Source organism: Pinus tabuliformis, chromosome 2_1 (genome assembly GCF_031772625.1).
Source record: "Pinus tabuliformis cultivar Carrire ecotype Pingquan chromosome 2_1, CPIR1, whole genome shotgun sequence".
In the NCBI taxonomy this organism is placed as follows: Eukaryota; Viridiplantae; Streptophyta; class Pinopsida; order Pinales; family Pinaceae; genus Pinus; species Pinus tabuliformis.
The window spans coordinates 416,235,175-416,307,263 of record NC_142299.1 but is presented as its reverse complement, the minus strand read 5'-3'; the positions used below and the strand labels follow the sequence as shown (position 1 = coordinate 416,307,263).

The following is a 72,089-nucleotide window of genomic DNA, read 5'->3' as shown; positions in this document are numbered from 1 at the left end:
ATTATAGACAACTCCCTCTCAATCTCTCTGGCATGCCCATAGTAACTCAAATACGGTGAAAGCTTATTAATCAAAATACAATGCCATATCACAATCATTTAGTGCACTCAGATTGTGTTCCAAATTCCAATGTAATCTTTCTAAAACATCCCCGCAAAAACAGGGTTCCCCCATCCCCATCTTCAACTACGCCTGGCACCCTTGGGCCTTTCCCATTTCCCACAGGATTCTGGCACCGAATCCATCTCATGCGGGGAATTCCCTTTTGGCTACAAGAATCGTTTCACGAGCCTTTCTATTGTAGTCCTACTATTCATATAGAGGCGAATGTTGTCGAGGACAGCGTGGACGACTTGCCCTCCGCTGCCATAACCTTTCTGATTAAGATGTTTTTGGCATTGTGCAGAAATGGAAGGAGAGGAGGATATGACATAATTATTTAAAATTAAGGTATGCCTCCATGGTAAAACATGATTTATTTTGTTAATGCAAATTGAAAATTAAAGAGCTTGGTTTATTATAAATGGTTCAAATGGTTTTGTGAGTAGATTTTTATCATTTTTGTTTAAATATTTAAATATTGTTAAGTACATTAGGATTAGTTTATTATCATAATCTTATGTTTTCAAATTCAATTTCTGATTTTCTTAGTGCACCATATCTCTTTCTATTGTTTTCTCTTTGAATTTATCATCTTTCAAGTCAATTTTTTTCTTTCAATACAATAGGTGGTCTGACATTTTACCAATTTTTTTTGGAATACTCATAAAAATTTTCGTAAAATATTTTTATTTTTGGAAACCTAATGCAATTGATCTTTTATCTATACCATTCATGTCAATTTGTTGTATAATGCAATGTCCTATAGCACCCATAATTACTTCTAGTTAGAATTTGTGTGTTTATCACTGGATTTGTTAAGGGTTCAAACTTTGTACAATCCTAATAACCAAATTATTATCTCAACTAAAAACTTTGTGGGATAATCTTTTAAGAAGACACCATATGATTATAAGTTTTTAAAATAGTTATTATATAATAATATGTTTGGCTGAATATATCAAATTCCAAATTTGATATGTTATTCATTTGTGTGAACTTTTCATATGCATTTTGAAACTTCACATATTCAAATTTAAATGGATTGAGATAGCATTCATACTAATACTAATAATATTGAATGCACCCAAAACTTTAAATTTATTGACATAAGCGTACTTATGCACTTCACACTTCCTCAAGAGTTGAGAGGCCATCCTGATCTCACTCGCAAGCCCAACCAGGGTTTAAAATGTCTATAGTTTACATCGTTTCTATTACTCCAGTAAAGCACAGAAGTATTTTGAGGTGTTTTTGACTTGCTAAAGAAATGCTAGGACTTACTCCCAATGTGATTGTGGAGGTTGTACGTTTGATTGAGGCTGTTAGTTTTATGAGTTTTATGAATGTACATGGTTTGAGGTTAATAAAAATTTAGTTGTTTCAGCGAGTGGTAGGCACTTGATGTTGGAAGCTTTTCTTATTTAAAAAAAAAATCAAAATGTTATTGTGTATTTTTTAAAATAATTTAATTGTATTTTTGGGTGGATTTTAAAAAATTAATTTAATTGTTTTTTAGGTTTAATGTTGATTTAATTAGTTATATTATATTTTGGATTGTTTTATAAATTAATTGTTTTAATGATTAAATGAAATTGATGTTCAATTTAATATAATTATAACACATAACTCTTAAATAAGAAGTAAGGATTAGTTGTTTTGCTTATATTTTCAAAAGTCTGAAGAATTTATAATGCTTTGTATGAGTAAGAATAAAAATAAATTATGGATATCTCATTATTATAAATCTTTTAGCCAAAAGCATTAAGCATCTTGAAGTGTCCTAATGTCTTAAACGAGAATGTCGTAGGTATTAAATCAATCAGCCGCACCAGGTTGTTGCACCCCAATGATCTCCCTTGCAATGAATGGATTCTTTTTAGCATTTTGAGGTCGTTGGAAATGCTTGAGGGGTGTCTTAATGTCTTAAACTGCAATGTCGTAGGTATTAAATCAATCAGTCGCACGCCCCGATATTGCACCCCAATGATCTCCCTCGAATGAATGGATTTATTTTTGTATTTGATTTTATGGTGCGCAAATTGATCATGGCTCGAGGTCATCTTTAAGTCGATTGCAGATTTTTGGGATACTTGGGAATCCCAACAGACATGGGTGCGGTCATTTTTTTGACCGTGCCTATGTCCGTCGGATTTCTCAATATTTCGGGAATCTGGATAATATTGGATTGTTTAATGTATCCAATAGTTTTGGGTTTTCTCATTGGGTGATAATGTCCGCGTAGTCTATCATTTTTTTGACTGTGTCCATGTCTGTCAGATTTCTCAATATTTCGGGAATCTGGATAATATTGGATTGTTTAATGTATCCAATAGTTTTGGGTTTTCTCATTGGGTGATAATGTCCGCGTAGTCTAACGAGGTGGAGGAGTTGCTCAGAAAGTTATAAAAATTTGGGTCATATTTAGAGAAAATCCAGCAAGGATTTTTGTAAATCCAAGTTATAGTTATTAAACTTCAAAATTTTAGGTGTCTTAAAAGTTTTTGATGGTGCTGAATCCATTTCCACTACCAAAAACACTATTGAAACACTCTTTCTACAAGATTTTTTGAAATTTTTTTGCCTAGATTCCCACCAATTGTGGCCGTCCAAGCAATTCCTCCGCCTCATTAGAGGACTCCAATAATATTTGCCACTCTTACATAAATGTTTGTATATATACTTTTCCCCTATATATTCTTAAATGTATATGTTTGCATAATTTTTTTATTATTTTTTGTTATATCAATAAATGTATTTAAAGATATGTATATGTTTGCATGATTTTTTTATTATTTTTTGTTATATCAATAAATGTATTTAAAGATATTATATTAGCCAAATTTTGTGTAAAATTGTTTTTATATGAATATAAAATGTATTTAAAAATTTATTTTAATGAAATTTTAATATTTTAAAATTTTAATTTTTTTTTATATTTATAATAATACAAAGATTTGTTTAAATAAGATGAGAGTCGTTTAAAGTGGCTGGAATATGGACAAAACAATTTCAAAAAATCTTGTCTAAGACACCTAAAATTTTGAAGTTTAACCATCGTAATTTAGATTTATAAAAATCCTTGCCGGATTTTCTCAAAATATGACCAGAATTTCCATAACTTTCTCGGCAAAAAAGTACTCTCCTTCGGAATAAATTTTTTTAAGTTGGTTTGGTAAGTTTAAGTAGTTAAATGAAAAATTGTTTATCATGTTTTTTATATTTAATATTTATTAGATTTGGTAAAAAAATTCATATATGATTTTTTTACAAATTTATTAAAATAAAAATGTAATTATTATATGATTTGGATTTTTTTCTATAAATTAGAATTAGATAAAATTCGATTATTATATCATTTGGATTTTTTTCAAAAAATTATGATTAGAGTTTTGTTATATAATTGAAATGAAATTGTATTTTTGAAAGTACAAATATATTGAATATTTTAGAAAAAATCACCATTTTAAATTGTACAATTTCAATCAATAATTTTACAATTTCAATAAAGTTTTCAAAACTTAATTGAATTTTAAATAAAAGGAACTAAAAAAATATTCAATCAAGTGTAAATTGAGTTATTTTTATTTTTAAGGAATGTAAATTTATCTAATATACTTAAGTTTATCAAATTATTGTGAGGAATGATTGTCATTTTTCTCACCTAAATCAATTTCTACAAAAAACATTGATAAATATTATTGTAATGGCATCTAACTTTGTATAAAAAATATAAAAAGAAAGAACAAATGAGTTTAAAACTAGAAATATAAAAAGTGTTCAAAATATGAAAAATTAAAATAAAATTTTATTTATTATATATTTCATCTCATATATATATATATATATATATATATATACACGAGAATATTAAAATTTAATCATTTACAAAAGGGGAATTAAAAATTAAGTATTTAATTTAATGAATATTTAAAATTATAGTTTTTCTAACAAATTATTATCAACATCTAATTATATAATTTTTGGTGAAATTTGCAATTGAATGTATCTGGACAATTGATATATGCAATTCCAATAATTCATTTTCTTTTAATATTTTTAATTCTCAATCTTAGAAATTATTAATTTACTTCGTCATCATGAAAAGTAATCATGCCATAATTAAGATTTGAACTTGGATAAAGATCATAATAATTTATCCTTTCAGCTACAAGGTATCTCAATAATTGTTATTTGCAATTCCAATAATTCTTTTTCTTTTGATGTTTTTAATCCTCAATCTATTAAATTTTTAATTTATGAGGTCATCATGAAGATTAATTGACATGTCATAAATAAGATATGCGCTTGGATAGAGATCATAACAATTTATCCTTTCAACCATTTGAGCTAGACACAATGAATTTTCAAGGTTGAATTGATTATATAAATTTTGGTAAAATTAATTTAAACTCTTTCTGTGACACCCCAGGTGTTGTAAATATTTATTAGTTACTTTTACTGTTGTGAACTCAGTAATTTACTAAGTAGAAGAAATGATGGACTCTGGACTAGTTTTTTGAAATGGTAATTAGTTATTATTTAAAAAAAAAAACATTATCCCTATAAGAAGTCCTAGAATTTACCAATGGGGCCTTTAAAAAAAAAAAAATATATAAATAAATATATACATATATATGATACAAGACACTTAAGAGTTAGGAACATTTATATATTTTCTTCATTTCCCCAAAGATGAGGGGAAGGGGAGGAGAGAAAAAAACACTCAGGACCATGTCTGTGAAGTATTTTTCCCTTGAGCTGAGAGAGCCAGTGGGGGACTTCAGTTGATTGATTTCCTCTGTTGAAAGAAAGTAAAATTCTAGGTTGGACTTGGAGGTCCTGAGGCCAGTGAATTCAAAACTGGTGCCTGAGTGAGATTGAGGAACTCGAGGGAGAAATTGGACGTCAAAATAGCAAATAAATGTTTAACTAATTAAGGATTTTTCCTTTTATAAAGCTATTGTGAGTAACTCGCTTGAAAGCCACTGGTTGTTATGTGATTTGCAAATTTGTTATGATAATCTGCTAAAACTAGTATGATGGTAGATGCAGATGTGATTTTGTGAATGGAAAACAATACAAGAACAGATAAGTATTTTTTCTGTTATTTATGAGTAGGTCGAACTACAAAGAAGTTGTCTCTTAAAATAGTTCTGTGTTTTTAAAGGAATTAATGGCAGGCCAAGTATATACATATAAATGAGCAAAAAGTATGTTGCTTTCTTCTCCGATATCCAAACCTGTAAATATTAAACTTTAACACAGTCCAACTTTTATAGTCATCAAGGATTCGAGGGTCCGAAGTCACAAAACGGTGTGGAGACATAGAGATTATAATGAAAACTGGAAAATCTTGTAATATAAACCAAAAGAATCGAATTGCAATTATGTGTTTGATTTAGAATAGCGAAAGACCTTGACCCATTCCAGGGGTAAGGGTTAGACCGGAACCAAGCCAAGATTTCCTCGGCAGTTCCAGGCAGTCCCTTTCCTACAAAGGAAGGGTTGAGCTTTGAACACGGTACAAAGGAAGGGTTGAGCTTTGAACACGGAACAAGGTATGGACTTCAAAAAAAAAAAAAATACAAAGCCATGTCGTGACATAACATTGTCGTGTTTGCATGTGGGTAAACAAGATATGGGTTATGTTTCTAACTAATATTAGCGTTAGTTAACATAAACTGAAAACTCATTGAGACTCTTTGTATTAATCGACATTTACATTAAATTTCAATATGTCTTGCCTCAATATGAGGCCAAATAAGACCTCCAAGTTATGTATTGGTTGAAATAACCATTGTATAATGTTCATAAGTAGATGAAAAAATGCTTCATAAAATATAAATCTAAAACATTGGGTTAAACTGAATGGATTAATTTTGGTTTTTGTGTGGGAATAGTGCAAAAATAGTCTCTGCAGCCCTGAAGGGGCAGGGACTAATAACATGTTTACTAACTTTTATAGGATAAAATGATGACATGACCACACTAACCAATAAGAAAATGTACATGCAAGGGAATTAGGGTTGTTACAACCTCTCCCTTGTGAGGGGAACATTGTCTTCAGTGTTCCATGACTATATCCAATAAGACAAAATATACGTAAGGCAACCTCTCATTAGGTTCCTTTCAACGAGATGATTTTGGTGATGTAAAATTTCGTCTCAAACAAGCTCTGAAATCATGAGATATGGTGTTACACTTATTCATAATGTACTCATGATTAGGCTTGTAAAGAAAGAAATGTTTCTGTTGAATAGGTATATAAAAAAAGAAATTCGAAGATAGATAGTGTGTGAGATCTTCCAAAATAATAAGCATGAGAATGTGAAAAGTCCATGTGCAGAACAACTACTAACAATTCCATACTAAAGGGTAGAAAAATATTTGTATGGACAACATAACTTTAGGGTGTTTCTTTGATTTCAAACATGAGAATATTTTAGCAAGGAGCCTCCCTTCTTTTCTCTCAAAACGGGGAAGATGATCAAGGAGGATCACAACATGAGTGTAGCCCACTCATTCTCATTAAAAGTTAAAGGGCTACACGTAAGAAATATGAACATGATATATAGTGAGACATTGAAATGTATTTAAAGCCTGCATCTTCTTCAATCATGACTCAATATGAAATCAAAGATTTCAGTGGATTACAATCAAGTGGAGTTCGGGTAGAAGTTTCTGAATGAGAATTGATGCCTTCGTTTCTCTTGATGAATAATTGAGGTAGTAATTTGATATTTGATGTACACCTATAGGGGAATTTCAGTGATATTATCTAGGTGAGTAAGTCATAGCATGATAGTGCATCACAAGAAAACTATTCATTGAAACACAATTTTCGTTCTTTCTATCTTCCTCCTTACGGCCATTGTTGTTTTTGTTGTGAGATCAGGGGCTTCCTCTTTTGATGACGATGAGTAGCCCTTTTCATGTCGTATATGTTTATACCTTTGGTTATTTGGGAAGTTTAGTGTTCTATATTTCAGATTCTGGGAGTTCATTCCACACATTCAATGTGTCACTACTGCATCATATTTTTGAGTCACATTGACCTACTTTGTGGTCATTCACTGGACGTTAAATTTATCTTATTCATCTATGGAATTATCCCTGGGAAACTAAAAAAGAAAGCATCAGAAAATAGATAAACAATGTCGTTTGTTCAAATCTTCGATGTACTCACTTTGGTGAAATAATTGTAGTTATTACTCGCTTATCTTAGACAAGATTTGTAAAAATTATCTAGAAGTTTGCCTCATGTCAAGCTTCCGTACAATTTGTACTAAGTTTATTTTTAAATTTCGATTGAAGTTGTAGTTTAGTACAGATGAAAGGGAAAGTCTGGTATAACAAAATATTTCATGTAAGACCCTGCGTGTGAACTCTTGTGTATGCATAAATCATACTATACTTCACATAGTGAGCCCATACCTCCAAGGGTTCTTCCGTGTTCTACCATTCATACCCACAATTAAATTCATGCATCCTATATACCTTGAAATGAAGCGGATATGCTCCTTTAGTATAGAAATTCTGCACCTTTTCTGCCTAGACATCATGGTAAGGAAAAAAATGATCCCTTATGCATTTTTATTTGATGCCAAATAGAGGTTAAACATGAAAATGAATTTAGGTTCAATAAAAATGAAACTACCTAACATATGAAGACATTGTTTCATGTTGTTAAATAACAAATTTTGTTAAAGAGGCAACTCACCTTGCATTTACGTATCAAAAAGGCATCCAATGCAAGAAGAAAAAGCCAAAACAAAATGTAAAGAACAAAATAGGGATTTGACAGAAATTAATCTATTAATAGGTTGGTAAGTTTTTAAAAATATTTTTGTCCACAAGGCCAACTATTCTAGGGGATGAAAAGCACATCTCACTATAGAATTCCTGTGCAAATGGAATAAGGTGACAAATGAATAGCTCTAAAGTGTTGTAAGAAGCACCCACTCAATTCCAATGACAAAGAAGATATCCCAACTTTGCATTGCAGCAGGTAAAAGGTATATAATGCTACATACTACATTATTAATAATCTTGCTCCTATATTCACAAATATAAGTAATGAAGTTTGGTTAATATATGTTACGACATATTATTTGTGATTATTAACTAAAAATTGCACCACATTGATGCAGGAGCATCCGAACACCTCAATGAAAGAAAATTAGAGAAAGAGGACATGTGGACAACCACATGGACAGCCAGGCCAACCTTGAGCAAGATTCGGTTAATGAACTAATTTTAGTTAAAAAATCAGTTAAAAACTGAATGTATGGATAATAAAGAACTGAAGGATTCATGAGAGAATCAAGAAAGGAAAAGAGGGGAAAAACTTGTGCGTACGAGAGAGGGCAAAATGTAGTTGCTCGAGAAATCTAGGTTAAGGATGAGATGCCTTAAAGCTCTAATCTGAGTTTGTAAATAAAGAAAATTCTTCTTTGTGAAATTGTGTCTTTTTGTTTGTTTGGAAAAGATGTCAATTGAGTTCATGTTTCTGTGGCTCTGTAATAGTTTTCTGTTCTCGAAGTTACTTTCTGTTTGCCTTACAAGTGAGGTTTCACCATTGCGGTGATAAGTTTTCTGAAATCGACTTCTAGCAATAAATTCAATGTAACATTTTAATGACTGGAGTTTTTAAGTTTTTCAGTGAGCGAAAAGATTCGATGAGTACGGAAATTGAAGTTACTCGCAGGCGGAGGCAGCAACTCGGCTCAAACAAAGGGCTGAGGAGAGGAAAGATGGACGTGATGCAGCAGATTATGGCGAGGGCAATAGAGAAAGCAGTCGACTACAACAGAGTAGCCAGTGACACAAGGAAACGAGTTATTGGCTTGTTGCTGAGAACTCAGAAAAGCTGGAAGCTTCGTGCAGGATATGGTGTCAGCTTGCCACCTGGACGAGACTATAGCTCTGGCAAAGGCCCTGTTGCTGGTGCGTCTTGGAATGCAGGCTATGGTGGCAGTGTTGGAAGTCGGATAGATCGCCAAAGTATGGGATCTAGTTGTTTTGATGATCATCATGATGAGAGAACGTTGCTTCGACATGAGTATGAACGAAGAGAGGAGGATTTGCGAATAGAACGTGAAAGGGGCGAGGCAAGCAAGGAAGAGGGTTTATCAGCAAAAAAAAATGGAAACGCCCAGGCCAGGAGGCTATTGGAAAAAGACAGAAGCGCCCCGGCCAAAATCAAGTCAAAATCCCTCACGGAAAAGGACTTGGATGATGAAGTGGACGTTTTTCACAAACAACGAGATAAGACTTTACCGGATATAAATGATGATGAAGAAGAATCAGATGAAGAATTGGAGCAGCCAGTTTTTGATCTTAAGGGTGAGAGCAGTGAAGAGAATGAAGAAGAAAGCGATGATGATGAACAGCTTACAGGTCTTGCTGCAATCGGGAAGCAGCTGCCTGGCAAGAGATGTCTTTCCTTGTGGTTGGATCAGTGGGAAGTGCTGCGCAAACCATGTTGAGAAGATTGTGAGAAAGTTCAAACAAGCTTCGTGGGCCCATAACCCACAAGTCCCAAGGTCGGACTTGTAAGAAAAATATGGAAAACGGAGACCCCAGAATTCGTTTTCATCAAGTGGTATCAGAGCAGGAAAGATTTCCTGCAGAAAGGAGTTTATGCATGCGAAGAAAAGAGGTACGAAGAAAGAAGAGGTACATTTTGTTGAAGATTTGTAAGCTTGTGAAGGTGAGAAGATTGCAGCAAACCTGGAGAAGGAGTGCTCAATGGGTTCGAGAGGAGAGAACTGCGGAGATGCCGAGAGGACTAAGCTCAGCAGAGAAGCTTGGTAGGGCATCTGGTAGCAGGGAGGACTTGCTATTGCAGAGGTTTGATTGCAGCTCACAGAAGGCAGTTCCACTGAAGAAGAGAAACAGTGGGTAGAATTGCTCAGGAAAAGCATATGACCAGGAGGTCATAATTTTGTACCTCGGGAGCATATGACCAGGAGGTCATAATTTTTGTACCTTGGGAGTCTGATGCAGGAGCATCCGGACACCTCAATGAAAGAAAATTAGAGAAAGAGGACACGTGGACAACCACATGGACAGCCAGGCCAACCTTGAGCAAGATTCGGTTAATGAACTAATTTTAGTTAAAAAATCAATTAAAAACTGAATGTATGGATAATAAAGAACTGAAGGATTCATGAGAGAATCAAGAAAGGAAAAGAGAGGAAAAACCTGTGCATACGAGAGAGGGAAAAATGTAGTTGCTCGAGAAATCTGGGTTAAGGCTAAGATGCCTTAAAGCTGTAATCTGAGTTTGTAAATAAAGAAAATTCTTCTTTGTGAAATTGTGTCTTTTTGTTTGTTTGGAAAAGATGTCAATTGAGTTCATGTTTCTGTGGCTCTGTAATAGTTTTTTGTTCTCGATATTACTTTCTGTTAGCCTTACAAGTGAGGTTTCACCATTGCGGTGATAAGTTTTCTGAAATCGACTTCTGGCAATAAATTTAATGTAACAGTTTAATGACTGGAGTTTTTAAGTTTTTCAGTGAGCGAAAAGATTCGATGAATACGGAAATTGAAGTTACTCGCAGGCGGAGGCAGCAACTCCACTCAAACAAAGGGCTAAGGAGAGGAAAGATGGACGTGACGCAGCAGATTATGGTGAGGGCAATAGAGAAAGCAATCGACTACAACAGAGTAGCCAGTGACACAAGGAAACGAGTTATTGGCGTGTTGTTGAGAACTCAAAAAAGCCAGAAGGCGTGGAAGCTTCGTGCAGGATATGGTGTCAGCTTGCCACCTGGACGAGACTATAGCTCTGGCAAAGGCCCTGTTGCTGGTGCGTCTTGGAATGCAGGCTATGGTGGCAGTGTTGGAAGTCGGATAGATCCCCAAAGTATGGGATCTAGTTGTTTTGATGATCATCATGATGAGAGAACGTTGCTTCGACATGAGTATGAACGAAGAGAGGAGGATTTGCGAATAGAACGTGAAAGGGGCGAGGCAAGCAAGGAAGAGGGTTTGTCAGCAAAAAAAAATGGAAATGCCCAGGCCAGGAGGCTATTGGAAAAAGACAGAAGCGCCCCGGCCAAAATCAAGTCAAAATCCCTCACGAAAAAGGACTTGGATGATGAAGTGGACGGTTTTCACAAACAACGAGATAAGACTTTACCGGATATAAATGATGATGAAGAAGAATCATATGAAGAATTGGAGCAGCTAGTTTTTGATCTTAAGGGTGAGAGCAGTGAAGAGAATGAAGAAGAAAGCGATGATGATGAACAGCTTACAGGTCTTGCTACAATCGGGAAGCAGCTACCTGGCGAGAGATGTCTTTCCTTGTGGTTGGATTAGTGGGAAGTGCTGCGCAAACCATGTTGAGAAGATTGTGAGAAAGTTCAAACAAGCTTCGTGGGCCCATAACCCACAGGTCCCAAGGTCGGACTTGTAAGAAAAATATGGAAAACGGAGACCCCAGAATTCGTTTTCATCACACATGTTGCAAAGGAAAAGTTGTAACTTGGCAGTGGCGTAGGAAAGAGTAGCATTAAATTGTTACTCTTCCATGATGACAATGAAAGCATCAATTGCAATATTTGGAGCAAAAGTCATTGATGTGGTTGATACTCAAAACCAATTCAACAATTTCAAACATTGTGAAAGCATGCAAAAGAATAAGAACTTTGTTCATGAAATAAGAGCCATTTTCAAACATTCTCTTGTGGTCTTCCAGATATGCAAAGATCAATGTGAAGAAACCCTTGGCCCTCATTCGAAGTTTTGTTGGACCCACCAGCCTCTATTTCTTCTGGATCCATTTTACTATATCTTGCTCCTTCAATTGAATGTACATCAACTTATAAATCAAGGCATGGTCCTTCATAAACTTCCATGATTCCTTTAGTTGATTATTGGGAATGATGTACTTGGGTTTTGATGTTACCTTGGGGAGGCACTGCCCCCACAATCTAGACTACAATTGGGCCCCAAAACATGGTTTCCTTCATCCCAAAATTTTATGTAGAGGAACAGTTTGGTCCATCTGTGGGTTTCTGTGATCCCATAACAACATTGCGATTGGAGGGGATTGCGAGCGTCCCTGAGGTACCACTCATATGGTTCGTCAATGGAAGCAGTTGATAAGAAAATGAGAATTAAAGCACTCAAATATGGAAAAAAATCATAGTCGTGATTCAGTAAAAAAGCCTGTAAGGGCAAAGACCGCATGCAAATAATTTTACTGTCAATGGTCGTTTCTAAAACATAATCAAGAATAACATAATGGAATATTGGCACCACATTAGAAAGTTGGAAGAAAAAAAAAATGAGAATTGAGATATTGTGTAATATTTGATTCCAACGCCAATAGAAGATGTCCAAGTATTCCTTTTGGTCCATCTTGAAATGATAATGAAAATCAACAAACAGAGATGTAGGGCATGGCCCCTCTTTCCCATTGTTCATCATATCCATAATTGGAGTGAAGATCATGAACCAGATATAAGATAAACCAAAAAACACAACGCTCCATCAATCGTGTAAAACAACAACTGTTAAATTTAATTTGTTAATCAGAAAGAGAAGCGTAGAGATTCATAAGTGAAAGAGAATTGGAGAAATTCTAAAGCGTATGTTACGTGATTAAATGTGCATTGCTGATAGAAAGATCGTTGATTGATGGTGAGGAAATTGCTATCGCCACAGCCAAGTTTGCAAAAATTCTCAGGTATTCAATTTTCCACAAATAACGTAATTGCAATTATATGCAGATCGAAGTTATTGTCCAATTAATTTGCATCAAATTTTATCGTGAAACCATTGTTGACATTTTGGAGACCACTCAAATGCGGGGGCCAATCATGACGTTATGCATGTGGGGTTTACGAGTCTCCGATTGCTCGTCATCCAGGATTATGTCACCCGAAAAACATCATTTACTAGGTCATATATCACAATAGTGTGTGATTTTACCTTCAATCTAATTCTCACGTATGTAAACCTTGATTTGTCGACATGAAGTTTCGTATATTCCAAGTTTGGTCCTTGCTTTCAATTTGATGGAAGAATATTGGAATCACTAACTATTTTTGAGTTGTAGCATATTTTTCTCTTATTTTCTTTGTTTCATTTTCTTGATATATGGTCGTTTTCGATACATGTTTTGCTTGCCTCTTTGTTTCGTTCACTCATTTGGTTTTCTAGCTAAAATTAACACTGATAAGCATCGATGGGCTTTGGGAGAGACCTATTGCTATAGAAAATGAACAACCAGTCCTTCCGGCAATCTACAATGATGTAAAATACTACGAATCAGAGAAAACCATTTTCCTATCTTCCATTGAAGACCTATATAAATGGTGAGTGACATGATATAGCTGATTTTATTATATATTTGAAAAGTGTTTATCCTGGAGAAGGAGATGAAGATGAAACAAATTTTAATTCTAACATCGTCAAGCATGAAATGGTCAAGTCTCTTAGCGATGCTTGTGGACCCAGCCCAACCATTTCTCCAGGTTAGAATAAAGGGAGCCGAAAAAATATCCACCGAGTGGATCTTGCCAAAAAAATCGATGAAGTACCCCGCCAATGGGTCCAGTCTGTAGTGACCCCACCATACCTCATTATCTTCAATGGTGAGGTTCAAATAACCCGCCAAAATAATGGATACCATCTTTAACAGGTAGCAGGATTCCAATTTATCCCAAAAGTATCTTTTGGAAGAATATGGCGCATATGTATTAAGAATATTAAATATGTCCTTGAAGCCCCTGATGAAACTAGATAGAAGGATACCTGCAAAGGATTTTTAGGCAAGAAAATTCATGACCTTAGGATCCAAAAAATCTGCAAGACCGCCAGATAAACTCAAAGAATCCACAACACATACCCACCACCTAAGACAAATGTATAGGAGATTGGGCCAAATTTTGTCTCCAATCATCATCGTCTCTTGTAAAAGGATAATAAAGGGGTGATTAACCCCAATCAAGTGCCGGAGTATGATGATTTTTTTGACACTCCCAAAGCCCCTCACATTTAAGGACGTGATTATTATGGTAATCCCTCATAATCTGGCAAATAATCTCTAAGGGCCTGAATAAGAGAGAAAGTAGAAACAAAATATGACGTACCAAGATACAATGTTCTAGAAAGATTGTGAAGATCACTATCAACCCCATTCAAACAATTCGAAGGTTTCAAAAAACATTCCTTCATAATGGTCACATTATGATGAGAATTGGGACTGATAGAGATCTTACGAGAGGAGGGTGAACGAATTAGCAAGGTCTCTAGATGGATAGCAGGATGAAGGCAGAAAAACTCGACATAACTCCCCACCAAATTAGTAGGAGAAACGTCTCTATAAAAAGTCCCTTGGGGGTAACAATCAATGAGTCATGAGTAGTGTAGGTTCCATTCGCATCAAAAGATTGAGTTTGGGTAGATTCAAAATTTTCTTAACATGGAGCAATTTCTGGTACAAATAACAATGAAGGATGTTCAATACCATCAGAATGTGGCAGCGGAATATGCGAAGAAACAATACGTAAAGGATGGAATGTAGAATCACTAAGGGAAACAACACTTGCTACCAAATCATTACGAATATGTTGCTCAGGACATGTCATGGGTGGTGTGATTTTAAGCTTACCCGAGAGAGAGTGCTGACCAATCTCCTGAGCCATCGGAGAGTCTACAAATGTGAATGGACGACCCCCATCACAGGTGGTCTCTGATATTCCATGTCACTGATTTCTAAATCTACGCGGGCGCTCAACAATAATATGCCCAACATTATGATAACCTAGGTGGCAAAAAGGAATTGGCCAATAGTCAATTCGTTGCCTAGTAGAGAAGCCACCACAATTGAGCTTCACCTTTGTGCTAAGGCCAACAACAAATTCCACCTCCACCGAAATCCATTCGATACATTTATCTCTCTGTAACATGATTGATTCCTCCAGGAAAACAATTTACCAATGGAATTGGCGATCATCATGAGTGATTCACGTGACTAGAATACGAGGGGTAAACTAGGGAGTTTATACCAAACCAATTTCTTTCGTGGTAATTCTAGGTATGGATCAAATTCCACATGCCACTGATGTAAAGAGAGGAAACCATGGCCATCAACCCAATACGATCCCAAAAACTTTTCATCTTCGTCATCATTAATAAAGTGGAAGCAGAACCATTGATGGTATAAAATGCCGAAAAGAGGAGAGTACTTAAGAATAGGGTACTAGTGTTCTTTAACACAAGACGTCATCTGAGAGTCATCCATTCATAGATAATACCACTTACCTGCCAAAGCCCGTTGTTGTAATCCTACCACCTGGTCCCAAAAAACATCAGAACCAAAAACGAGTTTCTAATAATCCATATCAACCTTAACTGCGTTCTTTTTCCATGAATGATGGAATTTTTTTCCATGGATTACCACATTCAGGTTCAATAGCCGGTGGGGATACCAAAACATTTGAATCCACATGTATAGCTCCATGTACAAGAGATATCCCAGAGGGTTGGACTCCCGACTTGGGATAGCCACGACTCTCTGCCTCAATGGTCTCATGTACCAACGCATTGAGTAATGGCATGTGATCGCCCCAGTTGCCTTTAGTATCAAGTGACATCTTCCCAATAGATGTAAAGGCCAGTTGTATAGCTGATACCGTTGACACTCTGCAACCCCACCTATATGTGCACCAAAGTAGAGAGCATTACTAAAAATACCTTATGCAGAAGTGTCTGAAAAAACCTCGATAAAATATGTAGACAAGGTAAATTAATGTCAATTATCAATTATAGGCCCCACTTATTGTAGGTCATCACCAACTTAATCCACTAGGACACCCCTTCAAGTACGGCAACCAATAGATCCCATGCTATTGGGCCATTAATGCCCACCCCCATCTTATGTCTATAGCATGGGATTCGTATGCAGCACCATACCCATCCCCCATGGCATCCTCCGGCAGTAAATGCAATGCTGCGAATACGATCGAGATTTCCGGCTTTGCTGCGAATACGACCGAGATTTCCGGCTTTGCTGCGAACACGATTGAGATTTCCGGCTTACTCCAATAGATTTGCGGCTGGCATTTACGACCGGATCGCCGCGTATCTACCACGTTATAATTTTCCCGTCGTCTGATAGCTGAATTCCGCCTTTTAAATAACAGCGAAAGGGCAAAATCGACGTATCCATTTCTGCGTCTGCGTTTTGAAACCAGTCTTTCTCAGAGCTGAAGCTACTTACTCCGACCGCGTACTCAGACCTACTGCTGCGTGCTCAGCCCTGACAGGTAAGTTTATTCTGTTAGCATGGATTCGCAGATCAAATTCCATAGCTCGCCGCCTTTTCAATTTCTTTTTTTCCATGATGAATCTAGGTAAGTGCACTATTGATTGTTTTATAATCTACATGGTTTGTCTCATAGCTTCAGTTTCTTCAAGAAGAAGAAACCGAGTGACCTGTGGGTTTCGTTCTTTGGGGTTGATCCACTGTTGCACTTTAATAAATATGCAAACGACCAAACGAATTATAAAAGTCTACGATGCACGATTTAATAATTTCAGGGTTTATCAACGTTATATATTGACATTTCTGGAAAAGCAAATTAGCACAAATATGTTTGGTTTCAATAGCACAAATACGTTTGGTTTCAAGAACCTTTCCTGCGTAATTTATATATGTTTCGATGTGCTTCGGTTAAAAAATAATAAAATTGACTACTTATTGTTATATATTAATTAATACTTGAGTTTTAAGGGTCACGATAAGTGGAATAAAGTCATATGTGAAGTTTTTTTTATGATGCGAAGTTTTTGATATTGTTGTTTATCGAGTGTTTAGTTTTAGTTTACTAATTTATCATTAACGAAATCTGTTGAAGTATTCCAAGTTTCTGTGCTTTCATTATATATGAAATATATTTATAATAATAATATAAGGAGATAAAGTTATAAGTTAATGACTTACAAATATATGTAGAGTAATAGATTTTTTTTGGTGGACTATCAATAAATTATTTTTTTAGTATCCAAATTTTATCTACCCATAATGATGTATGCTAAATCAATAACCCTGAGTAATATAAGTTTTTACTTATTCAAGATATAATTTTGTTTTTTTAATTGAACACTACATATTTGTGAATGAAAGTTTATAGCTAGCCTCTTAAGAGAAACGAAGTGTGACATCGTTTTTAATTTGTTTTTTTATTTTTCACAAGTCACATAACTTAAGTGGTCCATAATCCACACATATTTTTTTACTAACCAAAGCATTTTTACTTCATTAGGAGTGGGACTTTGAACAAAGGGCATCAAGTTTCAAGAGCTTTTGTTCATAGTTTATTTGAGCTTACTTTTTCACACCATAAGTGAAGGAAGACACCTAAAAGCAATCATAACTTGAACAAACTAAATTTCCCCACAGGGGCTATAAAATAATTTATTTTGTACAAATTGAAATATGTTCCGAAAATACTCTTGTTAATATCTAAATGGAAATTTTGTTATACTAAAATGGAAATAATTCACATATTTGTCATTGAGATTTTGAAATTTGTTACCAAATGATATAGAACCGGTTATGGTTTATTAAGTTTTATGTCTTAGGAGCCAAATCAATGTTCTTAACATTTATTTATAAGTGGAGAAAGAAATACAACTAACACATTTTAATAAAAGCACACACATATTGAATAAATAAATAACCTACCGAGTTCATCAAATGTACCGACAAAAGTAGGATTCTAATTCTTACAACTAGCCGCAAAGTTTATATCAATATATATCAAAGTAAAAAAAAATTACTTCCAAAGCTTGTGTTTTTGAAAAACAATATGTTTGATTAGAAAAGTTCAATGAAACTATCGCAACCATATAAATTAGATGACTAGTAAATAATAGATATCAATTCATAATCAATAACAATAGACACTACTTTAGCATATCTCATTTTATTAAGATTTAAAAAAACATAAAACCCAACTAATCTATAATTGTATTTCCCTTCGACCCCTTCCACCTCAACCACTCATCACAAGTTGTACCATGAGACCAACATGGTGACACCACCTCCACAAAGACATCATATGTCATACATGGTTAGTCTAAATTTGTATGAAATCTATAAGTTGATTAATGACCCAAATATTACATTTACCAAAGTGGTTTACCTGAAAAGTATAAAATAGTTACCTAAAAATGTGATTGCTATTCTTAGTGATATGCATTAATCAAGACCATAATATCTACTCAAACCAAATTATTTTCGATGCAATTTTTATAGGTATTTGAAGAATGAAGAAGTGGGAGAGGATTAATGAGTTGGAAGTTGAAGACCCGGAGGATATGATTGAATTTTCAGCAGAAGATTTAACATGGACAGAGATTAATGGGGACCAAGTTGCAATTATTCCATATTGTCGACTTGATGATTTTATAAGAGGAGAGGAATCGAGTGAACGGGCACCCACTCAATTTCTTCTTGCTTCTCAACGAAGTAAAAAAGCAGAGGATATCGGACAAACATATTTTTCAACATATCTGGAGTACATGATGTGAGTCTTTATATCTTTTTTCAATATATGTATAATTCTTTTCAATATGCACAAATTTTATATCTAATTTGTTGTAAATGTTTTATATATAGTTATTGGTGTGCATATGGTCCGAAGTGCAACAACAGAATTATGAGTGCATCCTCAGATCAAAACAAAAAACACAATCAACGTGAAAGTATTAAAGTTGGTTGCCAATGTCACTTCATTGTGCGGCGACTTCAACTTAGACCAGATGATGCTGTAATAATATATACTGCATGTAGGCATATTGATAAATCCAATGTTGTTTGTCATGGAAAAGATGCAATCGGTAGGCCTATGAGATTCAGTTATGCACCACATTTAACAAGGGATATGCGATCTATTGTCCAACATTTAATCCAAAGAGGTTTTAATGTTACAATGATATGGGATAAGTTCATCTCTGATGTGAAGGATGGATTCGGTGAGTTATACACAGGGACATCTCGAGATACATACATGACAATCCAAGATATATTAAACATTTACAATGATACCATAAGGCTAGAGTATGTTAAAGATCAAAGTGATCCAATCAGTGTAGAATGTTGGTATAAGAAACACGCTGAGAGCTTTTTCTTCTACCAGAAACAAGATCTTGCTGAAAACATCCCTTTTATCATAGGCATACAGACAAAGTGGATGCGTTCAATGATGCTAAAATATTCTCACAACAATATAATCTCAATGGATTCAACATTTGGTACAAATAAGTACGGGGTGAGTACAAAATTATGCTAAATCTAATTCATTTATTCAACACCATTTTAATGCTTGTATCTTATATAAATATAATTATGTACTTTGTTTGTAATGTAGTATCAACTTTACACTTTAATGGTCTTCGACAAACATCACAATGGGGTTCCAGTAGCTTGGGTGATATCATCACGCAATACTATAGTTGATATTTGTAAATGGATGTCAACTCTCTTTGCCATTGGGAAGAAAGAGAAACCAGATTGGCATGTTAAAGCCTTCATTACAGATGATGCTACTGCTGAAATTGAAGCATTAAGGTGATGTGTTTATTCTTTTTATAAGAGACATAAAAATATTCTTAATGTATATTCTCTCTAAAAATTATGTTATTCCAGGTCTTCAATCAACTGTACAATATTATTATGTGTGTGGCATGTTTGTCGTGCATGGTTGAAGAATGTTGGAAACAAAGTCCAAGGAAGGGAAAACCAAATCCGAATTTTCCGTGCTTTAGGAGAAATCATGCACACATGTGCAGATGATGAATCTGTAAAAAAGGCAGTTGAAAATTTATTTGAAGGATTCAGTGACCATACAAAGTTTTTGGAATATTTTAAAGCAACTTGGTTAGCCAACAACAAAATATGTAAGTTTCTTATAAGTGGCTTTAATGACTCTTTTTTGCATGTCATATGTATAGTTATTGATTCATAACCAATAAATTTCTTTCTACAGATATGTGGGCAAAAGCATACAGAAATTTTCCACATTCCAATCAAAATACAAATAATGCAATTGAGTCTTACCATCGGTATATCAAGCAGAGGTACCTAAGTGAGAAAAACAATGCATGCCATAGGCGGGTTGATTGGTTGATTTATGTGTTGTTGACAAAGGTTGTATTATATTACAATCATATGCAACGTTTAAAAGAAGCTGGTTTTGTACGACCCAGAAAAGTTGAGGAATAGTTGAATTCATCCAGGTGTAGAGCTAACCAAATCCCAAATGAAGATTGTGTGCCTGATGAAAAGAGTAACAACGATTATTGGGTTCGTAGCCAAAATAACAATACTCGTGATATTTGGTACAATGTCATATATAAAGATTCCACTCTACACTTTTGTAATTGCAAGTGGGCCTTAAATGGAAACATCTGTAAACATGTATTGAAAGTTGAGATGTTGGCAAGTAACATTAGCTTGGGTGAAAATGTATTCCCTAATGTCACTAATCCTACTACAGAAATTCCTAGAATTTTATTTGATTTGAATGAGTCACCTATATTGGGCCCAGAAATCCAAACAGAGCTTCTACCATGCTTTGATTCTCCTCCCATTCTAAATTATCATAATGAAACAAGCAATGATAATTTAGATAATTTCTCATATAATGTTGAAACGACCAATGTACGACCAGATAGTGCATTATTTGAAGATGATGAGATGAAACGTGTTAACTCATCAACTCATGAGAAATTGAGATCCATAATACCTACAAATTTGGAACAGGCATATGCATTAAACAACTTGGTAGACAAAGTATGTCAAGAATACAACAAAATGTTTTTCAATACTATAACTCCATCCAAGATCACTACCAAGAGAAAACATAGTTTCTTGAGCCCAGTCAATAAGAAAAGGTGTTGTGGTCACAAGTCAAATGCAGGGAAAGATAAACTACAATTTGAAAGGGTTGGACGAGTTCGTGCAAAAAAAAAGAGCATGAATGAACAACTGGAGTTGTCTTCTCAACGACAAAGAACTGTGGACCACATGCCTGAGTTAGTGCAACATTCTATTATACACAAAAATGGTAAATCTGATGTTATGCATTTTTTCATGTGAAATATGATATACTATCATTTCCAATGCATAGGCATAACTATATGAACTTTTTTTGTTGTTACAGTTGACAGGCCAACTTGTCGACTCCAATTATTTGATGAGCATGTCGATGAAAGAAACTATAGCATTGGGAGCACTTCTCCAATCAGTACTATCCCAATTCCCTCCCCGAGGGTGCTTCCCCCTATTGTACAACCAATGGGGATGTATTGTCGGCCACACCCACCACCTTTTTCCTTCATAAATTCTCCCATGCCTATAACCGACTCCCCAAACCCTTCCCAATTCCCACCCCTCCCCTTTAACCAACCGCCCTTCTCATTGTTCCAATCATCCACCCTCAACATTCCAATTTCCCCCCCCTAGGGTGATCGCTCGCCCTAGGGTTATTCCCACTATCGTACAACCAATAGGGATGTATCATCGCCCCAACCCACTACATTTTTCCAATTTTTCTCCCACCATGCCTTTATCCATCACCCCTGAACCATGCCTATATCCATCACCAAGTGCTCCACCATCTACCCAGGAAGGGCAGTCTTCTCCATTGCCTTAGATCTTCATGGTGAGAATGAGTAGTTGACCAAAAACTTATCATTAATTAACAAAATTGATTATATGCATTTTGGATTTTACAACTAATTGGTTATTGAATTTTTGCAGCAATATCACTTTGGAAATGCACTTGGGAGTGCCAAGAGTGGCGATGGTGACTTATACACCCAATTTCTAGATCAGTCGTGAGGCGGCATTTCCATAATGTCATTCATGGGCATGAACTTCCATTATCTATGTTGGGAATGAAGTTCCATTTTGTAGAAAAGAAAAATGTATAACTAGACAAATTTGGAATACAAATACATGAATTTGAACTTGTGTGTATGACAATGTCTTCATTGACTTTTAAATTCATGATGTGGATTTGATGTTATATTCTATCAATGTTACATCAGGTTTGAGGAATGTAGTTAGAATGGATTTATTTGTTTCATGTACAAGTTATCAAGTTTGCAAGTTAAGTTACTTTTATATTTATATCTTACTCAATGTTGCACGCATGAAAAAACATATCATTACCAAGGAACTTTGCTTAGTTATAATAATAGATGTATCATGTACATGAAGAGAGCATATATATGGATTTAGATTTATTTTAATTTTTTATTTATGAAAAAGAAAACTAAAGTTGAATTTATGAAAAAGAAAAGTACACTATACATGCCATATAAGAAAATCTGCAAAAATAGATAATGATTTGAGCCTTTACCACTTAACTACTAACATTTAGAGATGAAAAATTTATTGATAAGTGGTGTAGTATTATTTAAGTTTTATTTTATATATATATATATATATATATATATATATATATATATATATATATATATATATTAACAATTCCTTTATTTATCTTTGGAGCCCTGTAACATAATGTACACAACTCAATGCAACATAATGTCTTACGTAAATTCCATTAGGTAGAACAAATTAAGTATCCTATTGAACTTTACAATACCTTATAGAATATGTGCCACATGTCAAGTTTAGGTAGCTCAGAGTGGATAGAGACAAAGAGAGCACAATTGAGAGGGTTTACATTTTGTAATAGCCCATGGACCACATGTCTCAGGTAACTACATAGATAATGTCTTCTCCTTTGCACTTGCATTATTTCAATTCGAGATAAAAGAGGACATAGTAGATTCACCTTTCGAATGAATTTTCTTTTGAAAGGGTTTTCCAGAAAATAATTGGCATTCATTGTGGTTTGTGAGTGATTGTGAATACTTTTCTTTATTTTTCACATTTAATTTATTGCATACATAAACAACAAAATTGGTAATAAGGGATCTAGAATCTAAAGGAATTAACCCTTCATAGTATAGATTTATATTTAAGTAACATATATGTTTTGATGGACTATCTAGTGGAATATCCATGATAGTTTATAGATCAACTATGGTTAAGGACCTAATGTACATGAACAAGATAAACAACATGGATGATAAGAGAATCCCCAAAAAAAATTTGAACTCTATCCATTACTATCAACACCTTAAGCAAAGATGGCATCAAGATGATGTGTTGGTTAAATCATTAGGGAATATAGCAGGATGTCATCCTACCCATACGGACAATATTAAAAATATAATTGTATCTAAATTTAAAGAGGATTTGTGGTGCAAAGAAGAGTTAGACATTAAAAGGAAGCCAAGATATTACGAGGGAGTAACTCGGATTCTAAAAGATCAAAAATATCTTTTAGTTCTAACTAGTATAAAAAGAAATCAACATTACTAAAACAAGAACCAACTCCCATGAACTACATAACTACAATGGTCATTGGGATAATTCCTAAAACCGTGGGATGTAAAAATTTGTCACCTTTGTGATGGTTGAAGATGAAAATCAATTTCTCAAATTAAAACTCATTTACCTTTCTAACCTCCCAAATCTAAAAAACTATGATAATCTTGGAATGCTTCTCTTACAACTTTTAAAGGATAAAAACAAGATTTCAATGAATTTAAATAAACTTTCCCTTTTAAAAACAAAATTTTTAAAAAATTTAAATAATCTTGGTTTTTAAAAATGAGATAAACTAATTTTGATCTCAATGAACATGAATTATCATTATTATAATCACATTAACATAAACATTATTATTTGGTATTAATATAGATACCATTATTTCCATGATTAAAATCTATTCTTTATATTCAATGTATTTCTTCTTTATAAAAAAATGATAATAATAAATGAGATTTAAATAATAAGTTTGATGTCTATGTTGAATTTTGTCAATTTTTTTATAAATTATATATAAATTTTTTTATATAAAATTATATCATATCCATATGTCAATAATTATTATTTATAAAAAAAAATAAAAATTTAAATTATTATAACATTTTAATTAACTTATAATCTTTAATTCATAAATATGTATTTTAAAATATTTTAAGTAATTGTAAAAATAATTATTTTTTATTAAATATAAATTATATTTTATAACATATTATTTTTAAAAACATAAAAGTTTAACAAATATGATACAAACAAAAACCAAATTCCGATTGAATTGACACGTACGATCGGAATGTAATATTTAATGCTATTGCCGAGACTCGCTATTGCCGAGACTAGCTGGGAAGATAGAATCTGTCAATTGTGCGATACTCAGAGGGTGGAGGATGAAAACACTTTCTTTTAGATTGTCCAACCCTTACTCACGTCTGCTCTCATTTCCTTAACATTTGTCACACTTCCAATCTTCTTGACTTGTTAAGTCAGCCCAACTATAGTGATTTTGGTGTGCTTCTTTCCTTTTTTTCTAAGCATAGAAATAAGATTTTGAATGATTACAATTAGATTCTTTTTCTTCTTAAAATCCGATAGACCATATTAATCTCAATAAACGTTAAAAATCATCATTATAAATTTTATTTGAATACTATTAATTATATGTAAAAATTATTTAATAATTTATAATAAAAAAATTATTTTAAAATAATAGTGAAAAAAACATTTTATTAAGTAAATTACTTAATGAAATACCATTTGTATATGGAAATATAATGTATAGACGTATTTTAATTATGTAACACTATGTATTTAATAAGGTGTTTTCAAAGCTTATAAAATCATGTGAAATTAATAATATATGATGCATTCACACCTTAGTGTTATATATGTATATATATTAATAATGTATTAATTATATTAAAAAACATTTATAATATTTTAATTTTAATATAATATATCTATAATTATAATTATATATAATTTAAAAAATACTTGAGAAAAAAGATACAAATGACAATGATATTATTGTTGGTTTCCATATCACAAATAACCAAATCTCACTCACAAACTATGACTAAATTATAACCTAAAATATATATAAAGTTTATTAAATTAATCTTTTATTAATTTTTTATTAGAAAATGATACCGTCATTTTCAACAATGTCGCCATTATATTTGATTTTAGCATTCTACCTGTAGCACCTACTCGACTTTAATATTCTATTTCATGTATATAATTTACGATTAAATTATTAAAATTATATTTTTAAGAATATATATTAGTTAGTCAAGAAGATTTCCCGCAAGGTGAAATATGGTAAGGTGGTAAGAGGAGGTTATTGAACACTATTCCAGGGGTATTTTGAGGATAACAATAACTCTTGCTACGAGCATAGAAGTCAAGAGATTATCAGGATCCTTGTTTTCGTTGAACTACGTTTTGGTTTTGGTTCGCCCAAAGATAAATGGCATTAAATGTAAAATAGTACCACGTACTTGCGATTGGCCAACTCACCTATGCCTCCGAGATTCAATCTATGTAACAGGGTCCCACTGTACACGTGAAATCAGTGATGTGTAGATGCCGTAACCATGGCATGAAATGGTATGGTCATACATAAGAGGGCGTACTATAAGGCATTAAAATCCCTATAGCATGGGATTTATGGCTTGCCTTCAAGTACAATAAGCTGACCAATCACCACCAACCAATGTCGTTAAGAAAATCTCATCAAGCACACAATCGACAAATATCTTCAATGATGACCCAAACCATTAATGGATTCTCCCTCATAATTAATGGCCGACTTGGAAAATAAATATTTCCCTGGACCAATTAATGACCCCAAGAGACTCCTTCTTAATAGAATTCAAAATTCAAATATGTTACCAACTCCACCAACCAAAATGAATGCACTTGCGTAGCTATAAAGATCATCTAAAATCCCCCGATCAACCAATTCAAAACCAAAGAGGAGTAGGAATATCCACAAGAGAAAAAGTTTAGAAGAAAGACCACGTAAAACGACCAGCTAGTTCGTCTAAGATAGACCATAGAGAAGACCAATAGGTAGCAACTAAGATCCCCAAAAATCCCATGATCGACCAATCCCAAACTAGAGAAGGAGAAGGAAGATACACAGGAGCAAAGGTTTAGAAGAAAGACCACGAAAACAACCAACTAGTGCGTCTCTGATAGACCACATAGTAGAACAAAAACTAGAGTGTAAAAAAAATTGTTATTAGTGTACCTTGAAACAAAAAAACCAATAGAGATCTCTGATATCATCTAGAATCATGATAAAAACTAAATCTAGCTCAGATAATTGTGCTTATCCATATTGCATCCAACAACACCAACAACTACACCAGTGAAGGCTACATTTAATCAATTTACCTCCACGCATGTAGCCAAAATTACCGTTCTTGTGAATTTTGTGACTAATGATTCCACAATCCAATCTTTTATCCTGAACATCTGCTTCTCGCAAAAGTTGTCGTAGAGATTTTGAAGTAGGCATATTGTTTGCCAACGGATATTTTGTAATTTTCCTCCACCGTCCTTGTAGAAATTATGGTGTAGATTTGCAACTGCTCATGAAGTTTTAATCAAAATCACAAGACACAAACCTACTCTACTGCTCTGCAGAAGTTAATTCACAATTTAGAACAAAAATTTCAAACATGCAATAAGAAATAACACACATGCACACAATATTTTTCCTGGGGAAAGAAATCTACTAAAAACCCCAATTCCTACTTGGATTAATATGATGAATAGAGGTGTATTACAATTTCTTTGCTCAATTGAGCACAAACTAGAAGTGAATAACCTATCTGTCTTCTCACTGAGAAGCTATGACCTAAACTTAGTCAATTTATGCCTCTACTTGAGCCCCTATTTCCTTGCGAAATTCCTTGAGAAATTTGCCCCTATTATTTAGGAATTTTTCCAAAATGGATTCCGCAATTCCCAAGGTTGATCATCTGACTGCATGCAAGACCTGTACACTCAAGACTAGTCTACAACTGATGTTACACTCCCTTGGAATCTCCACCATAGCTGGGGAACTCGAATTCTCTTCATGCACTAGTTATTTTGGGTTGATTTATCAATTAACTAAATGATCACTGAGTTTGACTAAAGTCTCACTGCACAATTGACCTTCCACTAGTTCTTCCAACAATTGGAACTAGTTTAACTAAAAACAACTTGAGATAATTGACTTTAATTGCTACAAATTAGCAATCACACATGCTTAACTGAACTCTAACTCCTCCAACTCAAATTTATTGAGTAAGCTGGTGACACAAGTCATGTCACACAACTTAACTGCATCCAAATTGTCTGCTGAAGTGGAAATTCAAATTTTCTCAATTTAATCAAGGCAAAATCAAATTGAGAATTTTTTGCTACATTTTTCAACAATCCTTCAGGTGAATCTAATCCATGTTGTCGATGACAGTCAAGAGTTCCAACATAACAATGTGTTGATAACAACAATGAGTGGATAGAAGTAGCATTCAAAATAAATGAAACGATCAAAAACACAAATTACAACACAATCAATGGAGACCCTGAAAAATACTCCAACTATGTTACTGTGTATTCATATTCAAAGAAAGTGCCTCCATTTCTCCTCTCACTAAGCACACATCTGTTGTGATCTCCATCGCCCTAAATCCCATCAGTTGTTGTCAACCTCCATCGCTCCACTTCCTGAATAACCCATCAATAGTGTAAAGACAAACCCCTAATCCTTTACCTTTACCTTTTTTACGAGTGCCTTGTATTGAAAATTTTAAGACAAACGATTTCTTTTATATTAAAAAATTATCTTAAAATCCCCCTCTGTGTAGTAGTGTCGAATCCAACGACAAACAAGTTGTCTCTAATCGTATCAATAGAGATCGAAGGGAGATAAGAGGAATTGATGTTCGGGAAATCTTGCCGGGGAAAGTTGTCGCATTCTCCAGAGTTGGCTACCCCCACAAAACGAAGAGCACAAAAGGTCATTGTCTTTATATAAGATAACGTGAATGGTAAGTGAAATAGCAGCATTGGTATATGCGTGAGACAATAGTAGCCTGCAAGCTGGTGGACTTAGGGCGCACTATCAGAGTTAATTTTGCAATTGTTAGATAATATTGTTTTAAATTGATATGGTTTTTCCTTAATTTTTAATTGTCTTAAATAGGTTTCGTCTTAATTGTTATTGTCTTAAGTGGCCTTTGTCTTAAATGTAAAGTTTTGTCTTAAAATATTTTTATCTCAAACTACTTTTGTCTTAAAATATTTGTGTCTTAAACTGTTTTTGTCTTAAATATAAAGTTTTGTCTTAAAATATTTTTGTCTCAAATTGTTTTTGTCTTAAATATAAAATTTTGTCTTAAATTATTTTGTCTCAAATTGTTTTTCTCTTAAATTTTATATTTAAGACAATTTAATTTATATTAAATTTTAATGTAAAATAATTAAAATAAAAAATGACCTTTTAAGAAAAAATATTTCTTGTCTTAAGAAAACATCTTAAAAGTGCCCTTAGTGTAATAGTAACTAGTTCATTGAAAAAACGGATATTGGAACATACTCCATTTACCCTTATGTTAAAAATCAAACACAATATACAGATTAGGGTCATTTTTGCTTCTTTTATAACTATGTTGTAGGAAAAATGAATCAATTTTATCATACCACGACTTGGGTGCCTGTTTTAGTCCATACGATGCTTTCCTCAATCTACTGAATAAATGCTTCCTAATACCATGTTAAAAATGGAAGACCATTGACCATACCTCGTTTTTGAAGTAGCAGTAGGTCATTAAAATTGATATGACCGAATCTTTGATGCCATAAGTCTTTTGCAGTGATAACTGATGAAGTCAAGGCTTGGTGATGTACACTTCTTACATTAAGCTTATACATTCCTCCCACTCAAATACCTGATGCAATTGGCTTCATACAATCTAGAAGATCTTTAATAACACAATAAGACTTAAAAAACTCTACCTTAAGTTTCTGATATGTTATCATAGAAACATAGATCAGATTCTTTTTTATTCTTGGTACATACATTACATTTTGAATATGCCTAACATTTCCATCAAGAAATACGGCAAGAACATTACCATACCCTTTGATTTGGTACCCTCTATCACACCAAAGTAGATATTAGCACCATTGTTCATTTCTTTGAAATTCTCAAACCAATGTTTGTTACCTGCCCTGTGAGTGGAAGCTCCTAAGTCCACAAACCAATTTTCTGCTTCATCATCCTCAGCAGAGTATGCATAATCAGATACAAACAATCTGAGATTCTGATTCTGATCATCATCAACAAAGTTCCCTGCATGCTTCTTATGTATATGATGACTTTCATCAAGCTTCTTTTAATGGCAATTCTTAGCAATGTGATCAACTCTACCATAATAAAAACAGTTGGGTCATGAATCACTTCTGTTTGAAGACATACCTTGAGGTGGTTTTCTTTGTGGTGTACCTCTGCCTTTTTGTCCTGCACTTGCCTTCCCTCTGAAGGGCTTTTTCTTTGACATTAAAGCAAGATCTGAACTCTGGGGTTTCAGAGTCATCCACTTTTCTTCCTCTTGCATCAGGATCCCTGTCGATTCTTCAAATTTGGGGGTTTTCTCTCTCGCATTCAATCTCGTGATAAACATTTGATAGTCATCAGTCATACCATTCATGATAATTGTGACGAGATCAGTGTTTGGCATTGTCTCCCCTATGTCACCCGGGTTATCTCTGGGCTTCTTGATTTGAGAAATGAATGCAACAATTGATTCATTCTCCTCCATTTTAATGGAGAGAATCTTGCTTTTCAGAAACAACAGGTGATTTGTGTTTTTGATCTCGTACAGGTCCTTGAGAGTTGTCCAAATGTCATTTGTTGATTTACATTCTCGGATGTGAGGGATAATACAATCTTTCACTAACAATTTTAAGAGCACTTTTTCTTTATTCTCCCTCTTTTCCCAGTCCTGGATTGTTGTTGTTGTTCCATCTGTAGCTATGGTCGGCTTCAACTCATCACTGCTTGCAATCGCCCATGCGTTTTGCCCCTCCAACAGGGTCTGCAACTTAAATTTCCAATTAGAATAATTGGATCTGTCAAGCTTATTGCTCTCATTCAAGTATGCTTCTGCCATCTAATTGTTCATATTAACAAGTCTATCTCAAAAAAAATATTCAATCTCTAACAATTGAAATAAAATGGATCTATCTCCCGATCTTAAAAAAATGATGCTCTTAATACATCCCCTTTCAGATGGGGGTACAAAACAAATCCTTTTTAAAGATATAGAAACCTTCTTAAAAAAAATGACCCCCTTTTAAAATGCGCCCCAAACCTTTCCGCTTAAAAATATTATAACCCCTTAAGAAAAAAGTATTCAAAAGGAGAAAAAACGATTTCAAAGATCAGCCAACCTCCACGTCGACCAGGAGGAACGCCCTCTCGAGAAAGTTGTGGCGAAAAAGTGTGATCGTGCAGGAAAATGATCGTGGCAAGCGGGCACCAATAGAAAAATCTACAACTCTTGGGAAATTGAAAAATCAACCATTATCAATGTTGGAAGAAACTAATTCCAACTACCACCATTATTACAACTACCACGCGGTCAGAATTCGACAGATGATTTAATGTAGGTTCTAGAATTCATTGACAATGGGCAATTAGGGGGAGCGTTGGAAGGAACTAATTCCACCTACCACTATTATTACAGCAGTCAGAATTCAACAGATGATTTAATGCAGGGCAAAACTTCCTGAAAAAGCCACTGTCCCAATCAATCTCCAGAACTTTCTTTGTCCTGTATAAATACCTGATCAACAAATAAAGTTGCAAGTTGCTAAATTCCAAGTTCTAGATTATGTGCTATGTTTATGTGTTTGAGTCTCTGCTCTCTGATAATCAACACTATCAGATTTGATTGACGGTAAAAGATTATTTGGATGATCGGTCGTGCGTTTTTTTAATTCAACAACTACACATTGAAATATCAACGCACGTATAATTGTTTGATGTTTACGTACATCACTAGTATCATTGAAACAGCAATAATATCATTGAATCTGATAAGTGTGATAAGTGTGGAAAAAAATTCTACAAATTAGTTTAGAAATTAATAGAAATTAGTTCTAAATATAATAGAAATTTTGGTAAGATTATGATAAAATTTAGTAGAATTTTTTGAAAATTTGAATTATAGCTGTTAAATTTTAGGATTTAAGATTTTGGGTTGAAAGATTTTTGATAGTACTGAATCCATTTCTATTGTAAAAAGAATTCAAACAGTCCAACATTCTGATTTTTTAATTTCTTTTTAAATCAGATTCCAACCAAAAAAATCTAGAAATATATAGCCATATGTATTCATCTATTCTGATAAAATTAAATTTAAAATCCAAAATCCAAACTTAATAACTAAAATTTAATAAATCTGTAACTGTGACATTGTTGTGCATGTACGTCTACTTCCTCTTAGCTTCTTCTGGTGGATGCCGGTGGTTTTGCAGAGTAAAGTGTAAATAAGGCTATTGAAAAGAAAAGTGTAAATAAGACATATTTTATGTTGGCGGGTGTTTCTTGTGTGCTGAAAGTTTTAATGTACAAGGATAGGTAACATCTGTGGAAAAAAATAAACACGATGCAATAATATAAACTGTGGTCGGAAGTTCATGTTTCCACGGTTCAATTTCCATCCAATTCATTCAAAAATAATTTAATAATAAAAGAAAGAAGAGGATAATATGGCGACTTGAAAATTACAGAAAGCAACCCTATACACTAGTATTCAATATTTTAAATAACTAGGTATTGATACACAGACAGAGTAGCAAAGGTGCAGCTGGTAACTTCATTGGAGTTGCGAGATCATTCAGTCGAAAATATAGAGGTTGAGCTCACATTCCCCAATATCTGTAACACATTTTGGTTATTGCTTCTCTGTTATTCTATATCCAATGGCAGATATGATTAACTTGACAACAGTTGGTGACGCTACTTGCTCGGCATCCTCCACCACATCCATATCACAGGGCAATAGCTGCAGCTATGTTTTTGATGTATTCATAAATCACCGTGGTCCTGACGTGAAGGAAGGCCTCGCCAAGCATATCTACCATCGCCTGAAAGAACATGGATTAAGAGTATTTTTGGACCAGCCAGAATTGGAAAAGGGAGATAGCGTGACTTCTCAAATCGAAGAGGCGATTCGAACTGCCACGGTCCATGTTGCAATTTTTTCTCCAAGATATGCTGAATCTAGTTGGTGTCTCAACGAATTAGTATTGATGTTGGAGTCGGGCTCAACAATTATTCCCGTCTTTTATCATGTCAATCCTTGGGAGCTTCGGTGGACGCGGATCCAAGATGGAGTTTATGCTCGAGCCCTGAGCATACTCCGGTGTATCCTTCTGTGTAAAGAGGACGAAAATGGAGCGTATGCTCGAGCCCTGTGCATGCTGGAAAAGAAGACAACAATAGATCCTCAAACCAATACAAAGAGGCCACGGCATAACTCGAAAACTATTGAGAAATGGAGGAATGCCCTTTCTATTGTAGCAGACACAAGCGGCATTGACCTGAAGGCGTGTAATGGGTAAGAGCGCCCCTGCTTCTCCCTTCTTAGCTTTTAATTTGGTGGATTAATAAGCATATAGATATCTTTTAGGCGTTCCTTACAGACACACATTTATTGTGGATATTATTCAGTGACGAAGTACTGCTCGTTGATGAGATCGTTGAACAAGTTCTGAAAAAAGTTCGCAGACCACTTCTGAATGTCGCTAAAGGATGTGGACATCACAGTGTCACTGCAACGGCAAAGCGGGAAGCCCAGTGTTGTGGGAATTGCGGGTCTTGGCGGAATTGGAAAAACGACCATCGCCAAAGAATTATTCAATCGGGAGATGTCAAATTACGATCGATCTTGCTTCTTGTCTGATGTCAGATCAGGAAATTTGCTTTCCCTGCAGAGTAACCTTCTTAACCGTTTGAGTCTCTCGAATGTACATATAAACAACATTGATGAAGGTATGGGGGCCTTCAAAAGGCATATCTCTTTTTCTAAGCAGGCTCTCATAGTTTTAGACGATGTTGATCATATTAATCAACTAGATGCATTATTTTCCCCACTTAAAGATACTATTCATCCAGGAAGCTTAATTTTAATTACAACTCGCAATAAAGACGTGCTCACAAGCTCAGGGATCGCAGAGTCCTCTATTTACACGCTGAAAGGCCTAAATCGAGAGCACTCGCAAGAACTCTTTTGCTCCCATGCCTTTGGTCAGCCCCGTCCTGCGTTGGGATTTGAGGACGTGGTGGAAAAGTTTTTGGATATCTGCAATGGGTTGCCCTTATCTCTTAAAGTGCTGGGAGCCCTTCTTTGTGGAAAATATGATTTAGAATATTGGAGAGCGCAATTGCACAAAACCTCCAAAATACTTCCCAGCGATATTCAAAGCACATTAAAAATTAGTTATGACGCCCTGGATAAAGAGGAAAAACAGATATTCTTAGACATTGCCTGTTTTTTCATTGGAGAACACAGGGATATCGTCATCAGAATATTGGACGGATCCGGTTGGGAAGGATGGCTGGGTCTTCGTAACCTAGAGAACAGATGCGTGGTGGAGGTCGACAGTGAAAACTGTATAAGAATGCACGACCAGGTTAGAGACCTTGGCAGAGATCTCGCAAAGGAAACTCCTGAGCTTCGGCTTTGGTGGTTGACTGACAGCTTTCTTCATAATCTTTCTACGCGATCTCCTGTAAGTATTTTGTAGATTTCAACTGGCTTCAAAATAAAGTTGCATTAATCCTTTGAAGTTTTGAAGTATTACAACTTTGCAAGATTGACCATCTTGTTTCTAACAGTTCGAGGTGATCAATTCAGGTGCGTGGAATTAGCATGGTTCACGGAAATGTCTCTGAACAATCTTTGGAAACCCTTGCGGACAGCTTCAACCTAAGCAGCTTAAAGCTGCTTAGGGCTGAAGGTTATTTTGTTGAACGCCTATTCCGGGCTGGGCAAGTACCACAACTAATATATCTCCGCTGGGAGAATTGCCCGTACTCGTCCTTACCTTCCTGGATTTCACTAAAAACTTTACGAGTTTTATATATACAGAAGGTGAGCCACCTGCAAACACTGTGGCAACATGAATCCCAGGTAATCTTTTCTTTTTTCTTTGAAACAGATTTTTGTTTTTTTTTTCTCCAAATTATAAAAATTGCTTGCACTTGAGAATTGTCTTCGCATACCACAATGCCAGAATGTTCACATTTACAGTGTCGAACCCATTTTATTAATGTACATTGCAGGCACCTCTAGAATTGAGGGAGTTGTATATTCGTGCTCCCCTTTCAAAAGTTCCAAAGTCTATTGGAACGCTAAAGCACCTCCAAAAATTTGTCTTGTGGGAGAGTCACCTAGAAATTTTGCCAAATGAATTATGTCATATGGATTCCTTAAAACACCTTGCATTAAGTGTAAGATTTTGAGAAACACAGATAGATCTAGATCTGTAAAACAATAACAAGCTTGCAAGGCAAAGAAGAAAGCGAGCAAGAATTGAGAAAGAATGAAAGTGATTCTACATTATGAGGTTTAGTATAAATACATAAAAGCACCTAAGTTAAGCTTAGTTGTGCATGCAATAACTAAAGCTAAGTGTGTTGTGTCGCATGCATGCAAACAATGAGTTCACTGGACCTAATCTAGGTGCATGTACACCAGCACAACTAGTCTACAGCTAGTCTAAGTCTACGGCTAGTCTACAGCTAGTGCATGTACACCAACACCCCCCCTTAAGCATAACTTAGGTGAGTGTGATGCAAAAATGAATGAGTCCCGGCAACACGGCCATTTTAGGTACCCATATACAATGCATAAAAATGAGGAAAGAGGGAAAACCCAATGGGAAGAAAACCCCCCTCAAAATATAATGCAAAAGTAAAAAAAAGAAACTGCTAGGCAGTCATGTCCTTCACCCCGAGTCGATCACCCAGGAAGTGAAACTTCTGCTCAACGCTGCCGCTGTACTCAGCTCTATGACATGACCCTCCACAAAGAATTTCCCGGCAATGAAAGCGCCAAGGCAGCGGGACCACTGTTGGTTCATCTGAGGGAGAATCTTCCACTCGTCTTTCTCTACATTGTAAACTGCTGCTCCCCGCAGACTATTTCCTCCGGCAACGTAAACCAGCCCTTCCGGGGAAACGGTGCAAGCGCCATCGATTACACGGATAGGCATGTCTGTACCACGGCTCCACTTAGCACATGTGAAGTCGTAGATGAGAACGGTATATACACTCTCCAGGTCGTTGGGATTGCTTCCGCCTAACAAAAGAAGCTTCCGATTCACACTGGAGTATTGGCGTTCGTGACTGTTAGTGGAAACATAGTGTGGCATCGACAAACACCGGATACCACCGATAGAATCATGACCGTTGACCAGAGCGGACGGTGTACTGGATGCTGCGTCTATGGCTCGATTTAGCTGCCCAGAAAAGATGTACAATTCAAAGGAATCGTATAGACTACTGTCGCAATCCCAAACAGATTTCCTCAGCTGAATTCTCTCGTCAATTTTTGCAGGTAATTCCTGAGGTGGGCTGTTAACAATCACATGCCCATGGCGATGTCCGAGCTGATCTTCATCAAGACTCGCAGGTCTCCGATGCTTCTTGTGCGTGTGGCCTGTCGCTTTTGGCACGAACTCATACATGAAAACCGCTCGGCCTCCCACGACGATTACTCTCCCGTCCGGCAGGAGCTGATCGGTGGCATACCACCGTGTTTCGGCTAACTCTGTCTTGGGATCCTCCACCCAGTCGCAGATTTCGGTCGACCCATTCGAGCCACCCATCAGGTAGAAATCAGTGAACTCTCCCGATCGGTGGGCCTTGATGGCGGTCTGCGTGGGCGGTGCCAACCGTGGCCATAGGTGGAACACGGTGTACAGGGTAGACAGATGAGGGTGGAGGTGGTCGCCTATGAACTGCGAGAGCTGCGCGAATATGAGCAAGGCGCTCTCCTTGAGACGCGGGGAATCGGAGCTCACGCACTGGAACATGAAGGGCAAGAGCTCTGGCCACTGGCCCTCTTCCATGATGGAAGCCGCAAGCTCGGCAACCGTGTCGCAGAGCTTCTTGACGATGGTCTTGGCGTCCTCCCTCTGGACGCAGACGAGGAGGTGGGCCTTAGATGTATCTCCGAGGAAGAGGATTTCCAAAACGTCAGATGGATTGTTATTGAACCACCAACTGATCATTCCCAAGGGTACTGCAATGGCATCCCCTTTGCGGATTTTCACCCCTCGTTCCAAATACTTTGGCAAAGCCAGGCCACGATGATTGAGAAGCAGCTTGGCGGCTCCAACTTTGGCTTCTGCTAACATGCAGAGATCTGAACTTGCCCATGCATAATAAGACCCTCCTTCTGAACTCAGGATCTTCTTGGGCTCAGCCGCTTCAGCCTCTGCTGCTGGTTCCTCTGCCTCAGCAGGTATGATCCATTCTTGTGCTTCAGAATGAAGAGGTTCGTCGTCATCGTCGTAGCAGGCGGCCACCTCCAACCGGTTAGGGTCACCACCGTGGGTTTCTAGGAGACCTTGGACGTAGTTGGTGGCGTACAGGCTGGCGACATGCGGGTCCTCCGGTTCTAAGCTAAAGCTTTTACGATGATTTCTATAGATTGCAATCGAATCCTCTACCATTCTAAGCATTTCATTTTGTTTTCCAAACAATTCTTCCAAAATTTTCCATACCTGATTTGGAGTTGAACATGATTCAACATGAAATAGCAATTCTGGAGAAATAGATAAACATAGGATGCCGAAGGCCTCGTCCATGCGATTGAAATATCTTGATTTCTCCACTGCCGATGTTGGTTCAACTTCCGTTTCCATGGTTATTCGAAATAAGCCTCTACTTCTGAGATGAAGTTGAATCTTTGGCTTCCATTCGAAATAGTTATATGGAGTGAGAATTGCCGATGGTGGAAACTCCAATTTAGACTCCATTCTTTCTTGTTGCTTCAATCTTCTGAACCTGCAAATAAATTGCTTGTGCACTGATTTACAAATCCCTGTGCTCTGATACCATGTAAGATTTTGAGAAACACAGATAGATCTAGATCTGTAAAACAATAACAAGCTTGCAAGGCAAAGAAGAAAGCGAGCAAGAATTGAGAAAGAATGAAAGTGATTCTACATTATGAGGTTTAGTATAAATACATAAAAGCACCTAAGTTAAGCTTAGTTGTGCATGCAATAACTAAAGCTAAGTGTGTTGTGTCGCATGCATGCAAACAATGAGTTCACTGGACCTAATCTAGGTGCATGTACACCAGCACAACTAGTCTACAGCTAGTCTAAGTCTACGGCTAGTCTACAGCTAGTGCATGTACACCAACATTAAGGTATTGCTGCAGTCTGCAGGCGCTCCCAAACTCACTGGGGAACTTAACAGCTCTCCAAAGTCTTGACTTGGGCAGCTGTTTTGCTCTGCATACGCTCCCAGACTCGGTTGGGAATTTAACAGGACTCCAAAGTCTTGACTTGGACGGGTGCTCTACTCTCCAGACGCTCCCAAACTCGGTTGGTAACTTGACGGCACTCCAAAGGCTTGACTTAGGTGGGTGCTTCTCTCTGCAGAGGCTGCCTGACTCGGTTGGGAACTTGATGGGTCTCCAAAGTCTTGACTTGGGCGGATGCTCTCGTTTGCAGAGACTCCCAGGTTCGATTGGAAACTTGACGGGCCTCCGACGTTTTCACTTAGGCGGGTGCTTCTCTCTGCAGATGCTTCCAGACTCGGTTGGGAACTTGATAAGCCTGCAACGTTTTCAATTGAGTGGGTGCTCCGCGCTGCAAACACTCCCAGACTCAGTTGGGAATTTGATGGGCCTCCAATATCTTAACTTGGGCGGGTGCTCCGCTCTGCAGATGCTCCCGGACTCGGTTGGGAGCTTGACAGGTTTCCAACGTCTTCACTTGGGAGGGTGCTCCGCTATGCAAACGCTCCCAGACTCGATTGGGGATTTGACGGGTCTCCAACGTCTTCACTTTGGTGGATGCTCCGCTATGCAAACGCTGCAGACACTCCCAGACTGGATAGGGAATTTGAGGCGCCTCCAACGTCTTCACTTGGGCCAGTGCTTCGCTCTGCAGACGCTCCCAGAGAGGGTTGGCAACTTGACGAGCCTTCAACGTCTTCACTTGGGCGGGTGTTCCTCTTTGCAGACGCTCCCAAACTCGGTAGGGAAGTTGAAGGCCCTCCAAAGTCTTTACTTGGGCGGGTGTTCCTCTTTGCAGACGCTGCCAGACTCGCTGGGGAAGTTGACGGGCCTCCAAAGTCTTAACTTGGGCCGGTGTTCTGCTCTGCAGACGTTACCAGACTCGGTTAAGAACTTGGGTATATTCTCCACTGTGCAGACTATCCAAAGCTCTCAGAGTCAGTTGGGAACTTGACGGGTTTCCAAAGTCTTTACTATGCAGAGTCTCCCACGCTAGGTTGGAAACTTTATGGGACTCCAACGTTGAGCATTTTGGAAGAGTGTTGCAATTCACAGATGCTGTCTACAGTTGGGCATACGGCACTGTTGTGGTATTAAGTCAATCAGCGGCACGCCCGGTTTTTCTCATTGGGTGATAATGTTTGGTAGTCTTGGGTGATAATGTTTGGCAGTCTTACCCATGTTTGTATGGTTTTTTTTTTTTTTAATTATTTATGGTCATATGAATATAAAATGCATTTGAAAATATTATATTAGCGAAATTTTGTACAGTTATGAATTTGTATGATGTTTCAGGTTGGTTCCAGAGGTGTAAAGATCTGTCTTTTTTTATTGTTTCTTATCATATGAATATAAAATATATTTAAAAAAATTATATTAATGAAATTTTAGGACTTTAAGATTTTTTAAAGGTTTTTTAACAAGAATATAAAGATTGGCTTAAATAAAAAGTTTTAGGTTGGTTTGAAAAAGGTAAATAATTAAATGAAAAGTTGTTTATTAGGTTTTTTAATTTAATATTTACTAAATTTGGTAAAAAAAAAATTTTGAATTTTTACAAAATAAAAAGAAAATATATATTATATAATTTAGATTTTAAAATAAAAATAAAAAATTTGTTATATGATTTGGATTTTTATAAGATTTGTTTTTTTGGTTTTGTTGGTTTTTTTTTGTGGTGGGGGGAGGGTAGGGCTGGGGAATATGGTTAGAGAAAATTTGATTATTATATGATTTGGATTTTTTTTTTTTTTAGGAATTATGATCAGAGAAAATTTGATTATTATATGATTTGGATTTTTTTCAAAGAATTATGATTGTATTTTTTTTTTATATAGTTAAAATGAAATTGTATTTATGAAAGTATTAATACATGGAATATTTTAGAAAAAAAATTCTATTTTAAATTATATAATTTCAATCAATAATTTTACAATTTCAACAAAATTTAAAAAAATTTAATTGAATCTTGAATAAAAACAACTAAAAAATATTTAAATCATAACAAGTTTAAATTAAGTTAGATCTAAGACTTTCCTGATCCATAATGTAGATATTAGTTTTTGGGATTAATCACATTGTTAGGATTTGGTCGACCTTTGGAACCAACTAATATGGTTTAAATTAAGTTATTTTTGAGCTGCGAGGCTCATTCTACAACCTAGTATCAGGGGATGTGTAAGTTTGTCCCTCCATGCCTAGTTAAAATAAAAATTATGTTCTAAATAGAAAAATAATGTTGGCTATAATTAAAAAAAATGAATACGTTGTAAAGTAATTAGAAGTAAAAAAAAAATGTGTGAATGAGATGTTTAAATCTTATATTTTTCAAAAATATTTTAACAAGAGATTTAAATAAACTATTTGAAGATCTATGCTAACTAATTTATGTGGTATCTATGTATAGGAAAGAAATTAAGTTTTATGGTTAGAATTTTTAGTTTCTCCTATAGATACTTTATTTAGCATTCAAAACTACAATGAAAAACAACATAATGTATTTTGCACTATAAAAAAGTTCACTCGTGAAGAAATTTGATCCCTCTCGGCTCATGTTAGATCCGTACTTAAGATGGATTTATGCTGGTTATTTTATTTTTATTTTTAAGGAATGCAAATCTATCTAATATACTCGTTTTTATCAAGTGATTGTGAGGAATGATTGTTATTCTTCTCAAATAAATTCAATTTCTACAAATAACATTGATAACATTGACATCTAACCTTTTTGTATCAAAAGTATGTATGTTTCCTCCTAAGAGGTCGCAGGAGTATGTATGCCTTCGTAGACTTAACAATCAAATCGTTGCATTGAGGTGGCCAAACAAGGGGTCTCATACACCAATTTAGTATGTGGCTTACTGGTGACCTTAAAATTAGATAAGAAGAAGAAGAAGAAAGAACAAATGAATTTAAAATGAGAAATAAAAGAAATGTTTAAAAATATGAAGAATTAAAATAATATTATATATATATGAATATTAGAATTTAATCATTTACAAAAGGATAAATTAAAAATTAAATATTTAATTTAATGAATATTTAAAATTTTAGTTTTTCCAACCAATTATTATTAACATCTCATTATATAATTTTTGGTGAAATTTGCAAGTGAGCCTAATAAGGTATCTCCACAATGAATATATGCAATTCCAATAATTCATTTTCTATTAATATTTTTAATTCTTAATCTTTTAAATTATTAATTTACAAGGTCATCATGAAGAGTAATTATGTCATAAATAAGATTCAACTCGGATAAAGATCATAATAATTTATCCTTCCAGCTACAAGGTATCTCAAAAATTGATATTTGCAATTCCAATAATTCTTTTTCTTTTAATGTTTGTAATTCTCAATCTTTTACATTCTTAATTTATGAGGTCATCAAGAAGATTAATCATGTCATAAATAAGATATGAGCTTGGATAGAGATTGTAACAATTTATCCTTTCAACCATTTGAACTAGACACAATGAATTTTCAAGGTTGAATTGATTATATTAATTTTGTTAAGATTAATTTAAACTCTTTCCTTCTCCATTTCAAGAAGTTCATATGTGTGTGTGTGTGTGTGTGAATTAATGTTATGATATTACGTAGAAAACAAATTTACATGGATTTGAAAAGTGACCATGGAGGATAAAACCTCTCCTCATCTTGTTGCCATTGACGACCAAAGGACCAAAAGACTCCCATAACCAGGTTACATCGAGGCCAAAGCTAGAATTGGACTGTCTTGCTACCCAACTATCCCATACATAAATAACAAATAGACTACCCAAGTATAAATGTCGCCTACAAATTTCAAACAACAAAATATCCCACCAAAATTCCAACATAAGAGACCTTGAAAAATTACTATGACCAATACATAAACAACTAAATTGAGACTAAATTGTCGCATCCAACCATTTCCATAAAAAAAGATTTCAAAAGAAATAACAAGTTCTTTTCAAAACGAGTTGAGAACCACCACGAAGATCATGACGTCGTGACCGGCCTATGCCGACACAAAAAGGAGACCAAAAGAGATAACAATTGCCCTACATAAACAGACCAATAACTATGAGAAGACCAACTTAATGCACTACCTACCATTTATGCTCAATGATCAATATCTGAGGATGAAATATTTGTTGAAGTCCTTGCACTACAACTAGGAGGATCCATTAGGTCCCCACCATCTAAATCACAGAAATATGGTTCTCCACATGCGCCAGGTGGGAGTCAATCCTATCCAAGAAAAAAATTGATTCCTGAGCAGCCTCTCGATGTCTTCTAGGGATGCAAAAGCATTGTACTTCTCCACTTGCTTATCCTTCAAGACCAGGCCCAAAAAGGTCTTCATTTGCCAACGAAGATCCACATAGTTTAGTTATTTCTTCCTCCTTCCCCTAGTATGCCCAGGTTTAGGAACCCAAGCCAACATGTCCTCCAAAAGCTCAGAATCCGAAAAGTATTGTCTCCCCCCCCCCCCCGCTTGGGTCTCAAGATTACAAATTTCCTTCCAAGTATTTGGTGAAACAAAATTGAAATATGTGGTAGCCAAGTCATGGGCACAAAGTCTCACGCCTCATTTCCCTAGCTGAGCTCTTCCACCTTCCCCCATTTTTCACCTCATTCTCTATCTTTGCGACATAGCTGAGACTCGGGGGGCACACTTATTGCAACTGCTATGAATGCATCTACCTGCAAAAAAAAAGAGAATGGATGTGACCCACCTCCTACAAGACCATGATACCAGTAGACCAAATCATCACAAAAGCTCCAGACATGTGACCCAAACTTTACAAAATACCCACTAATTGAGACAAGGGATGAAACTTCCTCGACCAAGACCATTTTCCCATTAACCATTGAACAAGAGAAAGACAATACCAATACCAAATGACTTCACAAACCAAGAGTGTGCAACTAGACAATGAATTCAACAACCAACGCTCATCCTTCTATGCAAATGACCCAACATTTCAGAAAACTCGTAATTCACTTTGAATAGGACTCACAAGCCCCAACTTAAGCCATAAATGCACATGTCAAAACAAAACCCAACGCCAAACTAATAAATTTCTCCAGATAGAATCCCTAGACCAAAGATGAAAATACATACACAAAGATTTGTCCCCTAGACACACATACCTAGACCCGATGAAAAACCTAAATAAGGAAACCAAGAATAGAAAATAAATAACCTTAGATTCCACGTTGCACTTGAGACTAGAAGCCCCCAATAACTCTTCTAGAAAGTAATCTCCCAGCTTCCATGAACAAGACTAGGCATCTAGGGAACACCAAGCATTCAAATGACATTTACATTGGCCAACATGACCTCCTTTCCAACCTTTGAAACCCACTACAACCCATAACACTAAGATTCTCACACACTCAAAATGAACAAAGGAACTACACCAGGAGGCCAAGGACCTTACCTTGATTCCTCTCTACTCACCATATAATGTCTCACCGCCCATCAAAGACCTTAAATAAAACCACCACCAACTGTGATACTGCATGCAAGGGAAAGCTTTGTCCTCCCTCTTTAAATGCTTAGTGTGTACTCAGGGTGGTGGGTGTAGCCTCCAAGGCCCTCGTTCCATCTGCATTTACACCCCATCGAGGGAGTATATACAATTTTAAAAATAATGATAAAATTTAAATCAATTTAGTATATCTTCACTATAATAACAATGAATACATTGAAATTTCCATGTAACCATCTCCCTCCCTTTATCATCACATTTGAGGAGGGGTATGATTTTTGTCTTTTCTCATTGATTTGATCCGTCAAGGTTATGAATTTATTTCCATTAGAACTATCCAGCATTGTGTGGACCAAAGATAATGGATGGTTCTATTCTCATGTTTTCATTTGGCCCTTTTGAAAGTTTAGATAAACATGAAATTAAAATATTAGTCATGTGATACACATAAATACGTAAGATTATGACTCTTGGTTTCATATCTGAAGAGGTCTCTTCGAATTCTCATGACTCTTGATGTTCACTTGTGGCTTTTCAATTTCCGTGCAAGTGAATATTACAATTTACATAATTCCCTATGGATTATGTTTCCAACATTCACCCCTACCCTAGTCCTACCTTAACCCAAAGGGTGTATTTGAGTCCAAGAAGAGAGCTGGAATATGAAGGTAAATAACAACTAATGGCTAGATGTGATCTATAAATGTAGTGGTTTAAGGAAGACCACAAATCAAATGGGGTAGAACAAATCGCAGTCTTCTACTAGTGGTGGTTTAAAGAAGATCAAAAATCAAAAAGGTAGTACAAGCCAAAGTCTTCTATCAATAGTAGTTTAAGGCTAGTCACCAACTATAGAACTTGGCTTGATTCAATTCCTAGAGCAATTCCTAATCTTGCTAGAAGTTTATGTCTTCTACTAAATGGAAGTGATTTTTATAATGGTTTAAAGATAACCACAAACTATTGAAATGGTGGTTTGAAGATGACTACAAGTTATATAGCAAAAGCAATAAGTCTTCTACTAAGTGGTGGTTTAAGGAGGACCACAAACCAACTGTTGGTTTTGGGATGACCATAAACCAAATTTTGTTCATGGAACATGAGTTTGTCTCTGGTTACATCTTAGACTTTGATTTTGGTTGACTCTAGCTCTAGGCTTCGAGTACTAGCTTTGGTTCTGACTATGGCTCAAACTCACTTAATATGAATTTGAAACTGGTAGTTCACTATCAATTTCCACCTCATCAGATACAAGGTGAGAGGAAGTGAAAATGAAAAGTATGTGATTTTTAGCTTCGAGAGGAAGTTCCTATACATTTGAAGGTTAAACACATCATACGAAACATGTCACTAATGTTGATATTTCTTTGAAAATTTTATATAACTAATCTAGTATTTATGCATGGAAAGTTTCCATTCTTAGAATACTATGTGATGTGACACAATCCAAGGTCTTGCAGCAACCAAACATGAATTACAAAACCATAATTGTTATTATAGAGTGCATAACCCCAACCATTTGGTTTTGGATACTGTATTAAATTAATTCAAATGACTAAATCACAAAGCATAATAGAGAGTGATTTAAGCCTACACATGAGAAATCAAAATAGATTTCGAATATTTTCTGTTCATTCAGAATGTGATGTTACATACAAGAAATTTAGATCGAAGAGAGTGGAGTCCTCAAAGTACTTGTAATTCATATGTTGTTACATAGTGATACCATGCAACAACCAAAACACTCTCGCTAACTCATATAATGACCAGTTGATCTGAAATTAAAAACTTGAAGGTTTCTTAAAAAAAAATTGCAAGTCTATGTATTGTGGGAGATGGATCAAGTTGCAAAAGCACATAAACTTAGTGCTTTTAGCTTAGTTTGTAGAAATAAAACAAAGAAAAATGAACCATAAAAGAAACACAACACAACAATTTGATACTGGAGTTGACCCTTCCTGGGCTACGTCTCTGGGTCTAGCTTCCAATGTTGGGCCTCTTCAATTATATGCTCAAATCTGAAATTATATCAATTTATAGTGCTCAAATAGAAAAATAGTGTTGCCAATGGATTTAGAATGCTCAAAAACCCCTATCTAGGCTCTTCTTAAGCTGAAAAAGCTTAAAAATGAGCAAGATATGCTTGCTGAAACCAAGATTTGTTATATGTTCTGCAATTCTGCAAAAATGGCTAACCATTCTATGTATTCTGCCTTTTCCCTGCCTACCAAAAGACAAATTTGCCTAGCACTGATGGGATTCCTGTCAAAAAATGCATAAAATGTCACCTCTTTAACTCCGTTAATAACCCCTTAAGCACCCAATTTTCAGCCCCAATAAGCGGTCATATGGCCCATATGGTAAGGGGTCAGGCTAACCACATGTCCCCACCAGTTTAGTTATGTTGCTCCAACCGTTGGTTATGGGGTTGGTTTGTGACTGAGGACCGATGCTTATCCTCCCAGCCCCTCCGTTGTAGCCTCCTGCTGATGGTCCTGTGGGCACTACATAGAACCAGGGTTTGGGCCTAGTCCCTACCCCTCTACCTTCGGCTCCTCCCAACTGGTTGTGTGGTGGCATATAAGACTAGGGGCTAGGTATAACTACTCGACCCCTCTTCCCTAAATGTGCCATTACTCGGTTTGAAATAAAAATGCCCACAATGTTATGTTAAGAACCATTGCATTGGTGTGCTAGTAAGGTGTTGTGATGGCTTGCCAAAGGTCTAGGGGTTGAACCCTATCGAGGCCCTTTGGCCCTGTTGAAAAAATAATTTCGAATAAGAATCTGCCATGTGGTGGCCTATGATTGGTCATAAACAAAACACACCAACCAATAAAATCTCGCCAACCCAACTTGTATGACCCTTCCACATGTCAACATGGGATTGGCCTGTCTAAAATCGTACCATACATAATCAGTTGATGACATCATCATATGGATTGCCGAGTCAGAAACCTAGTCAACTCTATTATTTTACTTTTTAGTTATTTGGAAAAAACTTCTAGACATCATAACTTTCTCATACGACTTCAGATTGAGGCGATTCAAGCGATGTTAGAGACAAGACAACAAACACTATGATTTGGCATTTGTTTTGAGTGATTTTGAGTACTTCCATTTTTGAGAATTTTTCTGATCCCCTAGATCATTCCTCCCCACTAGAAGCTTTTGAACCACCAAAAGTCTTGTTTCATTCAACAAGTAAGTGAAGTAAAACTCCCTCACTTTTCTTATCTCAATCCAATTGAATTTACTTGGATTAGTTCCTTTGAGCCCCATACGAAGATACTCCATGTTGCCTCTGCGTGAAGTTCTTATCCTCTTGTCAAGAATAGTATATTGCTACAATTATTCTATGTACTCAGGAGAAAATTCTTATATGGATGGAATCTAAACATTCTCTCCTTGATATTCAATCATAGGAGTCTCATATAATCTCAATTTTTCCACATTCACGACGACATAAATTTTCATGTATGGTGAAAAATCTAATTGAAAAGCATTATTACCAATCTTCTCTAAGATTGTAAAAAGACCATATTTGATTGCCTTGAGCTTTTTACCTTCACCTTGAAATCTTTCCTTGCTGATATATAGCCAAACTTGATCTCCCACCTAGAAGATGTGGTCAACATGATGCTTGTCATGTCTCGCCTTGTACTTGGCTTGACTCTTCTCCAACAGTTTTTGTACCATTAGATGCACCAAATGAATTTGTTTAATGAAGCGCTTTGCTTGTCACTGCAACATCTTTCCCAAAGATAAAATCTAAGGGAGATTTGGTAAATATCCCAAACTTGCTTCGAATGGAGATGTCTTAGTTGAAGAATGCTTAGCTCTATTGTAGGCATGTTAAATGTAATGTAAGTTTTCATCTCAAAGCTTAAGATGTTTGTTGCAGTATCCATGAAGGATATGTAATATTGTTCTATTCACTACATCTGATTGCTCATTGATTTTTGGATGAAATTTTATGCTCTTTTTCAACTTGGTGTCCATCAGTTCGCATAAACTTGATCAAAATTTCCTGAAAATTTGAGAATCTTGATCATAAATAATAGAAGTGGGAAACCCAAAGTGTACCCATACATTTTGGAAGAACATCTTTGTGGTTTTTTTAGTTGTAACATATTCCTTACATGGCATCAACACACACATTTTGCTGAAATGATCCACAACAACATACAAATAATCATGACCTTTCTTTGACATTGGTAGTCCTACAAAATCCATAGAAATACTTTCCAAAGGACGAGAAAGAAAGTGGAGTATAAAAACCCAATTTCCTATTGCTAGGCTTTCTATTAGCACACATAGAACCTCCTCTTACATATCTTGAAAGACTTTCATTCATGTGAGGCCAATAACAATTTCTCTGTAATTGTCAAACTGTTTTTCCTACACCAAGGTGACCAGTAATAAGAGAAGTATGAGCTTCCCTTATGATGTTGACTCTTTCACCTTGTGGAACACATGAATTGCCAAGATGATACAACTTGTTATGAACATGATAATCCAACTCTTTAACATGATTGCCTTAAATCAAAGTTGCATAAACATATTTAAAATCATCATCTTGAGCATATTGTTCAATATAAATTTCATGCATGATTGAGTTATGCTTAAGAATGATAGATCCATTAAAATTAGGGCCTGACAACATATCAAAAACTTTGTTGTATATACCTTTCTTGTACCTAATTACCAAATGGAGCTGTTGTATAAATCCCATCCACAGTCCACTTGAAATGTCTAGCTTGTTGTAGTTTGGTTTGAAATTGTAAATATTGCATAGGTTTATGGTCAGTATGAATAGTTGTTTCCTTACCCATCAAATAATGCTTCCATTTCTTCATGCTTTGTACCAAGGCATACAACTCTTTATCATAAGTGTATGTTTTAACCCCATACAAAAATGTTAGAAATATTACTGAGAAGTGCGGGGGACGGGGGGGCGTGGGCAGCGGGGGTGAATCAGTATTAACAAATCAATAACCTTTTCATTTCCATTATCAAATTCATATACGCTACTTCAGTTAAGGCAACCCGCGTGTATACGCAACTGTGTTTAATGCAACTAGCATATATCCATCAAACTTATGATTCAGTTAATTCATCATATGAGTGCATCAGAACATTATTAACCATATAAACAGTAAACATGTGCAATAAAACAGAATAGATCATCACACATAAGAAGCACACATGAACACCATGATATAAGGTGGAAACCCAATGCGGGACAAAAACCACCTGCTGTTGTTTTCTTTAAGATAAGAAAAACCTGTTTACAATATTGTACTAGTGCAGACTCATACCAGTACGCAGGCACCCACCTGCAAAAGGCTACAACCTTCTCTTGTTCTCTAGCTTCTACTAGAAGGGAGCTACAACCCCCTAGCTCTCGTACTAGCCAATATATATTTACTAGTATGTAGGCGCCGGCCTAAGGAAGGCTACAACCATCTCTTTTCTTCCAAGGACCACGTTTCATAAATTTTCATATTGCATCCATCAATACAACACAATCACCACTGCAATACAACCATCAACTATATCTGCATCATCAATCTCTGAATCACCCAACAATTGAATCACTGAAACCCTGTCATCAAAACACAGTCCCCAGAACATAGAGCAAAACCCAGAACTCTGCAACAACCACTAGAACCAACAACAACCTCAAATATCAAATGTCATAATGTATACGCTACTTCGCTGTGTCGAACCAGCATGTATACGCTCTTCCACCAAAGGGAACCTGCGTACAGATCTGAAAATAATTACTTATACCTTTGCTGCAATTTTCAACTTCAGATATACCCAGACCATAAGATATAAAGGATAAGACATGCGTCAGTATTCAAATCTATTCATGATCATACCATATAATGATAATGCATTTTAGTCTTCATAGTCCCAGTTCATCAACCTTCATTTGCCACATAGGTGCATCCTTAGCAAAGCATCACATACCCATAACTTGCATACTAGATCTCACCCTTCATCAAATATTCATCACTTGCATGCTTGCACTATGGCCTAATGATCTTCTTCTCCTTATATAAGTTTAGGCCTCTCTCAATACCATGGTCCAAAACCACGTAGGACCAATACCTTGGACCTGGGGTCAATACCACAGACCAATACCAAAATACCATGGACCAAAACTTAGTTTTCCAACATGTACGTATCTTTCCTTCTGTGAAAGTGTGTGTATGTTATACACGCCTTTTGGTTTGCTAACTTGCGTGTACACGCGGCTTGGTCTATAGTGAACCTATGTGTACACGCGGCTTGGTCTATAGTGAACCTGCGTATACCTTACTTTCTTGATTCTTGTTGTTTACCGGCTATACTATGATCTTCCATCTGAGAGAGTTGTCATTAATGACAACACTTGTGTCATACCTATATCATAATGCCAACAAAAATTACTCGCACATGAATTCTAAAACAAAAAATAAACAATGCGAGAGCATAACACATAAAACACATATACAAAAAGACTTTCCCATGGATCCCAAAACCGGGACTACCAGATTGATTTTTCATTATTTTCCTTTTATATGTTACAATACATATATATACATGCTGAAGCATCCAATACCATGGACCGAAAACCATCGCGACCAAAACCATGTACGAAAACAATGCACAAAACCATAGGTAGGTTCGCTCATCTAATATAGGGCCCAAAAATATTTTCCTCAGGGTGCTGCCCCAGACCCCATAGAGGGGGGCTACCCGCCCCCATAAAACCTCTTGGATAGGGGGGCTTCCCCCCCCATAACCCCCCGGTTAATTAGGGGAGTTAGTTGTGGAAAGAATATAACACAACCCAACATTCTCCCACTTGTTGTTTTCTTTCCACGGGAGAGCTTAGTCATTTATCCATCCCTGCAATTCCCATTGTTTCTCTACACCAAGAGAACTTCTCAGAGCTCACAAATTTTGTCAATGCATCTGTAATATTTTTTAAAGTGTCCACCTTTACTAGCAACACCTTTTTGTCTTCTATCATATCCCTCACAAAGTGATACTGAACATCAATGTGCTTTTTCCTTGAATGGTAAGCGGAGTTCTTTGCCAAGAAAATTGCACTTTGGCTGTCACAATCTATCCTTAAGGATCCTTGCACTAACCCCATACTTGAACACAATCTCTACAACCAGACTGCTTCCTTGCTTGCATGAGTGGCTTCCATGTATTCTGCCTCCGTAGTTGATAGTGCCACTATAGATTGTTTCTTACTCATCCAAATGACTGCACCTCCAAATAGGTTAAACACATACCCACTTGTAGGTCTTCTCTGATCCACATCTCCAACCCAGTTTGCATTAACAAAGCCATGAATATTCAATATTATGTCCAATCTTGGTCTTCCTTGGTAGCACAAATCATAATCACTAGTGCCACACAAATACCTGAAAACCTGTTTCACTGTTGTCCAATGCTCCTTCCTTGGTTTTGACATAAACCTGCTCAATACTCCCATTGCATGTGCAATGTCTGGTCTAGCATAGACCATTGCATACATTAGGCTATCAACTACACTTGCATATGGAACACGGGACATGTCATCTTCCTCTTCTTGTGTCTTGGGACACTGTTCAGCAGATAAATTCACACCTACAGGAATAGGAACCTTCACCAGTTTACTATCCTGCATATTAAACCTCTGCAGTATTGTCTCAACATACTTCCTCTAGTTTAACCAGAGCTTCCTCTTTGCCCAATCTCTTTTAATTTCCATGCCCAAAATATAGTTTGCAGCACCAAGATCTTTCATGTCGAATTTGGAGGACAATTGGGTCTTCAAATCCTGGATAATTTCTTTTTCATTTCCAACCAACAACATATCATCCACATACAAGACTAGATAAATAACACGGTCACCAATTAATTTAAAATATACACAGTGATATGCTTTTCATCTGGTGAAGCCAAGTCCCCATATAAATGCATCAAATTTCTGATACCACATCCTTGGTGACTGTTTTAACCCATACAAAGACTTTTTTAACTTGCATACCAATTATTTCTTATCCTTCATCGCAAAGCCTTCAGGTTGCTTCATGTAGATCTCCTCTTCCAGATCCTCGTGAAGAAATGTTGTCTTCACATCCACCCGTTCTACCTCAAAATCAAAAGCAGCAACAACAGATAAAAGTAATCTAATAGAACCTACCTTAGCAACAAGAGAAAATGTATCACCAAAATCAATTCCCGACACTTGGGAATAACCTTTTGCTACCAACTGAACTTTGTATTTCTCCACCTTTCCTTCTGCATTCGTCTTCTTCTTGAACACCCATTTGCTACCAATGGGTTTCCTTCCAGCCGACAACTCCACCAGATCCCATGCTTCATTCTTGTGCAAAGATGCCATTTCATCAACCATGGTCTCTTTCCAGAGTTTTCCATCCTCTGAATCTATTGCTTCCTTCACAGTTCTGGGATCATCATTAGTAATAGATAAAACAAAATTTTGAACAAAAAGCAGATGGACTATACCTTTCTGGCTGCCTTATTTCTCGAATTGATCTTCTCACAACCGGAGTTTGTGGCTCTTCATCTTCTGATTCCTCTTCTGCTATAGAGTCTGATTCTTTCTCCTTTAGCTCAAACTCTATCTTCTCAGGTACCTTTGATGGCACTTCATGTTTAATAATATATTTCACCTCTCTGAACACCACATCTCGGTTGTACACAACTTTCCTTGTTATTGGGTTCCAAAGCTTATAACCCTTTAAACCATCCTTATATCCAATAAATATGCAATTTTTATATTTACTATCCAAATTTGTTCTTTTCTCCTTTAGAACATGTACATATGCATCACATCCAAATACCCTCAGATGTGAAAGAGAGGGTTTGTTACCAGTCCATACCTCTTGTGGAGTCTTATCCTCCAACGCTAATGAAGGTGATCCGTTGACCAGGTAACATGCAGTCTCTACTGTCTCTGCCCATAATTCTCGTCCTAACCCAACACCACTGAGCATTCTTCTTGCCCTTTCCATCAACGTCTTGTTCATTCTTTCTACAACTCCATTTTGCTCAGATATGTATGGAGTAGTCTTTTGTCGTGATATACCACACTTCTTACAGAATTCTTCAAATTCCTTGCTGCAAAACTCTCCATCGTTATCCGTCATTAGCACCTTTATCTTCTTCTCTGTTTGGTTTTCCACCAGAGACTTAAATTCTTTAAACCTGTCAAAGACTTCATATTTCTTCTTAAGGAAATATATCCATGTATTCCTTGAGAAGTCATCTATAAATGATACATAGTACACAGACTTACCCAGTGATGGAACCTTCACATGTCCAAACACATATCTGTGCACAAGCTCTAATATTTGTTTCGCCCTCTTACCACTAGAGGGGAAACTCACCCGATTCTGCTACCCATATACACAATTTTCATAAAAATCAAAATCCAGAGAGATATTAGTGATACCTTCTATCATACCTTTACCATGAAGTATTCGAAGGCCCTTCTCTCCAATATTTCCAAGCCTTTAATGCCATAGCATGGTCTTTTCTCCACTTTCAGGAACCACAGAATTGTTTCATCCATCAACAACAATGCTACCTTGCCTTCCTATCATTCCCTAAGAAGACATCACCACCATCATATTTTTCATACTCGCAGAACCATTCTCTATGGGGAGTGAAGTGAAAGGATGAACCTGAGTCAATCAACCATGCCTCATGATCTACATGTGTACTTGAAGAAGCCAAGTACGCATCCCCTCCTTCATTTGAGGTGGTTTTTGCCTCTACAGGAGGAGCATCATTAGATCCCTTTCCTTTGTCAGGAGCTTTAGATTTACATTCCGTCTTGTAGTGCCCTTCCTTTCCACATTTCCAGCACACCACCTTTACAGGTTTTGCTAGAGACTTAGATCTCCCTTTAGAATTAGATCTCCCACTCGATGACTTATTTTTGTTTCTGTTTAGGAACCGTGCTCGTACAGACAAGGCATCACCATTCTAGCACTCCATATTTTTCCATCTCATCTCCTCCATTAGTAAGGATGAGATTATTTCATCAAACTACAAGAAAATTGCATTTCTACCTATTGCAATAACCAGACTATCCCACGAATCTAGTAGAGAACATGACAAACTGATGCAATTATCTTCCTCTGAAATTTTAATATCAACATATAATAACTGATTTACCACAGTATTAAATGCATTCAGATGCTCTGTCACCAAGTCTCTGTCTTTTATCCTTAGGTTATACAGCTTTTTCGGTAGGAACAGTTTATTCACCAGAGACTTAGATTGGTACAAAGTCCCTTATTTGACCCACAAAGCCTTAGTCGTAGTTTCCCTTGATACATTCAGCAATACTAAATTTGAGACACACAATCGTATTGTGCTCTTTGCCTTCTGATCCAACTTCTTCCATTCTTCATCAGACACTCTTGTTGGTTTAGTACCCATATCTACCGTGATCCACTGATCTTTATCTACCAATAGATCCTCCATCTTGAGTTTCCATAACTCAAAACTATGACCATTAAATTTCTTGATCTCTATCTTTCCACTGCTTGCCATCTTCTTTCACCACCAGAATCGATCCTGCAGATCTCCCACTTAACAAGGTCTACCATAGGCCCGAGGGAAACCCCTCAACAACTAAGGTGTCCCCTTGAAGCCAAAACAACTATGATAACAAATGTAGGTTTTAACCCCATATAGAAATTACCTACATATGAATTCTAAAACACATAAAATAAACAATGCGATAGCATAACACATAAAACACATATACACAGAGATTTCCTCTGGATCCCAAAACCGGGACTAGCAAATTTATTTTTCATTATTTTCTTTTCATATGTTACAATACATATATATACATGCCGAAGCATCCAATACCATGGACCGAAAACCATCGTGCCCAAAACCATGTGCGAAAACCATGCACAAAACCATAGGTAAGTTCGCTCACATAATATAAGGTCCAAAAAAAATTTCCCCAAGCGCTGCCCCAGACCTTGTAGAGGGGGCTTACCCGACCCCGTCAAACCCCCTATAAGCCCCTAGTTAACTAGGGGAGCTAGTCATGGAAAGAATATAACACAACCCAACAATAAGTTGGATAGTTAATTATTGCATTGGTAATGTAAAACCCTTCTCCCACATTTACCCAAGTTAGCTAGTCTGCTAGGGTAAACATGTGATGAGAGGCTACTATGATGTGATTCAACTCCCCATGTACAATTAAGGAAGTGGAATCGATAAAACCAAACCAATATGATGTTCCACACATGCTACATAACCTTCAGGAGCTAACTAACCCTTCTAGGTGACCAAGCCTTGAGATAACTTGACATTTCACTGATCTGGACCCCCAGCTGCTCCCATGACAAGCCATGCATGTGACAGAGGTCTTCTAGTCACTCCCACAACAAGGCATGCCAACGATTGTGGACTTTTTCAACCAATTCTCAGCCAGTGACCCCAAATATTGTGCCACTTTTGAAGGGCCAAGACTTAGGCCACTGCCCAGAACTTCATCAAATTTCAGAAATGATAAATAGCAATGGAATAAGGCTACTAATGCAATCATTGGTACAAGAAATTGATTTGAACCCTACTATCCATGATAGGAATTTTGTCAAACATGTCACAAATATGCAATCTATAGTTCATAACAATAGATATGAGCATAGATATCTCATACTTATCTCAGACTCATGAAGAAGCATTGATGTTGTAACACCCTCCTCCCACATTTACCCATGTTAACTGACCCGCTGGGGTAAACATGTGATGAGATTCTACTACAATCTGCTTCAACTCCCCATATACAATTAAGGAAGTGGCACTGACACAACACAACCAATCTGACCTTCTGCACATAGCACAAACTTCATTAAATTCTAACCGTTGGGGTAAATTCTTGCTCATATTTGATAAACTTCAATAAATTCCTTAACTTCTATGATGTGCTACGGAATGGTTTGCACGGTACTTCTATTTTGGCTTCAGCCCTTCCATCTTCAAATAAAGACACAAACTGCAAAATACTTCTAACAAGTATAGTTGCTACAGGGTGTTTATTGTGGTGGTTGGGACTATTATTTCAATCAGTACCCCTTAATCACAATTGCCCCTATTGAAAATTCCCAAACAATTTCCGAGATAAACAAAACTTTCACGTGCCAATGGCTTTGTGAAGATATCAACAAATTGTTCCTGTTACCTGCAGTGCTGCAACACAATTTCATCATTGTTAATCAAATCTCCGATAAAATAATATTTAGCATCAATATGTTTGGTCCTCTTGTGAAAGAAAAAATTCTTTAACAATGCAATTGCTGAGGTGTTGTTGCAGAAAATAGTTGTCGTTCCCTCTTGGTCATGATGAAGATCCCTCAACATCCTCCTCATCCAAATTGCCTAACACACTGTTGTTGTTGCTGCGACATATTCAACTTCTGTTGTTGACAATGACACTATTGGCCGCTTCTTGGAGGCCCATGAAATGGCTTCGGAACCAAAATGGAAAACATATCTTAACGTGCTCTTTCTGTCATCGACACTTCTTGCCCAATCACTGTCAGTGTAACCAACCAACCTGAAATCACTTGTTGTTGTGTACAAAACGCCATACTGTTTTGTCCCATTAACATACCCTAGAATCCTTTTTGCTGCTTGCCAATGTGTCTCCTTGGGTGTCTCCATTAACCTCGACACCAAACTTACTACATACATTATATTCGGCCTAGTGGTAGTCAAATACATCAAGCTACATGTCATGCTTTTGTATAATGTTGGATTGGCATTGCTGTTGTAATCTTCTTTGCTCAACTTCAACCCCATGATAGTTGGAGTTGGTGTGGGCTTGTTGTTCTACATTTTAAACCCCTCCAATATGTCTGCCACATACTTCACTTGAGAGATAAAAATGTTATTTTTCTATTTGCTTCACTTCTATGCCCAAAAAATATCTTAACAGTCCCAAGTCAGTCATTTCAAATTCACTCTTCATGACTTGTTTGAAATCAGCGATGAGGAAATCATCACTGCCTGTAAAAATCAAATCATCTACATATAAGACAACAATAAGAATCTTACCATCACTCTCTTTGATGTAGAGAGTAGGCTCACTGTCACATTTGTCGAAACCATTGTCCAACAAGTAGGAATCTATCATGCTATACCATGCATGCGGTGCTTGCTTCAACCCATAAAGAGATTTCCTCAACCGATACACTTTGTCTTCTTGGCCTTCTACCTCATAACTAGGCGGTTGCACAACATACACTTCCTCTTTCAACACTCCATTCAAGAATGTTGATTTTAAGTCCATTTGATACACTTTCCACTTATGCTGCATGACAATCGTCACAACTGCCCGCACTATCTCCATCCTTGCAACTGGCACAAAATTCTTCACGTAATATCTTCCATGCTACTACTTATATCATTTGATGACTAGGCTTGCTTTGTGGCTTTCAATCTATCCCTCAATGTTGCTTTTGGTCTTATAGACCCACTTCACTCCAATGACATGTTTTCCTTTCGGAAGGTTCACTAACTCCCATGTGTCATTCCTTTCTATTGCTTCTATTTCTTCCTCCATTGTCGAAACCCATTTTTCTTCTTTGACTTTATCCTCAAAATGGATTGGGTCATCTACATGACAAAACAAGGCAAATAAGGAATTCAGACCAGTGTTACTATCAACCTCATCTTGCTCATAAATTTCATTTAAATTTCTGAATTTTGAATTTTGGTCTACGCCTACTGAAGATGGGCTTGACATATCACTTGGTGTTGCACTTTGCTGCGTGCTTGGAGAAGCACTTGCTTAGTTGCGCAAAATTGTCCTATTATTCGTTGATGGTGTTTCTTGTTGCCTGCTTTGTTGCGCTTGAATAGGAGTAGTGGGAATAAATGTTGAGGAATTACTTGTTGCTGTTAATTCCTCTTTGTCCTCATGTGGTATACATGCTTTGACATTGACTTTCTTCTCTAAACTTCCATCCCATGCTTCCTCTTCTAAAAACTGCACATCTCTGCTGATTATGACCTTCTTGGTTAATGGATTGTAGAGTTTGTATGCCTTGGATTCATCACTGTATCCAACAAATATACATTTCTCCCCCTTTCTATCCAACTTCTTCCTCAACTCATCCAGGACATGTGCATACGCCACACATCTAAAAACTCTCATGTGAGTGACACTATGCTTTCTTCCACTCCATGCCTCTTCAGGAACTATGTTCTGGACGCTTTTGGTTGGACATCTATTCAAGATATATGTTGCACAAGCGACAACTTCAGCCCAATAATCATTTGGAAAATGCTTTGCCTTCATCATACTAGCCATTTCCATAATGGTCCTATTCTTCCTTTCTGCCACACCATTTTGCTGAGGTGTATACCTTGTTGTAAATTTCTTGTGAATTCCATGATCCCTACAAAAATGAAGGAAATCATTTGAATTGTATTCTCCACCTTTGTCAGTCCTGAGGACTTTGATGTAGTGTTCACTTTTCTTCTCAATAAGAGATTTGTATTGGCGAAAGTGCTCAAACACTTCGACCCATGTCTTCTTTTTGTAGTCATCTATGAAGGTCAATTAATAGTGGCTGCCACCAATTGTTGGTGTCTGCATTGGTCCACATAAATCTGAGTGGACAATCTCCAAAGGTGCCTTTGCCTTTACTGACTTTCCTACTAGAAATGTCTCTCTATGTTGCTTGCCCAAGATACGTCCTTCACATAGGCTGTCCGGTTTTTCTATGAGTGGTAGTCCCTTCACCATGCTTTTCCTATGCAGAAAATTCAAACCTCCAAAGTTGAGATGTCCAAATATCAAATGCCATAACCAATTTTCATCTTTGACCTCTGATTGAAAGTTTACTTGTATGACATCCGTATCTTTTCTTGCATCCTCTTGTGGGTTCATTGAGAGTTGTGCTTGTGCACCTTCTCTCTGCAAATCTGATCTTATTTTTAGGGGAAACATTCTATTGTTTGTCATCTAAACCTTTGCAATCAACTGTCTGAATGGAGGTCTATCCAAAATTATGCACACATCATTTTTGAAAAAGACATTGTAGCCCTTTTGTATGAGCTATCAAATGCTCATGAGGTTATGCTTCAAACCGGGGACAAAGTAAACATCTGATATGTACTTATTCTCCCCCTTCTTTGTTAGGATATTAACGCTTCCTTTTCCCATAACAAAGACTTTGATATCAGTCCGTAATGTCGCTTCAGATTTCACACTTTCATCTAGATTGGAAAATGTTCCTATGTTTCCTGACATGTGGTTGCTACACCCTGAATCTTGATACCATATATCATATCACTTTGTTTTTCTTGTGCTACATTACAAGCTAAAAACGTGTTATCATGGTTCTGACTTTCTTTTGTGAAATTTATGCTTGGCTTGTCATATTTCTTCTTTCTACATTCATTTGCATAATGTCCATACTTCTTATAGTAATGACATTGAACTTGAGATTAATCATACCTCTGACCTTGTGCTTGATTTTGGCTTGGGCCTTGACTTGGATTTTGATTGCTGCCTCTTCCTTTTGAGCTTGAAGGGCTGCTTCTTCCACTTCTGTGTGGTATTCTTCCTCTTCCTCTAGCATATGATCTTCCTCTGCCTCGAACTTGACCAAATGATACTTGTGTTTTGAAGGCATGCTCCAATGAGGAGCTTGTTTCTCTATTTAGTCTATGTACATGAGAAATCAGTGATGCATTAAGCTCATCCACTAAGAACTGTGAGAGATCATTTGTCTCTTCTCAAATCTTGCTAGAAAACTTTCTCAACTATTCTTCTTTCCTCAAGTGTCTCACCATGAGACCTGATTTGAGTAACTAGCCCAATTACATGTGAAAAAAACGAGTCTACATTCTCAAACTCTTTCATACAAAGTATTTCAAAGTCTCTTCTCAACATTTGCAGCTTTGTTGTCTTGACTTTTGCCATGCCTTGGTGGGTTGTCTGGAGTGTGTCCCATTCTTGCTTGGACTTCATTGCTACTGCAACCCTTGGGAAAACACTTTCATGAATTTCTTGAAAAATGTAGAAGAGGGTTTTTGCATCCTTCTTCCTGTTATCTCTTAACAACTCTCTTTTTTCTTGAGACAGGACATTGTATGTTGTTGCATCTGCTGGTTCTTGAAAACCATTCTCCACCAAATGCCAAATGTCTTGAGAAGAAAACATGTCCTTCATTGTAATAGCCCAATAATCATAATTTTTGCCTTTAAACTGAGGTATTTGAGGATTAGTCAATCTTTTGCTTGATGCTTCCATTTCTAAGTGTAAGAAAACAAACTTTCTACCTGCTCGTAAATATGCTAAAAACAATCTACCCTCAAAACAATTTTAACTTCTAGTAAAAACACTTGTTTTTACATTAACAAAGTTTAACCCGAAAATTCTTGTTTTTACATTAACAGAGTTTAACCTAAAAACACTTGTTTTTACATTAACAGAGTTTAACCCGTTCTGATACCATGTTAGAAAATAGGATTTAGGTGGAGAGACAGAGGGGAGAAGAAGCATAGGAAAGTAGTTTCGCGGAGAGTTCACATGCGTTAAGGATTTTGGCATAGCTATACAAGGATTTCACGCAGCTATCCCGAGGCTTAAAAAACACAGAATTCACTCATGGCAAAAAAAATAGAGTAAAACAGAGTAAGCTTGGAGCAACACAATAAAAATTTAAGATTAAATTCTAATTCATGAAAATACATTTATATGAGACTGTGGCTCATTCACCAAGTAAAACAAATGTTTACAGTGATTTACACTTCACAAGGGGTTGCAGAATAACACACAGTGAAACGCAGTAACTGTTGTTTCACGCACCCACCAAAATTTGCTCTACGATTTTCTCCTCACAGACTCTAGGTGTCTAACTTAACCAACCTCTCTTTCCCTCACTTACAAAATGACTTTTACATCTATATTTATCTCAACATAGAATTTGACATTAATACATGACAAAGAAAAATAATTAATACGATGTTATTGTTGAGTGTCGACAGTAATCGCGCAGGTGTTTATGGAGTAGGGACAATAGTTGCGCTGTAAATGCTTGCCCATATTTTCTAAACTTCATGTGATGTGCTACAGAATGGTTCGCGTGGTACTTTTATTCTGGCTTCAGTCCTTCCATCTTCAAACAAAGACGCAACCTACAAAAATACTTTTGACAAGTATGGCTACTATTAGGGTGTTTATTGCGGTGGTTGGGATTATTATTTCCATCACACATCTGATTGGGAAGGATGGTTGGGTCTTCGTAACCTAGAGAACATATGCGTTGTTGAGGTCAATAGTGAAAATTGTATAAGAATGCACGACCATGTTAGAGACCTTGGCAGAGATCTCGCAAAGGAAACTCCTGGATGTGAGCTTCGGCTTTGGTGGCTCACTGACAGCCTTCTTCATAATATTTTGACACGATCTCCTATAAGTGTTTTGTAGATTTCAACGGGTTTCAAAATAAAGTTGTGTTAATCTTTTGAAGTTTTGAAGTATTACAACTTTTTAGGATTGACCATCTTGTTTTTAAAAGTTCGAGGTGATGAATTCAGGTGCGTGGAATTAGCATGGTTCACGGAAATGTGTCTAAACAATCTTTGGAAACCCTTGCGAACAGCTTCAACCTAACTTGCTTACAATTTCTTTGGGCTGAAGGCTATTTTGTTGAATGCCTATTCCGGGTTGGGAAGTTACCACAACTAATATATCTCTATTGGGAGAATTTCCCATACTCATCCTTACCTTCCTTGATTTCACTCAAAACTTTACGAGTTTTATATATACAGAACGTGAGCCACCTACAAACACTGTGGCAACATGAATCTCACGTAATCTTTTCTTTTTTCTTTGAAGCAGATTTTTGTTTTGTTTTTCTCCAAATTATAAATATCGCTTGCACTTGATAATCGTCTTCGCATACCACAATGCCAAAATATTCACAATTACAGTGTCAAACACACTTTATTAATGTACATTGCAAGCACCTCTCAAATTGAGGGAATTGTATATTCATGCTCCCCTTTCAAAAGTTCCAAAGTCCATTAGAACGCTGAAGCACCTCCAAAAATTTGTCTGTATGAGAGTCACCTTGAAATTTTGCCAAATGAATTCTGTCATATGGATTCCTTAAGACATGTTGGATTAAAGCATTGCTTGGTCTGCAGATGCTCCCAAACTCACTGGGGAACTTAACCGAGTCTTCAAAGTTTGGACCTATGCAGGTGTTTTGCTCTGTAGACGCTCCCAGACTCAGTTTGGAATTTAACGGGACTCCAAAGTCTTGACTTGGAGGGGTGCTCTACTCTCCAGATGCCCCCAAACTCAGTTGGTACCTTGCTGTCACTCCAAAGCCTTGACTTAGGTGGGTGCTTCTCTTTGCAGAGGCTACATGACTCGGTTGGGAACTTGACGGGTCTCCAACGTCTTGACTTGGGGGGATGTTCTAGTCTACAAAGGCTCCTAGATTCGATTGGAAACTTGACGGGCCTCTGACTTTTTCACTTAGGCTGGTGCTTCTCTTTGTAGATGCTTCTAGACTCGGTTGGGAACTTGATAAGCCTACAACATTTTAATTTGAGTGGGTGCTTCACGCTGCAAACACTCCCAGACTCTATTGGGAATTTGGTGGGCCTCCAATATCTTGACTTAGGTAGATGCTCTACTCTATAGATGCTCCCAGATTCTGTTGGGAGCTTGACAGGTCTCCAACGGCTTCACTTGGGTGGGTGCTCGGTTATGCAAACGCTACCAGACTCAATTGGGGATTTGATGGGTCTCCAACGTCTTCACTTTGGCTAATGCGCCGCTATGCAAACGTTACAGACACTCCCAAATTGGATTGGGAATTTAATGGGCCTCGAATGTCTTCACTTGGGTCAGTGCTTTGCTCCGCAGACGCTCCTAAAGTGGGTTGGCAACTTGACCAACCTCCAACATCTTCACTTTCGTTGATGCACCGTTATGCAAATGTTGCAGACACTCCTAGATTGGATTGGGAATTTAATGGGCCTCCAACAACTTCACCTGGGCCAGTTCTTTGCTTTGTCGACACTCCCAGAGTGGGTTGGCAACTTGAAGAGCCTCCAGCGTCTTCACTTGAGTGGGTGTTCTTCTTTGTAGGTGCTCCCAAACTCGGTAGGGAACTTGATAGGCCTCCAAAGCAGGCCTGGAATTTGACGTCTTTTAAGACGTATTTGACGACAACCAGAAAATTTAACCCGTCACATATTACTTCTCTTTGATATCTGCAACCTGTCAGAATGACATCTGATTTCAAATTTAAATCATCAAAAATTATAATACCTATACCATTGAAGGGATTTTCCTCTCAGCATAAGTTTAAATACAAGTAGTTGGCTGCACTCTCAATCTCTCGAGCATATCCATATTAAATCCACAACTCTATGATAAAGCATAATTGCATTGAATATTTATAACTGGGAATTCAAGTTTCCAACAATTGTTCTACACTCTCAATCTCTCTGGCATGCCCATAGTAACTCAAATACGGTGAAAGCTTATTAATCAAAATACAATGCCATATCACAATCATTTAGTGCACTCAGATTGTGTTCCAAATTCCAATGTAATCTTTCTAAAACATCCCCGCAAAAATAGGGTTCCCCCATCCCCAACTTCAACTACGCCTGGCACCCTTGGGCCTTTCCCATTTCCCACAGGATTCCGGCACCGAATCCATCTCATGCGGGGAATTCCCTTTTGGCTGCAAGAATCGTTTCACGAGCCTTTCTATTGTAGTCCTACTATTCATATAGAGGCGAATGTTGTCGAGGACAGCGTGGACGACTTGCCCTCCGCTGCCATAACCTTTCTGATTAAGATGTTTTTGGCATTGTGCAGAAATGGAAGGAGAGGAGGATATGACACAATTCTTTAAAATTAAGGTATGCCTCCATGGTAAAACATGATTTGTTTTGTTAATGCAAATTGAAATTTAAAGAGCTTGGTTTATTATAAATGGTTCAAATGGTTTTGTGAGTAGATTTTTATCCTTTTTGTTTAAATATTTAAATATTGTTAAGTACGTTAGGATTAGTTTATTATCATAATCTTATGTTTTCAAATTCGATTTCTGATTTTCTTAGTGCACCATATCTCTTTCTATTGTTTTCTCTTTGAATTTATCATCTTTCAAGTCAATTTTTTTTCTTTCAATACAATAGGTGGTCTGACATTTTACCAATTTTTTTTGGAATACTCATAAAAATTTTCGTAAAATATTTTTATTTTTGGAAACCTAATGCAATTGATCTTTTATCTATACCATTCATGTCAATTTGTTGTATAATGCAATGTCCTATAGCACCCATAATTACTTCTAGTTAGAATTTGTGTGTTTATCACTGGATTTGTTAAGGGTTCAAACTTTGTACAATCCTAATAACCAAATTATTATCTCAACTAAAAACTTTGTGGGATAATCTTTTAAGAAGACACCATATGATTATAAGTTTTTAAAATAGTTATTATATAATAATATGTTTGGCTGAATATATCAAATTCCAAATTTGATAAGTTATTCATTTGTGTGAACTTTTCATATGCATTTTGAAACTTCACATATTCAAATTTAAATGGATTGAGATAGCATTCATACTAATACTAATAATATTGAATGCACCCAAAACTTTAAATTTATTGACATAAGCGTACTTATGCACTTCACACTTCCTCAAGAGTTGAGAGGCCATCCTGATCTCACTCGCATGCCCAACCACGGTTTAAAATATCTATAGTTTACATCGTTGCTATTACTCCAGTAAAGCACAGAAGTATTTTGAGGTGTTTTTGACTTGCTAAAGAAATGCTAGGACTTACTCCCAATGTGATTGTGGAGGTTGTACGTTTGATTGAGGCTGTTAGTTTTATGAGTTTTATGAATGTACATGGTTTGAGGTTAATAAAAATTTAGTTGTTTCAGCGAGTGGTAGGCACTTGATGTTGGAAGCTTTTCTTATTTAAAAAAAAATAAATCAAAATGCTATTGTGTATTTTTTTAAATAATTTAATTGTATTTTTGGGTGGATTTTAAAAAATTAATTTAATTGTTTTTTAGGTTTAATGTTGATTTAATTAGTTATAATATATTTTGGATTGTTTTATAAATTAATTGTTTTAATGATTAAATGAAATTGAAGTTCAATTTAATATAATTATAACACATAACTCTTAAAAAAGAAGTAAGGATTAGTTGTTTTGCTTATATTTTCAAAAGTCTGAAGAATTTATAATGCTTTGTATGAGTAAGAATAAAAATAAATTATGGATATCTCATTATTATATAATAAAAATAAATTATGGATATCTCATTATTATATAATAAAAATAAATTATGGATATCTCATTATTATAAATCTTTTAGCCAAAAGCATTAAGTATGAGTCTCATTAGTTCTTTTCTTCATCAATTCTTTCTCTCACATACGCATAGATATATACTTAATTAAAATCATATAAAATTTAAAGATATAAAAATTAATTGAATTAAGGTCTAATTATTTTTCATTATATAAATAGAAAGTTATTATATGAATAACAAAATCTATATCCTTAAATCCACTTTGCAAATTGAAATAGTTTTTAATGTCAAATATTTATAACATAAAATAAAATTGAGAATGAAATAACTTATTTTTTTAATTTGAAAATAAGATACTATATGATTAAAAAGAGAGAATTAAACCAAAGATATTACTATAGAATAAAATTGCAACAATTCTTAGGAAAAACAAGGTACTTTTGGAGGAAGATTAATGAAATTTGAGATGCAAAAGTAGTTGAAAGAGACTTTCCAGATAAGGGGAAGTTGACATTCACAAATTTGAGTAGAATGTAAAATGAAAGGCATGAAAAATATAATAAGATCATCAAACTTCCATTTGATAGACAGAGAAGATTTGAAATTCCAGGATTCCAAGACTGCTCTAAAGTCTTTACTCTTGCGGGTGTTCTGCTCAGCAGATATTACCAGAGTCGGTTGAGAACTTGACCGGGCTTCAAACTCTTCGATTGGGTAGATTCTCCGCTGTGCAAACTATACAAAGCTCTCAGGGTCGGTTGGGAACTTGACGGGTTGGCGCAGGTGCAACACTATGCAGAGTCTCCCACGCTCCTTCGGAAATTTGATGGGACTCCAACGTTCTCACTTGGAACATTGGAAGGGTATTGCAATCTACAGATGTTGCAAATTTGAGGTCGTTGGAAATGCTTGAGGTGTCTTAATGTCTTAAACGAGAATGTCGTAGGTATTAAATCAATCAGCCGCACCAGGTTGTTGCACCCCAATGATCTCCCTTGCAATGAATGGATTCTTTTTAGCGTTTTGAGGTCGTTGGAAATGCTTGAGAGGTGTCTTAATGTCTTAAACTGCAATGTCGTAGGTATTAAATCAATCAGTCGCACGCCCCGATATTGCACCCCGATGATCTCCCTAGAATGAATGGATTTATTTTTGTATTTGACTTTATGGTGCGCAAATTGGTCATGGTTCGAGGCCATCCTTAAGTCGATTGCGGATTTCTGGAATACTTGGGAATCCCACAGCGGTCATTTTTTTGACCGTGCCCATGTCTACTTGATTTCTCAATATTTCGGGAATCTGGATAATATTGGATTGTTTAATGTATCCAATAGTTTTGGGTTTTTTCATTGGGTGATAATGTCCGCGTAGTACGCTGAGGAGTTGCTCAGAAAATTTTTAGAGTTGCTCAGAAAGTTATAAAAATTTGGGTCATATTTAGAGAAAATCTAGCAAGGATTTTTGTAAATCCAAGTTATAGTTATTAAACTTCAAAATTTTAGGTGTTTTAAAAGTTTTTGATGGTGCTGAATCCATTTCCACTATCAAAAACACTATTGAAACACTGTTTCTACAAGATTTTTTGAAATTTTTTTGCCTAGATTCCCACCAATTTTGGCCGTCCAAGCAATTCCTCCGCCTCATTAGAGGACTCCAATAATATTTGCCACTCTTACGTAATTGTTTGTATATATACTTTTCCATACATATATATATATATATATATAGATTCTTAAATGTATATGTTTGCATGATTTTTTTAATTTTTTTTTGTTATATCAATAAATGTATTTAAAGATATTATATTAGCCAAATTTTGTGTAAAATTGTTTTTATATGAATATAAAATGTATTTAAAAAATTATTTTAATGAAATTTTAATATTTTTAAATTTTAATTTTTTTTTTATAATAATACAAAGATTTGTTTAAATAAGATGAGAGTCGTTTAAAGTGGCTGGAATCTGAACAAAACAATTTCAAAAAATCTTGTCTAAGACACCTAAAATTTTGAAGTTTAAACGCTGTAACTTAGATTTATAAAAATCCTTGCCGGATTTTCTCAAAATATGACCAGAATTTCCATAACTTTCTCGGCAAAAAAGTACTCTCCTTCGTAATAAATTTTTTTAAGTTGGTTTGGTAAGTCTAAATAGTTAAATGAAAAATTGTTTATCATGTTTTTTATATTTAATATTTATTAAATTTGGTAAAAAAAATTCATATATGATTTTTTTACAAATTTATTAAAATAAAAATATAATTATTATATGATTTGGATTTTTTTCTATAAATTAGAATTAGATAAAATTTGATTATTATATCATTTGGATCTTTTTTCAAAAAATTATGATTAGAGTTTTGTTATATAATTGAAATGAAATTGTATTTTTGAAAGTACAAATATATTGAATATTTTAGAAAAAATCACCATTTTAGATTGTACAATTTCAATCAATAATTTTACAATTTCAATAAAGTTTTCAAAACTTAATTGAATTTTAAATAAAAGGAACTAAAAAAATATTCAATCAAGTTTAAATTGAGTTATTTTTATTTTTAAGGAATGTAAATTTATCTAATATACTTAAGTTTATCAAATTATTGTGAGGAATGATTGTCATTTTTCTCACCTAAATCAATTTCTACAAATAATATTGATAAATATTATTGTAAGGCATCTAACTTTGTATAAAAAATATAAAAAGAAAGAACAAATGAGTTTAAAACTAGAAATATAAAAAGTGTTCAAAATATGAAAAATTAAAATAAAATTTTATTTATTATATATTTCATCTCTTATATATATATATGAGAATACTAAAATTTAATCATTTACAAAAGGGGAATAAAAAATAAAAAATTAAGTATTTAATTTAATGAATATTTAAAATTATAGTTTTTCTAACAAATTATTATCAACATCTAATTATATAATTTTTGGTGAAATTTGCAATTGAATGTATCTGGACAATTGATATATGCAATTCCAATAATTCATTTTCTTTTAATATTTTTAATTCTCAATTTGAGAAATTATTAATTTACTTCGTCATCATGAAAAGTAATCATGCCATAATTAAGATTTGAACTTGGATAAAGATCATAATAATTTATCCTTTCAACTACAAGGTATCTCAATAATCGTTATTTTCAATTCCAATAATTCCTTTTCTTTTAATGTTTTTAATCCTCAATCTATTAAAATTTTAATTTATGAGGTCATCATGAAGATTAATTGACATGTCATAAATAAGATATGTGCTTGGATAGAGATCATAACAATTTATCCTTTCAACCATTTGAGCTAGACACAATGAATTTTCAAGGTTGAATTGATTATATAAATTTTGTTAAAATTAATTTAAACTCTTTCTGTAACACCCCAGGTGTTGTAAATATTTATTAGTTACTTTTGCTGTTGTGAACTCAGTAATTTACCAAAGATGGACTCTGGATAATTAGTTATTATTAAAAAAAAAAACAAAAAACATTATCCCTATAAGAAGTCCTAGAATTTACCAATGGGGACTCTAAATATATAAATATATATACAAGACACTTAAGAGTCAGGAACATTTATATATTTTCTTCATTTCCCCAAAGATAAGTAAGAGGTTATTTCTTGAAAATAACAGATAAGTATTTTGTCTGTTATTTATGAGTTGTCTCTTAAAATAGTTCTGTGTTTTTAAAGGAATTAATGGTAGGCGAAGTATATACATATAAATGAGCAAAAAGTATGCTGCTTTCTTTGCCGATATCCAAACCTGTAGTCATCAAGGATTCGGGGGTCCAGAGTCACAAAACGGTGTGGAGACAGAGATTATAATGAAAATCTTGTAATATAAACCAAAAGAATCGAATTTAATTATATGTTTGAATTAGAATAGAGAAAGACCTTGACCCATTCCAGGGGTAAGGGTTAGACCAGAACCAAGCCAAGATTTCCTCGGCAGTTCCAGGCAGTCCCTTTCCTGCAAAGGAAGGGTTGAGCTTTGAACACGGAACCAGGTATGGACTTCAAAAAAAATAAAAAAATTCAAAGCCATGTCGTGACATAACATTGTCGTGTCTGCATGTCGGTAAACAAGATATGGGTTATGTTTCTAACCAATGTTAGCGTTAGTTAACATAAACTGAAAACTCATTGAGACTCTTTGTATTAATCGACATTTACATTTACATTTAACTAACGCTAACATTTGCCAAATAAGACCTCCAAAGTTATGTATTGGACCATTGTATAATGTTGATAAGTAGATTAAAAATGCTTCATAAAATATAAATCTAAAACATTGGGTTAAACTGAATGGATTAATTTTGGTTTTTGTGTGAGAATAGTGCAAAAATAGTCTCTGTAGCCCTGAAGGGGCAGGGACTAATAACATGTTTACTAACTTTTATAGGATAAAATGATGACATGACCAAACTAACCAACAAGAAAATGTACATGCAAGGGAATTAAGGTTGTTACAACCTCTCCCTTGTGAGGGGAACAATGTCTTCAGTGTTCCATGACTACATTTAATAAGACAAAATATACATAAGGCAATCTCTCATTAGGTTCCTTTCAACAAGATGATTTTGGTGATGTAAAATTTCGCCTCAAACAGGCTCCGAAATCATGAGATATGGTGTTACACTTATTCATAATGTACTCGTGATTAGGCTTGTAAAGAAAGAAATGTTTCTGTTGAACAGGTATATAAAAAAGAAATTCGAAGATAGATAGTAAGTGTGAGATCTTCCAAAATAATAAGCATGAGAATGTGAAAAGTCCATGTGCAGAACAACTACTACCAATTCCATACTAAAGGGTAGAAAAATATGTGTATGGACAACATAACTTTAGGGTGTTTCTTTGATTTCAAACATGAGAGTATTTTAGCAAGGAGCCTTCTTTTCTCTCAAAATGGGGAAGATGATCAAGGAGGATCACAACACGAGTCTAGCCCAATCATTCTCATTAAAAGTTAAAGAGCTACATGTAAGAAATATGAAGGTGATATACAGTGCGACATTGACATGTATTTAAATCCTGCATCTGCTTCGATCATGACTCAATATGAAATCAAAGGTTTCAGCAAATTACAATCAAGTGGAGTTTAGGCAGAAGTTTCTGAATGAGAATTGATGCCTTCGTTTCTCTTGATGAATAATTGAGGTAGTAATTTGATATCTGATGTACACCTACAGGGGAATTTCAATGATATTATCTAGGTGAGTAAGTCATAGCATGATAGTGCATCACAAGAAAACTATTCACTGAAAACACAATTTTCATTCTTTCTATCTTCCTCCTCTACGGCCGTTGTTATTTCTGTTGTGAGATCAGGGGCTTCCTCTTATGATGACGATGAGTAGCCCTTTTCATGTCATATATGTTTATGCCTTTGGTTACTTGGGAAGTTTATTGTTCTATATTTCAGATTCTTGGAGTTCATTCCACACATTAAGAGTGTCACTACTGCATCATATTTCTGAGTCACATTGACCTACTTTGTGGTCATTCACTGGACATTAAATTTGTCTTATTTATCTATGGAATTATCCCTGGGAAACTAAAAAAGAAAGCATCAGAAAATAGATAAACAATGTCGTTTGTTCAAATCTTCCATGTACTCACTTTGGTGAAATAATTGTAGTTATTACTCACTTATCTTAGACGAGATTTGCAAAAATTATCTAGAAGTTTTCCTCATGTCAAGCTTCCATACAATTTGTACTAAGTTTATTTTTAAATTTCAATTGAAGTTGTAGTTTAGTACAGATGAAAGGGAAAGTCTGGTATAACAAAATATTTCATGTAAGACCCTGCATGTGAACTCTTGTGTATGCATAGATCATACTATGCTCCACATAGTGAGCCCATACCTCCAAGGGTTCTTCCGTGTTCTACCATTCATACCCACAGTTAAATTCACGCATCCTATATACCTTGAAATGAAGCGGATATGCTCCTTTAGTTTAGAAATTCTGCACCTTTTCTGCCTAGACATCATGGTAAGGAAAAAAAATGATCCCTCATGCATTTTTGTTTGATGCCAAATAGAGGTTAAGCATGAAAATGAATTTAGGTTCAATAAAAATGAAACTACCTAACATATGAAGACATTGTTTCATACCCGGATGCGGGTGCTCCCGAGGCACATTCAATGCAGGTTAATGTTTCGCCGACAGCTGGATATGCACCTGGTGATTCGGCACGGCACTCATTACCCTCCTGCGATTGATATGAATTTCTTATGATACAGGCAGCTTGGCAAGCATTCGGCATTGAATGCGCTCCCTGTTCGAGATTTGGCGCAGGTTGTTTTAATCATGGATCCGTCTCTGGTTTTGGTTATCATTCTCATCGAGTCTCTCCTCATCCGTCTGTCTTTATTCCTGCATCCCTGGGTTGCTCTGGCAGCTTGGGGGCTTCTCCGGAGTTTGTTCCTTACCTGGCTTGCCCACCCTCGTCCCTGTTCTGCCTGGTCTTGGTTATTTCTTTCCTCAGGTCTCTCTGTTTTCCTGAAGATGGTGCGTCGCCGTGGTTGTTCTCGCCATGGAGGCACCAGTGGTAATCGTGGTCACTCTCAGCCTGCTCCCCAGAATATCATTCCTCTGGCTTCGGCTTCCCCGTCCTTCGAGCATGGCAAGCCCTTCCCGCATAACTCATTCCAAACCACCCGTTTTAAATTTCACAGTCGGCTCAATAAACCAATTCTCTCAGCTAGCATTACAGTCATTTTGGCTGAGGAAGAAGATAGGCCCAGCAGCTCAATCCATACCTCACCTTCGCAGTCTCAGGATGATAGTGTGCTCCAGGGAGATGTGGTAGGAACTGTGTTTAATTATGATGATTTGCAGGATGCTTAGAACAATCTGACCGCGGTCGAGCCAGCACACCCATCCGATGGCAATCTGAATTTGGTAGATCCTCCAGGTGGCTGCGACACGGGCGCTGGGGACAATGTTGATGACATGTGGATAGGCTCTCCTTGCCGGGTGGAGAAGGATGCTCGGGACCCTCTGCAACATGCATGATACCTCCGGTACCGAGCCTACTGATTGCAGCTCCCTCTTCTGGTTTTTATATCCTATGTGTTATGCTTCTCTGGATTTTGTCAAATATGCTTTGTATCAGTTTCTGGCTAGGTATAGTTATCAACCATTATAGTCTTATGCTCTGTATCGGGTCTTGGCTCGGCAAGCCCTTGCTTTTGTCAAGTTTTGCATATGGCTATCAGGGCAGCACAGATATTATCATGGCCATAGTTCTTATCTGCTCTGTAATGTTGTTCACCATTTTGGTTAGCATTTATGTATGTAAGGGCTCTGGGAATTATGTATTGGGTCTACTCAGTCCCGGAATTGGGTCACAGGGTTATCTGACTATCAAGGTATCTAGTCTTATGGTCTTTGGATCAGGATTGTTGGATGGCTTCAGCCTCCTCTAAGGTCTTAACCTCTCTGTAAATATTTTCTCTTTATTAATAGATTTAGCCTTTACATAGAGAAAAAAAAGACATTGTTTCATGTTGTTAAATAACAAATTTTGTTAGAGAGGCAACTCACCTTGCATTTACGTACCAAAAGGGCATCCAATGCAAGAAGAAAAAGCCAAAACAACATGTAAAGAAAAAAAAAGGGATTTGACAGAAATTAATCTATTAA

The 72,089-nt window shown here is 35.9% G+C and overlaps 1 protein-coding gene and 1 pseudogene across 1 annotated transcript; both read left to right on the top strand.

The window, feature by feature from the left end:
- Positions 1-18,296: 18,296 nt before the first annotated feature.
- On the top strand, positions 18,297-21,970 carry LOC149200682 (uncharacterized). Its single transcript, XM_089401030.1, has 5 exons — positions 18,297-18,653; positions 18,746-19,397; positions 19,497-19,547; positions 21,291-21,374; positions 21,890-21,970. The coding sequence occupies exons 1-5, from the start codon at positions 18,394-18,396 to the stop codon at positions 21,968-21,970; spliced, it is 1,128 nt and encodes a 375-aa protein (XP_089257156.1). The 5' UTR covers positions 18,297-18,393.
- Positions 21,971-32,017: 10,047 nt separating this feature from the next.
- On the top strand, positions 32,018-61,960 carry LOC149200681 (disease resistance protein Roq1-like; annotated as a pseudogene).
- The last annotated feature ends 10,129 nt before the right edge of the window (positions 61,961-72,089 follow it).

Bases quoted from the DNA above. Each gene is read 5' to 3' on its own strand.
- LOC149200682 (XM_089401030.1), top strand. From the start codon at position 18,394: ATGAAGAAGTGGGAGAGGATTAATGAGTTGGAAGTTGAAGACCCGGAG. The intron at 18,654-18,745 runs GTGAGTCTTTAT...TTTTATATATAG, and splicing joins ACATATCTGGAGTACATGAT to TTATTGGTGTGCATATGGTC. The intron at 21,375-21,889 runs GTACTATCCCAA...GAATTTTTGCAG, and splicing joins TGGGAGCACTTCTCCAATCA to CAATATCACTTTGGAAATGC.